The sequence below is a fragment of the Daucus carota genome, chromosome 1, assembly GCF_001625215.2.
Source record: "Daucus carota subsp. sativus chromosome 1, DH1 v3.0, whole genome shotgun sequence".
Lineage (NCBI taxonomy): Eukaryota > Viridiplantae > Streptophyta > Magnoliopsida > Apiales > Apiaceae > Daucus > Daucus carota.
Genome location: NC_030381.2, coordinates 29,437,066 through 29,509,154, shown reverse-complemented (window position 1 = coordinate 29,509,154; position 72,089 = coordinate 29,437,066). Strand labels below are relative to the sequence as shown.

General features: G+C 34.4%; 5 protein-coding genes and 1 pseudogene across 7 annotated transcripts; 3 read left to right on the top strand and 3 right to left on the bottom strand.

The window, feature by feature from the left end:
* Positions 1 to 334: 334 nt before the first annotated feature.
* LOC108194882 (peroxidase N) lies at positions 335 to 2,516 on the top strand. The gene is made up of 4 exons (XM_017361824.2): positions 335 to 636; positions 1,126 to 1,308; positions 1,403 to 1,568; positions 1,906 to 2,516. Exons 1-4 carry the CDS (start codon positions 421 to 423, stop codon positions 2,331 to 2,333), a joined length of 993 nt encoding a protein of 330 aa, XP_017217313.1. The 5' UTR covers positions 335 to 420; the 3' UTR covers positions 2,334 to 2,516.
* Positions 2,517 to 22,607: 20,091 nt separating this feature from the next.
* Positions 22,608 to 37,870, top strand: LOC108204670 (E3 ubiquitin-protein ligase BRE1-like 2). Of its 3 annotated transcripts, none has more exons than XM_017374221.2 (22): positions 22,608 to 22,762; positions 23,126 to 23,218; positions 24,284 to 24,354; positions 24,516 to 24,731; positions 27,210 to 27,371; positions 27,456 to 27,543; positions 27,636 to 27,851; positions 28,238 to 28,405; positions 28,730 to 28,923; positions 29,021 to 29,104; positions 29,210 to 29,329; positions 29,397 to 29,583; positions 29,657 to 29,817; positions 30,070 to 30,141; positions 30,255 to 30,331; positions 34,058 to 34,252; positions 35,611 to 35,683; positions 35,775 to 35,861; positions 35,955 to 36,092; positions 36,163 to 36,365; positions 36,441 to 36,603; positions 37,455 to 37,870. In XM_017374221.2, exons 4-22 carry the CDS (start codon positions 24,624 to 24,626, stop codon positions 37,584 to 37,586), a joined length of 2,628 nt encoding a protein of 875 aa, XP_017229710.1. In that variant the 5' UTR covers positions 22,608 to 22,762; positions 23,126 to 23,218; positions 24,284 to 24,354; positions 24,516 to 24,623; the 3' UTR covers positions 37,587 to 37,870. The 3 variants fall into 3 exon arrangements, with proteins under 3 accessions (XP_017229710.1, XP_017229711.1, XP_017229712.1); XM_017374222.2 differs by having other exon boundaries at positions 36,444 to 36,603; positions 37,455 to 37,783; XM_017374223.2 differs by lacking the exons at positions 22,608 to 22,762; positions 23,126 to 23,218; positions 24,284 to 24,354 and having other exon boundaries at positions 24,593 to 24,731; positions 27,166 to 27,371.
* A 2,681-nt stretch (positions 37,871 to 40,551) lies between these two features.
* Positions 40,552 to 43,277, bottom strand: LOC108220408 (flavone synthase-like; annotated as a pseudogene).
* A 2,502-nt stretch (positions 43,278 to 45,779) lies between these two features.
* Positions 45,780 to 49,138, top strand: LOC108216231 (uncharacterized). The gene is made up of 4 exons (XM_017388970.2): positions 45,780 to 46,137; positions 46,446 to 46,517; positions 48,380 to 48,552; positions 48,693 to 49,138. Exons 1-4 carry the CDS (start codon positions 45,879 to 45,881, stop codon positions 48,885 to 48,887), a joined length of 699 nt encoding a protein of 232 aa, XP_017244459.1. The 5' UTR covers positions 45,780 to 45,878; the 3' UTR covers positions 48,888 to 49,138.
* Positions 49,139 to 50,470: 1,332 nt separating this feature from the next.
* Positions 50,471 to 59,208, bottom strand: LOC108204742 (uncharacterized). Its single transcript, XM_017374323.2, has 9 exons — positions 58,996 to 59,208; positions 56,143 to 56,483; positions 55,626 to 55,736; positions 55,506 to 55,545; positions 55,297 to 55,379; positions 53,447 to 53,524; positions 53,289 to 53,342; positions 52,424 to 52,552; positions 50,471 to 52,344 (listed from the first exon to the last, which is right to left on the bottom strand). The coding sequence occupies exons 2-9, from the start codon at positions 56,446 to 56,448 to the stop codon at positions 50,740 to 50,742; spliced, it is 2,406 nt and encodes an 801-aa protein (XP_017229812.1). The 5' UTR covers positions 56,449 to 56,483; positions 58,996 to 59,208; the 3' UTR covers positions 50,471 to 50,739.
* A 6,074-nt stretch (positions 59,209 to 65,282) lies between these two features.
* On the bottom strand, positions 65,283 to 71,854 carry LOC108215431 (uncharacterized). Its single transcript, XM_017387971.2, has 8 exons — positions 71,424 to 71,854; positions 70,833 to 70,938; positions 69,436 to 69,528; positions 69,160 to 69,355; positions 68,765 to 68,943; positions 68,198 to 68,457; positions 66,701 to 66,873; positions 65,283 to 65,743 (listed from the first exon to the last, which is right to left on the bottom strand). Exons 1-8 carry the CDS (start codon positions 71,749 to 71,751, stop codon positions 65,576 to 65,578), a joined length of 1,503 nt encoding a protein of 500 aa, XP_017243460.1. The 5' UTR covers positions 71,752 to 71,854; the 3' UTR covers positions 65,283 to 65,575.
* Between the last annotated feature and the right edge of the window lie 235 nt (positions 71,855 to 72,089).

The window sequence follows — 72,089 nt, the reverse complement described above, 5'->3', positions numbered from 1 at the left end:
ACTAAATTTATTAAATTTTCACCAACCAAACACACCATCAACGGTGCCTAAGCAAAATTTATATATTTTACATCTCTAAATTCCGAAAGTGATAACTACTAAGCCACCATTATCTCAGTCATCTAATCGGCCGGTAATAGAAAATTAGCTAATCTTATGTGTGATCAAAGCTTAGTGCTAGCTTCATTAACTTTTTTGCGATTGCATGTAAGCATATCCTTGGTAGTCTGCAGCCGCCGTGCAGCACTTGCTCTTATTTTAAACATGCAAGTCACTATAAAATATGCATGGTTAGTATGATCCACCAGTCATGAGCCTCTGCTATAAATCTTGAATCCAGGTTACTTATTCTGCACAACTCAAAAACTCTTTATAAGAACAAGAAGGCCAACATTTCCTTCAATATTTCGTAAAATAACCATGAAGAGGTTATGCAGTTTAAAAGTGTACTCATTGCTTTTAACGTTGTTGATTTTGTGTTCTGTTGCAAGGTCGCAGCTAAGAACAGATTTCTATGCCTCGTCGTGTCCGAAAGTTTTCAGGATCGTACGAAAGGAGGTCCAAAACGCCATTACGAATGAGATGAGGATAGCTGCTTCTTTGCTTCGGCTTCAGTTTCATGATTGCTTCGTCAATGTTAGTAGTACTGTTGTTGCATTTGTATTGCTTGTTTCATGTTTGCAGGGCGGATCGAGGACTGATTTCCTCAGGGGCACCAAACAAATTTTTGAAAAATGCCTATATATTTTCAAATTTTTTGGGGCACTTCTAAAATTTTGTGAAATTTAGAATGGTAAAAAATGTCAAAAAGTTTTTCAGGGGTACATCTTTGTCGTGCCAGTTACTAGATCCGCCTCTTCATGTTTGCATGGTTATCTTGTCCCCTGACTCCGAAAACTCAGTATTGCGCCCCTCCTTATAACCATGGGCATTGCTTAGAATTTTCGCTTTTCATTGTTAGCCTGTGTATAGGCTTTAAGCTTGCAGTATATATCATATGTGAAATGAATATGCTGATATGCATATCCTATTTATTTATTAGCACCATTTTTTATTTCAGTTCTCATACATTTACACTTGATATTATATTGTTTTTTGAAGTAATTTGTTATTTGAACTGCAAAGGGTTGTGATGGATCAATTTTTCTGGACGGAGATGATAGTGAGAAACTTGCATTCCCAAACCGTAATTCTGCCAGAGGATTCGAAGTTGTGGACACCATTAAAACCGCGGTGGAGAGTGCATGTAGCGGAATTGTATCATGTGCTGATATACTGACAATAGCTACTCGGGATTCAGTTCTCTTAGTAAGTCTAAATATACGTGTTGCATCAGTACATGCAGTATGAGTAACTCAATCACAAACACGTACATGAATATAGTTTTGATCCTTAATTGCAGAGCGGCGGACCAAATTGGAAAGTGTTCTTGGGAAGGAGAGATGGATTGGTGGCCAACCAAACAGGGGCTAACTCAAATTTGGCAGGACCAACTGAGACTATTCAGTCCATCCTCACCAAGTTCACAAATGTTGGCCTCAACCTCACCGACGTAGTTGCCTTATCAGGTTTCTTAATTTTTCTAGTCTGTAACTTGTTCTCAAAGGCAATTTTGTTGGACTTTGCAAAAGACTTCAAAGGGCGTTTGGAAACATGCATTTCATTTCAAATGACAGGATTGAGTTGTCAATTCAAATTCTTAGATTTATACTAATATTTGAATGTCCTGGATTTCAAATGAAATCCAAATCCATATTTCTAAACAGGTTATTTGTTCAAATTCAGAATTTTAAATGAAATCCTAGTTCCCAAACCGAGCATATTAGAGTAAATCCAGTGTGTTATGTTGTGTACTTTTGTTTGCACTAGACTTGGTGCTTAATAATTTGCATTATTGATATGTAGGTGGTCACACAATAGGATCATCAAGATGTGGCGTATTCAACACAAGATTCTTCAACTTCTCTGGCACTGGTGCTCCAGACAGCAGAATCGAAACCTCCATGCTATCCGATATTCAAAATACATGTCCTGCAGAGAATGGCGACGGAAACAAAACTGTACCACTTGACAGAAACTCTGTCGATTTATTTGATAACCAGTACTACAAAAACTTGCTTGATGGCCAGGGTCTTTTCGCTTCTGATCAGTCCTTGGCTACTGGCAATGAAACTCTTACTGAAACAACTAGGCCAATTGTTGAACTTTACAGCCAACAGAATCAACGTTTCTTAGATGACTTTGTCACATCCATGATCAAGATGGCTAATATAAGTCCCTTAACTGGTACTGACGGAGAGATTCGTAAGAATTGCAGGAAAGTTAATTCATAGAGATATATTCAGTCATAAGTTTTAAGTACTATGTGTATGATATGTTGATGTTATTATGTTGTACTCCCCTTGTGTATGTGCAATGTGAGGTGCAGTTTGTATTATTGTGTACCAAGAACTACTGTTTTACCGGTGTTATTAAAAATGCGAATCAGACTTGATCTATAAAAATACGAAACAAAACTACTTGGATTAATGATATTTAATAGAATAATCTGAAATTAGATCACAAACTACCAAACAACAATTAGTCGGTGATTAATCGATATTGTGTCAAATACATGTGTTGACCTTGGATTAACATAAATATTAATTAAATATTAATTTTGAAAATTTAGCCAACGATTTTTTCTAATAACGTTGGAGTACAACTGTTAGATATAATTGATGATTACTAATATTCTTAAAGTCTGTTTTAGAACAGGAATCATCAGAGTTTAATCTGGAAGCTGATCAGAGTTTAGTAAAGTCTGACAGAGTTTGATAAAGTCTGACCAGAGTTTACATAGTCAAGACTCGTCAGAGTTTACACGTGGAAAGAGCTCAGAATCGGATATACTTCAAGGAAGGATAGAAGCGGAGGAGTGATTTACTGACTATGGAAACTAAACAGAAAACTGGAGCAATCTTTGATTGATAGAATTCATAGCAGATTTATAGGATATCAAATCAGAGATTGATTTTGTAACTGTGTCTATATAAACACAGATTAGGGTTACTCTAGAAGAGTTGAGTTATCGAGTACATTGTTAAGAACCCTAGCAGCTCTTAGTGATACAATATAAATCACTGAGAGAGTTTTTGTAACCATTAAAAGCTTTGTGAATATAAGAGTTTATTACTTTCAATCTCTTATATTGTCTTACTGTGTTACAGATTGTGATCACTATATCAGATTATATAGTGAATTTATAGGACCTAACAAGTGGTATCAGAGCCAGCTCTGTTAAGATTACTACAGTGAGATCTTAATCACAATCATGTCTGAAAAATCACAAGCTTCATCCTTTAGAGTTCCAATCCTTAAGGCATCTGAATATCCAGTCTGGAAAGAGAGAATGATAATATTCTTAGACTCTGTTGATCCAGAATATCTTGACAGGATCTTTGATGGACCACATATGCCCACCAAGCTCTCTGTTGGGCTTGCTGATGAACCTCAGAAGATGGTTCCAAAAGAAAAGAAAGATTATACTCCTGAGGACATCCTGTCAATTAGTAAAGACTCAAAGGTGAAACATCTTTTGCACAGTGCTCTTGACAATGCAATGTCTAATAGGGTAATTGGGTGCAAAACTGCTAAACAAATCTGGGATGCTCTGGAAACCAGATGTCAAGGAACTCAGGCCATTAAGAAAAACAGAAAAACAATCCTTACACAGGAGTATGAGCACTTTGACTCAAAAACTGGTGAGTCTCTAACAGATCTGTATGACAGATTTGTCAAACTGTTGAATGACTTATCTCTTGTGGACAAGGAATATGATCTTGAAGACTCAAATCTCAAATTCCTTCTGGCTCTTCCTGAAAAATGGGATTTGAAAGTGACCACAATAAGAGACAATCTTGATCTTGGAGAAATGTCTCTTGATGATGTTTTTGGAAGACTGAAGACCCATGAACTTGAGATGGAGCAAAGAAGCAAACGTCATGGGGGCAAATCAAAGTCTGTTGCTCTGAAAGTACAAGAGGAAGCTGCTAAGAATAAAGGAAAACCTCATGTCACAAAGTCTGACATTGAGTCATCAAACTCTGATGACTTAAACTCTGATATCTCAGACTCTGATGACAGTGATGATGAAATGATGCAGTTAGCAGCATTGATGGTGAAAAGCTTCAAGAAATTGGCCTACAAAAAGTTCAACAAAGGCAAAAGTTTTTCAAGGAAAGACAGAAACTCTGACAGAGTTTATGATAAGAAGAATTTCAAGAAGAATGAGGGCAAGGAAGGGAAAGCTGGAAAAGCTGACAAGTATACCTGTTTCAACTGTGGTGAAAAGGGTCACTTTGCATCTGAATGCAAGAAAGCCAAGAAAGAAAAAGAAAAAGCCTTTATCACCAAGAAAGGAAACTGGACAGATACATCTGATTCAGAAGAAGAAGTCAATTATGCTCTGATGGCAAACACTGACAACAACTCTGAATCTACTGCAAAGGTACCTCATTCTACTCTTGCCTTTGATACTGAAGATATAACTGAGTTAAGATTGTTTCTTAAAACTTTGCATACCAGCTTTAGGGATCAGACTTTAGAAAATGAAAGATTAAAATCTGAAACTCTAAGTGTAAAGAAAAGGAATGATTATCTAGAAAAAGAATTAGTTCAGATGTTGGAAGTTCAGAAAGAAAGAGATGATGCTGTCATTGTCAAAGATGAATTACTAAAGAGGTATGCATCTCTTCAATCAGAACTTGCTAAGGAAAGGGAAATCATTAAAACTTGGACTAATTCAGGCAAAACTACTCAGGATATCTTAGGTAGTGGAAACTGGAAGAAGGGACTAGGTTACACTGATAACTCTGAAGCTGAGTCATCAAAAACAGAGTTTGTTAAAACTCAAAAACCTAAGGTTAAACCTGTCAAATTTGTTGTTGAATCCTCTAAGTCTAAACAGAGTAGACCAAAATCAGAGATTAACAAAAATTTAAAATCTGATAAGCCCAAACAGGTTAACATAGGACTGATGACTCAGAAACAGCTTAAACACAAGCTTAAAGAAGTAAAGTCTGATGACAAAAACAAGGAGCCTAGGAAAAACAGAAATGGCAAGATTGGAATAGACAAGAGTAATAACTACATGCCTGTTCCAAATGCACCTAGGAAGACATGCCATAACTGTGGTAATACTAATCATCTTGCTAATTTTTGCAGGAAGAACAAAGACATTAACTCTTTACCTACAAAGTCTGGAGTTAGAAAAAGTAGTATTAGATATAAACCACAAGATCCATGTTTTCATTGTGGTAGTTTATGGCATTCTATTTATACTTGCAAAGAATATCATAGTTTGTATTATGATTATTATCAATTGAAACCTTCTTTGAAGAAGTTTAATAAAAGCTCTGCAAGTACAAAATCTGTTTCTAGTACAAACTCGGTTGCAAAGTCTGTTAGCTCAAACTCTGATAATAATACCGCTGCAAAAGCTAACAAACTTAATAAGGCCAAGGGATCCAAGCAAGTCTGGGTCCTTAAAACTAACAATTAGTGGTCTTTGTGATTGCAGGGCAACAGGAAGAATATTCTAGTCTTAGACAGTGGATGTTCAGGACACATGACTGGAAATAAGGCCCTGCTGTCAGAGTTTGTGGAGAAGGCTGGCCCAAGTGTTTCTTATGGAGATGGCAACATAGGAAGGACTCTGGGATATGGCAACATCAATCTTGGAAATGTCATCATATCAAATGTAGCTCTTGTTCAAGGGCTAAAACTAGGGGTGGCAATCGTTTCGTTTCGTATACTTTCGTTTCGTGTATTTTCGTGTTTCGTGTACTCGAAGGTGAAACCCGTATCCGCCCGTTATTAATTTCGTGTACCTAATATGAAACCCGTATCCGATCCGAATCGTTTCGTGTATATTTCGTGTACTTTTCGTGTATATTATATATAAAAAATATTAATATATTTTTTAATCAAAAATTGGATTTAATATATATTTTCCTTTATAATTTATTAAATGTGAATGATATATTTATACTTGTATACAATTTTCTATAAATTTGTTAATGTATCTACAATATATATCCACACATACATATAAATATATACTTTTTACTCAATTATATATTTAATATATCATAACATATATATAATAAATATTATCTACAAATATTTCGTGTACTTTCGTGTATTTCGTGTACCCCAAATGAAAACCCATATCCGACACGAAATCTATCGTGTAATTTCGTGTTCGTGTACTTTCGTGTTTCGTGTATCGAAAATCAAAACCCATATCCATTTTTTTCGTGTCATTTCGTTTCGTGTTAGCGTGTCACGTGTCAAATTGCCAGGCCTAGCTAAAACACAATTTACTCTCTGTCAGCCAAATCTGTGACAGAGGATATCATGTTGATTTCTATGAAGAACACAGTGAGATAGTAAGCAAGTCAACAGGCAAAGTGGCAGTGATTGCTCACAGACATGGGAATATTTATGAAATCCACTTGCCTACAAACTCTGAAGGAAAAGCAATCTGCTTGTCTACAAGGATCTCTGCAGAAGAAAGTAGGAAGTGGCACAAGAAGCTCTCACACCTAAATTTCAACTCTATAAATGAGCTAATAAAGAAAAAGCTTGTGAGAGGACTCCCTGAATCACTACTCACATCTGATGGATTATGTGATTCATGTCAAAAGGCCAAGCAGAGAAAGACATCCTTCAAAAGTAAGACTGAATTCTCAATAAAGAAACCATATCATCTTCTACATGTTGATCTATTTGGACCAGTTAATGTACCATCCATTGCAAGGAAGAAATATGCTCTTGTCATTGTTGATGAGTATACCAGATACACTTGGGTATATTTTCTTCACTCTAAAGATGAAACAGCCTTGCATCTGATGGATCATGTAACACAACTGGACCATGGATCTGAAGACAAAGTGAAGATCATTAGAAGTGATAATGGAACTGAGTTCAGAAATTCAACAATGGAAGAGTTCTGCAAAGAAAGAGGTGTAGTGCAACAATTCTCTGCACCTGGTACACCACAGCAAAATGGTGTAGTTGAAAGGAAAAACAGGACTCTTATAGAAGCTGCCAGAACTATGCTTGATGAGGCTAAATTGCCTACTTATTTCTGGGCAGAAGCTGTTCAAACAGCTTGTTTCACTCAAAATGCAACCTTGATTAATAAGCATGGCAAGACCCCATATGAGATGGTGAAGAAAAAGAAGCCAAATCTGAAGTATTTTCATATATTTGGGTGCAAATGCTTTGTCTTGAAGACTCATCCAGAACAGCTTACCAAGTTTGATTTAAAAGCTGATGAAGGCATCTTTGTAGGTTATCCTCTGATAACAAAGGCCTTCAGAGTCTACAATCTAAGAACCAAGGTGATCATGGAATCCATACATGTGTCATTTGATGACAAGAAAATCATGGGCTTAACAGATATGGATGATCATGAAAAATTGCATTTTGAAAATGAAGAAATATTCTCTGATTCGATAAACTCTGATGAACAGTCAAACTCTGACTGTGAACAAGATACAGCAAACTCTGATGAAAATTTACAAGATCATGATGATGAAGCACTTGCTGAGGGGGAGCATCAGAATGTTTCAGACTCTACCCAAGACTCATCAGAGAATGCTGACTCAAACTCATCAGAGAATACTGATTCAAACTCTGATAGCACAAACTTAGGGGGAGCTACAGAGAATAATCAACAGAATCATGAGAGCATGGATCAAGGGGGAGGATCCAATGATGAAAATGGTCAACTTCCACATGCTAGGAAGTGGACAAAATCTCACACACCTGACTTAATAATTGGCAATCCAGAAGCAGGTGTGCAGACAAGGACAGCTACAGCAAATGAGTGTTTACATCATTGCTTTCTGTCACAAACAGAACCTAAAAAGGTGGAGGAAGCTCTTCAAGATGCTGACTAGATACAAGCAATGCAAGAAGAGCTGAATGAGTTTGAGAGAAACAAAGTATGGACCCTAGTACCAAGACCTAAAGACAGATCTATAGTTGGTACAAAATGGGTATTCAGAAACAAAACTGACAGTGAGGGTATCATTACAAGAAATAAAGCAAGGCTTGTGGCAAAAGGGTATTCACAACAGGAAGGTATTGATTATGATGAGACATTTGCTCCAGTTGCAAGATTGGAGGCAATCAGAATCTTTCTGGCCTATGCTGCTCACAAGAAATTCAAGGTATTTCAGATGGATGTCAAAAGTGCTTTTCTAAATGGGAAACTGGATGAAGAGGTATATGTTGAACAACCTCCAGGCTTTGTGGATCCAAAGCATCCAGACTATGTCTATAGATTGGACAAGGCACTTTATGGACTAAAGCAGGCTCCAAGAGCATGGTATGAAACTCTGGCTCAATTTCTTCTTGAGAATGGATTTACTAGAGGTACCATAGATAAAACTCTATTTTATTTGAATCATGGTAATGATCTGCTTTTAGTTCAAATCTATGTTGATGATATTATTTTTGGCTCCACTAATGCTAAACTCTGTCAAAGATTTGCCAAGCTCATGCAGTCTAGGTACCAAATGAGCATGATGGGGGAACTCAGTTATTTTCTGGGTTTACAAGTTAAACAGACTGAAGATGGGATTTTTATAAATCAAGCCAAGTATACCAGAAATCTTTTGAAAAAATTTGGTATGCAAGACAGTTCAGCTGCAACTACTCCTATGGCAACAGCAACCAAACTAGACAAAGACACTGGTGCATCAGTAGATATCACAAACTATAGAGGCATGATTGGATCTTTACTTTATCTGACTGCAAGTAGACCAGACATCATGTATGCCACATGTCTATGTGCAAGATTTCAGGCAGATCCAAGAGAGCCTCATCTGATTGCAGTAAAGAGGATATTCAGATATCTCAAGGGAACCACATCATTAGGATTATGGTATCCTAGAGAATCAGACTTTAGTCTAATTGGATACTCTGATGCAGATTTTGCAGGTTGCAAAATTGACAGAAAAAGCACAAGTGGGAGTTGTCAATTTCTAGGTGGAAGACTAGTTTCTTGGTACAGCAAGAAGCAGAAGTCTATTTCAACATCAACAGCAGAGTCAGAGTATATAGCTGCAGGCAGCTGCTGTGCTCAGATTCTTTGGATGAAGAATCAACTGTTGGACTATGGGTTATCCTTTTCTAAAATTCCTATTTATTGTGATAACCAAAGTGCTATTGCTATGACAGGAAATCCAGTTCAACATTCTCTGACAAAGCACATCAGTATAAGATATCATTTTATAAGGGAGCATGTGGAGGAAGGAACTATTGAACTTCACTTTGTTCCCACTGAACAGCAGCTAGCAGACATATTCACCAAACCACTAAGTGAAGCAACCTTCACTAGATTGGTGAATGAGCTAGGAATGATATCAGGAACTGAGTAAACATACTGGTCAGATCTTTTAAATTTCAATTGTCAAATTACCATATGTATTGCTCACAAATTTGCCATGACATACTCTGATTGTTAAAATCTGACGACATTCTCTGATGATATACTCTGTGTGCTATACTCTGATGACATTCTCTGATCGTCATTCTCTGACGATATTCTCTGATGTTTGTAAACTCTGAATCTTGTTTAATGATTTCATTTTTATTTCTCTGAGAAAACAAACCTGTGAAGATACTATGAAGCATGATATGAATTAGTAATCATGAATCTCAGTTCAGTTCCTTAATCTTGATCCCAATTTTGTGCTACTACTTAACACTATATGCATATTGATATCATTGAGACTCTATTACTTCACATATCTTAATTATAAGTGAGACTGACTAATTTGCATTTTCTCTCAGTAAATTAGACAGTGATTATAAACTCTGATGATATATACACCCCTGCAAATAAGCATGGTACTCCTTTGAGATCTTAGATGTCTATATGACAGTGACTGGGAAGACCCAAACACTTACTGGTATTAAGTAAGTGCCAAGATTTTATAATCTATGGTGACCAGTCACAATCTCTGATTACTGGAGAAATACTGTTGCACAATAATGTTTAAAGGTCGTGATTCATTTACACTGAAAAGCGTCCTTGAAAAAAAAAAAAAAAAAAAAAGGGGTTAATTTATTTTACATTTCTCCATCAGAGTATGCCTATTGTCTATGTCTTGAGAGTTTAAATAAATTATTCCTGCCTACCTTATAATTACGAAATTGTGAAATTCCCTAGTCTCTGATCTCATATGTTCAATCACACACATAATTTCACAAGCACATTATTGAGCTATAGATTTTATGACAAACTCTGATTTTCTGATGAATTTTCTAAAAATCATTTCTTTATTCTGAGGTACTTAGAAATTTTATTTTCTTTGATGTAAATCTCAGAGTTTAAAATTCGAGAGATTTAATCTTGATTTTTTAAATCTTGTACATTTCAGGAGTACAAATATTCAGAGAATATGAAGGGAGTATTTCAAACGGATGTATTGTTAGTGGGTTTACATGAAAAACATTTTAATAGGAGAACGTGTAATCAGCATTTATAACTGCACTGTTTTACTGCGCTCATAATGATTACTTTCTTTTCTCCATGCCACTAACTCTCGTCCACCAGTTAAAAACTGACAGGTGTCCATGTGAACAAAGAGACATGCGTGTACAGCTACACAAAATCTGAAGGGTTTATCACATCAGATTTTATTGCTCATTATTCTCTTATACACTCAATCTCTACACACACTCTCTTCACAAACTCTTACTCTCTTCTCTCTGAAATTCAAATTTTCTCACAAACATTTTCTCAAACACCTTTCTCTACTCACAAACTCTGTTATAATGGCCACTACAACATTCATCTTTGCAGGTGTGGAATTTGTCACCAATAACCATGCTGCTATCCTAAACACTGCTGATGCTCCACGGGATTATCATCCTATGCAGCAATTTCTGGCACAAAGTACCATTGCTACCGCTCTCACAGCTCCTGCCAGACTCTCAGGAAGCCAGATCATAAACTTCTGGAGGACAGGTAAGTATGACAATGGTGGTGAAGATGGATCACCATCGATTCTGTTTTCATATGAAGGAGAGGAGTATTTTGTTACTCCAGCCACAGTCAGAACTGCTTTCAATTTGCCAGAGCTGGACACTGCTTATATCACAAATGGGGATGCAAATCTGAGAACAATGATGACTGATTTGGGCTACAGTGAATCGCTTGACAAATTGGGGCAACTAAAGCGCCCAGGGCTCAGAAGAGAATGGAGTTTCTTTTTCGACTGCATCACCAGGGCATTTCAAAAGAAGTCTACAAACTGGGATGCCATTCCAATGGACATGCTGCAGATTGGGTATTCTCTGATCTACTCTACTAATTTTGATTTTGGTAGATTAGTTCTTAGAAATATTGGTGAAAGAATGCATGAGAATAGAAATGTCATATATTTCTCAAGATTCTGTCAACTATTGTTTAATGCTACTGTTGGAGAGGTAGATTTTGATGTTGATGATGAGATCAAGCCATTCAGGCTTCATAAAAGAGTGTTTAAGGACCTCATCTCCAAGGATGAGAAGTATCCAACGCAAAGACCTCTTTTAATTCCAGCTCAAGTTAGAGCTAGGATGGATATGCCCCCAGTACACCAACAACCACAACCACAACAACCTCAACCTCCAGTCTCTCCTACAAACCCCAAACAACCCAGAACTTCTGCATCCAAGTCCAAAAGGGGTGCAAAGTCTGATGCAGCCCCTTCTACTGCAAAAAGAACAAGAACCTCTGTTGCCACACATGTTCTGAAACCAAACACTGATGAGCCAGTAAACTCTGAGGCTCAAGTAAACACTGAGGCTCAAGTAAACTCTGAGGCTCACTTAAACTCTGAAGCTCTAAACTCTGAGATCCCAGAAAACACTGAAGCTGCTACTCCTCAAAAGCAGAAGAAAAGAAGAAGACTGGTTGCAGCATATGAATATGATGATCTTGAACCTGTACATGCTGTAAACTCTGAATCTACTCCTACAACAGCCTCTGAACCTGTTCAAGCAAGTCCTCAAAAGCCAGCTCGATTCAAAAGAAGGGCTCACAAGCCTGCAAGAGCAAAAGTTCCAATTACTGAAATCACAGATTTCACAGTTGAGGAAGAACAAACATCATCAACTCCAGTAGCTGAAAATTCTCAAGCTCTGATGGTGCTTCCTATCACAGCTGTTCCTTTGCAATCTCCTACAGCATCTTCTACTTCATCTGAGGTAGATGAAGAAATTGTTTGCAAGGAACCTACCACAACTGAAGCTGGAGCAAATATGGCTGCTCTTCATACTCCAGTATCTGATCATGGACCTTCTACTCAAATTCCTACTTCTCCAATGAAAATTCCAGACGGTGCCATAGTTCATGATACAGCTCCAGACTACTACAGGTCTGATGTAGTTGATGAATCTGACAGGGTAGCTATGGAAGCTCTACAATCTCTTGCTCAGACTGGTGAAGAGACTATCAAATCACAGTCTGAAGCTAAAGGAAAATCTGCTCAAGACAGTGTGGAGAAAGTTGCTGATCCTGTTCCTGATGCTGACAAAGCAAACTCTGAGGCTGCTACTGAGGATGATGATAGCTCCTCTGAAAATGATGGAAATGATGGAGTTCCTTTGACTCAACAAAAGTGGGAGTCTACTAGCCAGTATACTGCCAGGCTACAAACTCTGACCACAGACTCTGAGCCACTTCCCAGGGATCTTCAAGTTGATCCTCCAAATGAAGTATGGGATAAACTCTGGCTTAGCCATCAGCATTCTCTGGAGCCAACTAAAGCTGAAGAATTTTTATCTATGGCAGAGAATAAAATCACAAACTCTGATGTTATGTCAAGCCTCAAAGGCACAATTCTTTATCTGAAGACATTTCATCCTGCTCATGCTCAAACATCTAAATCCATAGACAGTCTCAGAACAGAGGTGGCAAGTATCAAGGAGACAAATGATCTGGAAAAGAAAAGGACCATGCTACCTCTGAAAGAGAATGTACAGAAGCTGGTAACTGCCAATGAATCTCTGGACAAACGGATGACCATGATTGAATCAAATCAAGAGAAGATGTCCAAACAGCTTGACGCCATCCAATCTTCACTTTCTCTGATCACATCCATACTGATTGCTGATGAGGATGATGTCAAAAAGGGGGAGAGAGTAGCTCAAGTCAAATGCAAGTCTACTACTCAAACTCTGAAGAGAAAGAAGAAGGATGATGATGATGATGATATTGATGATTTCACCAAGCACAAGAGATTTCAAGCAAGGACTGGTGGAAGAGTTTCAAACTCTGACAGTCAGAAACAATCTAAGCAAAGTACTAAGTCTGGTCCAACACATAACTTCACATCTGGATCTAAGCAGAGACCAGTGACTGGATCAGACAAACCCATGACTGATGAAGAGCTTGCTAGATTGGTTTTTGAACAAGAAAATCCAGAAGCCAATTTGGATTTGGAGTTGATTGCTGCAGAAGAAGAAGATCTAAAGAAAGAACATGCTGAAGCAATAAAGTCAGGAAAAATCCAGAAACCTGCAAAGTCAACTATCAAGCCAAAAGAGAAAGGGATATTAATTAAGGAACCTACTGTTGCTGATCAGAGTTTACCAGTCAAAAAGGTATACTATGAAGATGAATACACCTCCAAGGGTAAAAGCAAAGTAGATGAACATCTGGAGAAAGGCTGGGATAAGAAGAAAGATACAACCTCTGACAAGGATCAAGTTGTAAAGGAAAAGAAGACAGAAGCTGCAATCTCTGACAAAGCTCATGTTGCAGAACCCCAAAAAGAAATATTAACCTCTGACAAAGCTCAAGTTAATAAGGATGCAAAGACAGACACAACCTCTGACAATGCTCAAGCTGTGTTTAAACCAACAACTACTCCACTGGCTGGATTTGCAAAGCCTACTCTGATGACTGAGATAAGCTTTGAAAAGGGCTCGATTCAACCAATCTCTCATCGTAAGGCAGGAAGAGATAAAGGAGGGCTGGGATCCAAATATGAAAAATTTGATCAGAGTATAGGATCAAGACCAGATGACCCCTCATCTCTCTGTGCTCCCAAGACTGGAGTATTGCAAGACAAAATGGACAAGCTTGATTCAGTCCAGTTGGTGAAGAATGACAGAGGAGATAACATTCTTATCTACTTCATGTCTGATGGAACAGTGTTTAGAGTACTTGAAGCAGATCTCTATGCTAAACACTGGGAAGAATTGAGATATGTCTCACACATATTTCTTGTGAAGAACAAGTCATGTCAACACATCTCCAACCTGCTCAAGGATCAAATCAGAAGAAAGATGGGGATTACAGGAAATAAAAATGCTGGACCTTTCATTCCTAAATACCTCAATCACAAAGGACAGCTGGTGGAGATGAAGAAAAATTCAGCAAAGATTGAAACAATAGGTGGAATCAGAACTCTTGCATTTAATGAAGAGTCTGATAAAGCTTACAATATCAGGCTGGATAGGGACTTGAAGAAGAACAAGATCTATGATCTCAGAGCTGCAATTTATCAAACTGGAGTTTCAGATCCAGAGCTGAGAGAGATCAAGAGACAAATGACTACAGTGCTTGAAGAAGCTGAAAGAGAACTCCTCAGAGGGTATCTACAGACAGCAAATGGTGTCTATGCAGCTAAGGAGTAAAGTATCTGTAAGTTTTAAAAGTTTTCTGTTATATAGTTAAACTCTGTTGCATTTGACTTAAATGTTTTGATATCATCAATTATCTGTTAACTTGCACATAACTTATTTATGCACAAGTTGGGGGAGATTGTTAGATATAATTGATGATTACTAATATTCTTAAAGTCTGTTTTAGAACAGGAATCATCAGAGTTTAATCTGGAAGCTGATCAGAGTTTAGTAAAGTCTGACAGAGTTTGATAAAGTCTGACCAGAGTTTACATAGTCAAGACTCGTCAGAGTTTACACGTGGAAAGAGCTCAGAAGCGGATATACTTCAAGGAAGGATAGAAGCGGAGGAGTGATTTACTGACTATGGAAACTAAACAGAAAACTGGAGCAATCTTTGATTGATAGAATTCATAGCAGATTTATAGGATATCAAATCAGAGATTGATTTTGTAACTGTGTCTATATAAACACAGATTAGGGTTACTCTAGAAGAGTTGAGTTATCGAGTACATTGTTAAGAACCCTAGCAGCTCTTAGTGATACAATATAAATCACTGAGAGAGTTTTTGTAACCATTAAAAGCTTTGTGAATATAAGAGTTTATTACTTTCAATCTCTTATATTGTCTTACTGTGTTACAGATTGTGATCACTATATCAGATTATATAGTGAATTTATAGGACCTAACAACAACATTGTACATGTTCAACAAATTTTACATAATTATTACTTTAAATTATTTTAATCAATCATTTTAGTTACCGTCCTCGGAGATGCTCATACGTGAGGAAGAAGTTGAGCCATACAGAAAATGTTTTCAATAAATTTGGCAATCGAAATAAAACCAAGCTTGTTATTCTAGAATTAATTTATTACCAATTAAATATTTATTCAATATATTTTAGAATTGATTATCATTCAAAATTTGAGTATGCATATATCGGTAACATATTTGAGCTGTGACTTTGATTTGTGTAGCATACATGTTTCGTATTAAATTCGTCCATTAAATCAATTAAGCGATGCATCTAAGCCCCTCAAATTAGAAGTCCCAAAATTTAATAATTTTTTATTAAAATATCTTGAAATAATTGTTTTAAAAATTATTGATAACAATGACTTCAGTATAAAAAGACCCTAGTATAAATTTTATTTGATATCCCTAAAATGTTCTAAACATTTTGTAACAACAATAAGAAAATTCAGTTATAAAACAAAAAATTTTAAGAACACAGGAGAGGTTATAAATGGTCATAAAAAGTTATTAAGAGTTCATCAATTATAATTGATAAAAAGTTATTAAGAGTTCATCAATTATAATTGATTGGTCTTAATTTTCACATCAATCTAACTTTTGGATATAAGCCAATATATAAAAATTAACAGGTTATGATGTCGACATACAAATAACAAAGGATAACTGATTAAAAGAAAGAAGCGATAAATCACAATTAACAAGTTAAACACAAATTAAAGTGTCAGTTTTGTCGAGATCGATGATTTGGTGACTTGAATAAGGTTGTTTATAAGAAGAAAAAAGTTCAAATAACTTGAATTTGGTTGCATACGACGAAGAAAATAGTTGAAAACAACTTCAACTAAATCATTTTTTTGAAACAAAATGATATAACTAGTTTGTAATAGATGCAATAAATTAGTTATTAAACACAATAGTGAGATAAAAAAATCTATTCTTTTTAATAAAAAAAATGGTACTAATACTCAATCAATATAGAAATAATCATACCAAAACCAACAAAACATAAATGAGTTGGACTAAAATGTAATTTTAAGAAAGTAATGGTGCAAAAGAAGGATGTCCAGTTAAGGATTAATTAATTTCATAATTAGTTAATTAGGTTCTAGATTGATTTACTAGGCTTGGAGCAACTAGTCACTTCAATTGTCGTCGCAAACAGCCCATTCAAGGACATACAAAACTTCAATAAAACTCAAAGAATGATCCAACATCAATCACTTAAAAATTCGGATGACCACTGATATAAAGGACGACGCTCCTCATTTGAGAGTACGCTTTTTTGGCTTATGTTTTATAATCATAGAGATATGCAGACATCTCGTAATTAAGAACCGTCTGAATTATCAATACACGAAAGATTAATTGTATCCATAAAAACTTGACATCCACCATCAACGACCATAAAAGATAATTTAAATTTTATTCTATAACAATATGTGAAATTTAAAATACAAACTTAATAGTCCAAAGTCCAAAATATGAAATGACGCCATTTCGAAAAGTAAAAATAAAAAAGAGTATTGTTGAGAATATTCCAAACTACATTCATTATTATTTATTTAGTCATGAATCATGATTATTTTTTGAAAAATGATTGAATGAGTATATTTTATTCTTATACCAAAATCAATACATTAAATGTTTAACTTGGTATTGTATCGTGACTTTTAATGACAAATTTTGGGAGGATGATTTTAATGGATTTTATAGACTTTTAATGACTCTTGTTGACTTTTTAAGATTTCAAAAAAAAAAATTAAGACTCCTAGACAATGACTTTTAAAAATTTTAACAGATTTTTTATTACAAATTCATAACTTTCAAATACTTTAATAGACTTGTATTAAAATCATAAATAAACTCTCTGAAACCCTCCGGACCTTTTGCTATACTCTCTCGATCTTCTTGTATAACCCAAGTTGGGTGTATGTTCTCAGACCCGGCGACTACAAAATCGAGTACAAGGTATTATTGCTGTATGGTAAGCAAGCACGACTCAAGCAAAATGAGGGCCCTGTGCTAAAGAAATTAAAATAATAATTTATTTATGTGTTAAAATTAATCTTTCTCTTTATTTTCTCAAGAAAAAGTTGAAAAGAAATAAAAAATTATAGAAATAAAAGTAATAATAATCAAATAAGTCGACATAGTAAACGACGACACTAATCAAAAATTTCCTTTAACTATTAATAAAATGAACCCAAAATTTAAAAAAAAAAATAACATTCTTGATTGCAATAAAAGTAAAAAATTTATTTGAGAATTAAATAATTAAGTGTATTAACCTAATAAAAATATTAAATAATTATTACCAGTAACAGAGAAATATAAGAGACTTCAGAGTAATGTAATTGGAGCTGGAGTTGAATATCAACAAAATGGATTTCCTTTATGTCTTTATGTCATGAAGAAATTTTATATGCTGGAATTTTTAAACTGGTGGTCCTCAAAATTTTAAGACCCTGTGCTATTGGGCTGCTTGCATACCCAATAGCAGATATATATTGTCGAATTGATTCGGATATTTTCTGATTTTTGTATCTAGTAAGCAACATGACTTTAGAGCAAGTCCAACACTATGCTAAGAGGTTCCCTAAAAATATTATAAAATAATATGTCTTAGTGATTTAGCACAAGATTTAGCACATGAGCTCCAATAGTACTCCATATATCCATTCCCTATTATTATAATAATATTAAAAAAGAGGGAAAGAGGAAAAAAGAGAGAGGGAAATGATGTGGAGGAAAGAGGGAAATGAATATTTTAATGATAAAAATAGTTTAGAAGTGGCTAGCATATTCTAAAAATAGGGAAGGGGATGCTTGTGCTAGTGATTTAGCACATCATTAGCATAGTGTTGAAGTGCAATTTTATCCCATATTCCCTATTTTTGGATTTAAGACTTGATTTAGCACACCTATTGGACTTGCTCTTAGGGATTTAAACTGCTTTTGGAACCCCGCTCGGTTTTTCATTTACATTTTTTCCTATAGCTACGTTGTACTGAAGGCACAAGTAGTTATGTGGCATGGGGAGAGATAAAGTCATGTCAAATCTTATCAATAATGGCGTGACAATTTTCTGAAAAAACTTATGCAATTTTCTATGAAAAGTCATTAAAAGTCATCAATTATATATTTCCATCAAAGTCATTAATACATTGAATAACCACTGACTTTTGATAACTCTTTAAAAGTTGTAATTCAATACCTCAAACTTTGAAAGACTTTTTAAAAATCCTGATACAATACCTCCTTACTTTTAAAGAGTATTTAAAAATCTTAATTGAATACACCTAGATTTCAAAAGTCAATAAAAGTCATTAAAAATCATGATACAATACCACCCCCTTAGTTCATGAAATATTTAAAAAATTTCACCAACTGAGCTAAAAAAGAATGATAAGATTTTTACCCATTTTCTTCACTTGATATTGTATTACTATTTATATATTTGTTACAACTTTGATATTAATTTTACAAAACTTCAAGCCTTGTTAAATTAAATTTAAAAAATAAAAACTGTATAGCAATCAAAATCGACATTGATTAAAAATCCTTAAAAGAATACTAGATAATATTTTGTCTGATTTAAATATTTAATAAATTGGTTACAACTAACATGTAATATAACAATAACAATCTGTGGGTCCATTAGGACCCACACACCACGCATATTTGTAAATTTTTGAAAATTGGTAATTGCACCAGTAGCGACAATTCCAATCCTCGCAATAGCCTGTAATTGGCAAACTACGATTACAAATTTTATTTCCTTCTATATGCTTCATGTCAATTAAGTCCATCTTGTTCACGCCACTACCTGTAAAAAAAAATATTAAAATTACTTAAAATAATGTATCCAATGACTGAAGCTACCATAAAATTTGAATGTGTGTGTGTGAGCGCGTATGTATACATAATGTTATCAATATTTATCATTATATGTATTTTTCCAAATATAACATATTGGATACTTTATAGATTTATGATAACGATGATAAAAATATATCAAGTAACGATATATATAATTAGAACACATATTTCTTTGTGCATATACGTACCGGTTTTGACATGTAAATCCATGCTAACAACAGTGTATACTAAGTACATGCAAAAAAGGCATGATATTAGTTTTCCCATCATATACATGAATACTGATTTTATGAGAAGACAGAATTAATTTAGAATGCAATGGGCAAGATGTATGAAACTGAGAAGAACTATAGTCATATTTATATTCATATCAAGAGATACCTATATTTGTCAAAAAATAATATCATAATTAGGATGGTCCCACACAAAAAAGTATGTACATAATATATGAATTTTATTCCAATTTAGATATCAAAACAATGAATGTATACGAATTTTATTCCAATTAAAACGTGCGCGCGCGCACATATAACTCTTCCTGCAGTATTTTTGTATGTATGTATGTATGTATAGGGTCCTACTCAATTACAGAACATTAAAATACAAAGTAAATACAAACCAATGCGATTAAGTAGAATGAGAAGGTTTTTGGGACCGGGGATGGACCCCGAGATGGGCCTAAATAGGGCCTAAGTGGGCCTAGTAGGGTCAAAGTGGGGCCTAGTGGGACCGTGATGGAGCCAAATTTTGGCTCTTAAGGCTGTATAGAGCCTGTCCAGGGCCTGTGCAGAGTCTTGACGAGGCTCTAGCGGGCCCATGGTGGATTGAGTGGACCATACGTGGGTGGTGACACATAAGGGGAGGGTGTGTGATGTTGTTTAGAGGTAGTTTTCTTTAGTTTGTATTTTAGTGGTTTGTATTTGGAAAATTATTTCTCTCTCCACTCTCTCTCTCTCTCTCTCTCTATATATATATATATATATATATATATATATATATAGAGAGAGAGAGAGAGAGAGAGTCTTACTCTCATAGAAACCTCCTTATCCTAGAAACTAAAAACCCACATCAAATATCACTAAATTCTAAAGCACATATCACTAATACCTACAACACATATCACTAATACCTACACCTTCTCCATCTTCCCTGCCATCTCCATCTTCACCTCCACCTCCATCTCCGCCGCCGCCTCCTCTCCTCCGCCTCTTTCACCTCCACTGCCGCCTTTTAATTGTAATTCCAGTTATCTTCCACATCTCCGGCGAAGCTACGCCGCCTGAAACCACAGCTTCAATCCGTTGTCTATCTCCTCCGCCATCTCAGTTGCCTCATCTGCCGCCCGCCTCCTCTGCCGCACAGTTTTTGCCTCGCCCCATCCCCTCCATGCTCCCACCCTTCCATGTCCACCTTTTTCGCTATCTATATCGTCGTTATTACTCCCAGAATCGATAACAAGCACAGATTTGGAGGTTTCGCCGACTCCTGGAGATTTTCACCAATTTTTGCAACACATATCACTAAATTGTAAAGAGAATATCACTAAATTATATTGAGAATATCACTAACTTGTATTGGTTTCTAGTTTTTATTTTAAGAGTGATTTCTATTATAATATCCTCAATAAGTGTGTTAATGACTTCTTACTACATATAACGTAATAACGATCACAAACGTAAGTATTTATTTTCACACACACACACACACACACACACATAAGCTTGCATGTCCGACGGTTAGATAATAAGCTTTCTTTAATGAAAGAATTATCATGGTGAATTGCCGATTCTCGTTGAGATTTATTCTCATTTTCAAAAAAAATAAAAAAAATAAAAAAAATTAGAGCATATCCAAAAGCCTCTTGATTGGCTCCTAAATCTAATATAAACAAAGTGGCTCTTAGTAATTTAGTACAAATCTAAGAGCGTAAACTCCAACAATACTCTCTAAATCTCTTCTCTATTTCATATTCTAATCATATTGAGCTCCACTATAAAACAAAAAAAGAGGGAAAGGTGGAAGTGAGGAGTGAAGGAATTTTTTATTGTGTAAAATTAACGGGGGTGTATTCGATTGAGATTTTAATGGATCGTTTTTAGTCTATGGATTTTAATGGATTGTATGTGATTTTGATTTTGTGCAGATTCTTGATCAAATGTCGCATAGTTGATAGTATTTAAGCACAATGCTTCAAAATCCCATTGATTTTGATGGAATTTCAAAAAACTTGAAATACGCAGAAGAATGCCACAAAATCCATCATTTTATGAAATCCAAAAAAATCCATCAGCATTTGAATACCATCAGATTTTAATGGATTTTAAACAAACCCAATCGAATACTATCGGATTTTAAAGCATAATTTAAAATTCCACCAGAATTTGTAGCATAATTAAAAATCCCAATTGAATAACTCAAGATTTTAATGGATTTCGAACAATCCCAATCGAATACCCTCGGATTTCATAAATGCAAAAAAATGCTTTAAAATCGCAATCCAATACACCCCTCTAAGTTAAGAGCTATGTGGTGAGAGCATCTCCAATGCACTCATTCCTTACCTATATTTGATCTACATGGACAAGATTTGAGGGTTGAGGAGAAAAAGAGCTCCTGCAACGCAACTCCCTATCCCCTATTAATTTTAGGTGAGAGAAAATTCAACCCCTTATTTGAGGGCTGAAAAAGCAACCCCTATATGCTCCATGTCATCACGAGCTCAAATTTCTTCTTATTTTTCCGTTATTTATTAGTGCAATCTTTCTCTCTCCTTGAGTTGTATATATAGATTTAAAATATAGAGAATCAGATAGGGAACACCGTTGGAGCAAAATAGCTTTTTGATCCCCAATATTTTAGGTAACCATTAATATATAATATTTTAAGGGTTGAAAATAGGGAATTGCATTGGGCTTGCTCTGACTCTTAACTTTGAGGAGAGAGGAGAGAGAAATGAGAGGCTCTTATTGATTTATAAATTAAATTATGATTAAATCTAGTATACAAATATAATAAAAATTAATTTTTCAGATTAAATTTTTAAACACAAATATAATAGCAATAACAAAAGTTTTAATGACCCGCATGTTATGGAAAAAGTTTCTAGTTTATAATTAAGATTTTCGTGCGAGGTTCTGTCAAAAAAAAGATTTTCGTGATCGATGATATTCACCTCCAAAAATATACTAACATTTTTCCTTTTTATATGCTAATATCTTTGGGGAGGTTGAAGAAAATATTTTTTGTATCCTAGATTCCATGACAAATATGTAATTTACCAAATCACAAAGCAGGGCCCACACGTTCGGGTCAGTTTTAGGATACAAAGGACTGACCCGACAAAAACAAGAACTCTTCAAAACTCACACCACTCGCACGGTAAAACTAACTCACCAAGCACAACACAACACAGAAGCTTTCTGGATCGTTGTAATTCGTAACTGACTTGTAAGTTTCATCATTCTTAATTGTACTTTGTGTCTCTATACATAATTAACTCCCTGTATATATATGTTTTTATATACAATTGTTGCTGAATTTTACAATCTAGGGTTTCGTTTGATAGAATTGATCTCTCCTCAGTATTAGATACACCGGGAGTGTGTGTATGATGCTGACACACACCTACACACATACAGAAGCTTTTAGTAAAAGTTGAATGAGATTAGCCTTGGATAATTTGTCGAATGTCGATTTTTGTACTCGAATACCTTCTGGCACTATGCATTTTGAGCTTGGACCTGATAATTTAACCATACAGTTGATTCATGATTTGTTGATTTAATTTGTTGTTATTGATTGTGTATGTAGGGTGTTTTATGATAACATTATTATTTCCGACTTCGTATTGGTGAGGTGGAACTTGGGGGATACTTGGCCATTTTTTGAGAAGTTCCTCAAACGGTATCATTCTTGGCTTATTTTTGGTAGTTCTATAAACTTTCTATTGGTTTAAGTGTTATTGTTGCTGTTAGGATCGTATGACCTATATGCATACTCATGCAGGTTTAATTGCTTACTTCTTTTATTATTCTATCTTATACGTTTTGTTAGTAGATTTAGATATAAATCTTGCGTTATCTGTTTAAATATATATTCGATGGACGATATACACGTGCACACTAATACACGAGTAAAAGGTGTACGAGATCGGAGATTCACAATTGATCATCAATCTCACGAGTCGTGTCATTCCAGATTAGAGAATGTTTAAATAGGATCACAGGATGAAGGTGAATATATATGTTTGATTGTTATGTCTTATGATTGTTATTAATACTATCTTGCAAGCAAGTCTTCCAACTATGTCGTTAGTTACTAGGGATTACATGTGTTTAATAAAAGCAGTCTCATGCACATTACTAAATTTGAGATAAAAAATATGTTTGGGTAGGAATCAGCGATTCTTGGGTTACCTGACATATCCTCGTGTGTCGGATTCCCAGGTAATATTATCTTCATGCACAAATTGTACTTGAAGTTCTTGTTAAATAACTACATACCTAAAAGCAAAGCAGTAATGTTGTCTAAGAAAGTGTTGAACTTAATTTTTTGTGTATTAGATGATTAACTCATGCATTAAATTTTTAGTTCTGTTTAGATATTGCCATACATAAAATCAAACTTATATTTATATTATTATTCACACAATGTATCCCCCTACCCAAATAATTACGTTATTATGTTTGTCGAATAACGTGTATTCCGTGTATTAATTAAAGTACTAAAGCATGTGACACTTGAAGTAACTAAAGATAAATATTTGATTTGTTTTGGAAATATTTTTTTTTCTTGGTCGACACCGTATATGTATTTATGTTTTTATTAAATTGTTGTATCAAGATGGTTTGCATGTCTAACCAACTTAAATGAATTTACGAGATACTTACGTTACTGATGGTCAATATAACTAGGCTCACTATTTTTAACTTTATGCTAAATAGTTTCATGCTATTATGTGTTTTGCAGGTTCGGCATTGCAATTTGCCTAGTGGTATAGTTTTAAAGGCCAACAGGAGCAAATATTTATTCTAGAAAAGGTAATATCGATGAACAAACATGTGCACAGAATTGCTTACTGCTCTATTAATTGAAATAATTAATCTCCATATCACTAGTTATCTTATATTTAGTGGACGAGGAACACTGTATGTCACACTGCAACTAATCAGGTATATATATCTTATAATAAAACAAACAGACGAAAGCTACATCAGCTAGCTTTTAAGACATAATCTACGGGAACTCGGGTGGAATTTAGAATTTGGATTGGTTTGTATGTGATGGTGGGCTTTGCTGAAGGGCTTTAATGGAGAACACAGATTCAGATGAGCCAAAGAAAAAGCTAGCCCGTCTGGACTCTCTTCCATTGCCCATGGCTCGCCACTCAACTAATTCCCCAGATAACAACAAATCTGTAAGCCCCCTCCTCTCTTGTTGCCTTGATATTATATAATTATAAATTTGTATCAAGAATTACTATTGTGATATATGAAAATGAAACTTTACATGATCATTACACAGCTAATACAGTTTGTTAATGTAAAATTATGAGATTAAGTTATATCTCCTTGATGGTCAAAGTATAGTTTTTTCCTGATCAGTAGCTTGGTTTATCATATTTATTCCCTAGATGATGAAGCTATTCTATATTCTGCTTGTATTTGAGCTCTTTTTGTTTATTTTGGTTTATTAATTCATACGCATGAACTCTGTAGATGCGTGTTTTTGAAAAAAATTCCTTTTGCTTGTTCAACTCAAGTTAGAAAGAAGGTCGAGTTAAAGATTTTTTAGGAGATCACGTTTTTTTATGCAATCGGGCTTGAGATGAAGAGTAGGATTATGAAAGATCCTCTTAGTTAATTGGCTTCATTCAATGTGGATGGGATTATGATTTAAGTTGCTCCATGTGTGCATATTGAAGGGCTTCCAGGGGTTATTTTTCTAGATCATAGCCTGTAGCGAGATAGGGTATTGTACTTTGACTTTTGCTCTTTTGATATTCTTTTTCCTCATATTCTCATTCTTTCCCATTCTGATATCAAGGTTAAAGGTTCATTTGGTTTTTGTTAATTAAGGGTCTATGAAGTAGTTATGTGATTGGAGTTTGGACGATTGGTTAGTTTAACTTTAATTGAAGACGTTTTTATTCAGGCTCGACTTGAGATTTCTGACATTGATACATGTCCGATTGTCATTCTCAGGACTTTTTGAAAATTGTACATGCTCATGACCTAAAGTCCCAAACTAAGTGTCCGAGTGGACATGTCCATTTAGGAGTGTCCAATTTTTTGCCACTTTTACATTATACCAAATGAAGATGTTGTAGCAGCAGAGGCGGGGGAAAATTATTGGGGGTTCTGTGCGGAATTACAAACTAGGGGCCTTAGTTTTTACTTTAATATAAATTTAAATAATCTTTTTCAAAATAAAATGAACATTATAAACACATTATAAACAAGATCCATACTTAAAAAATTAAAATTCACTTGAAAAGATATGCTCTTCTTGCATATTTTGTAAAATAATCATCAACAGCACTTCTGAAATGTATAACTAACTATTTTGTAAATTTCAATATGTGTATATAATATACATGGAATTAATAAATTTGGGGGCCTTATATTTTTGGTGGCCCTGCGCGGTCGCTCATCCTGCGGTCCCTTGGTGCCGCCCCTGTGTAGCAGAGTTATAAGATAAGATGGTGATTAATAATGTAATTGTGGTCTGGCGGAAGGTTGTGGCTGAACTAGGGCCAATGATTGGTTGTTTTCATGCTTGAGTTAATGGAGAAGTGACGTTAGTACTTAGCCAAAAAAAAACGTGAGTTGGCAGAAGGTTTGACTTGGTTGTTAATTCTGGAATTAACAACTGAGGAATTAGGATAGTTGTAGAGAACTGATAGCTGAATGATGGACTGTAATGTGAGTTCCGAGAAATTAGGCTTTGTTGCCAAAATGATTTTTGAAGAATACTAAAAATTGGAAAATAGAAAAGGGTTGTTGGTTGGAAAGAATAAAATGGAGTGGTGTGAATGAAGTAGTGCGAGGATTCGAATGGTTCTAACAAAGACCAAACATGTCGGGTGTAATTTTTTTTTAACTTAAGAGGGGAAAATGTATACTTAGGAAGCTTTACCCAGACTAAGGGGTAAAATAATTGTTGGTAAATATTTGTACTTTTTCATACATTCTTCCTCCCGTTTCGTACCAATATAAACTAGAGACTGATCACAGTAATCAAGCATGAATGTCCATTCCTACTTTCTACCAAGTCTTATAAAACATGGTTTAGTGTTAACAACAAGTATGAAAAAGACAGTATACATATAACAAATTAGGTGAAAGGCATATTTATTATGGGTCATACTACCAGCGCTTTTTTTCCGCTGGATGGCCTTAACCCTCAATTTTTTATGTGAATGCAGAGGGCTACAGTGTCTTCTTGCGGAAAAATGACTCATTCTTAGGTTTTTATCATCCAGCGCTTTTTCTATGCGCGAGCAGACATTCGACTGTTCTGTGGACCAGCTTCCATTTGTTATTAGACACTTAGGAATAACAAACCACTGGTCAAAAAATGTGATACGACCTCATTTTTGTTCGCAAATTTTATCACATGTTCTGTGTAATGTATGTTTTCAGTGCAAACTTGTGAAATTTAATTAGAAGGGAACTAGTATTAGTGTTACCATGCTACAATATTTCAAGTATGCACTATTCTTTTTGACTATCTGTACATACTAATATATTTGATGAAAATGTGATAACAATGTCAAGTATTGATACACACACTTCACTATGATTTCTTCTACTGTTCACCTACAAAAGTAACGCCTTTTGCTCTTATAGTTATGCGTAATCTTCTGGTGAATGAACTAGTCCCGACTTGGCAGGTTAGTGCAGCAGTTCTTCAGTATCGGAATCAGAAACTTGTTCAGAAATTAGATGTACAGAAGCATGAGTTGCACAATCTTGAAGCCAGAATAAAAGAACTCAAGGACAAACAGGCCTCATATGACGAGATATTAATCACAGTGAACCAACTATGGAATCAGGTTGCTTCATCTTTTGCAGGTCTCATTATCCGGGGGTCACTATATAATTTATTTCTTTAATTTTGCCTTGCTCTTCTGATGCAGTTGGTTGATGATTTAATTTTTCTTGGCGCACGTGCCGGGGCAGGGAAAAGTACGATGCAGATGTTGGATCATGCAGACCGTGTCAGAGGTTTTTAATAATTTTAATCTGTTTTGCATGATATCGGTGATCCCTGATTCCCAGTAAAGTCGTAGAATAATTGTATTGTATGTGTAATCTAGGTTCAGTTCCATCATGCCCCCCAGAGGAGATGTTTCTTTGTAGATTGTTAGAATTAAGCTGTGGCAGTGATGGATCTCTAAATATTAAAGAAGCCCTTACTTCTCGCCATTCTGCAACTCTAGAAATGATGAAATTCTTGCATGATACTATTGAGGCACAAAGAGACAAAGCTGAAAGCATAAGTCAGGTTTTGCTTGGGAAGCCATCTAGGGAAGGTCAGGGAACTTGCCTTTTGAATTTTTTTTATTATTTATAACCATCTCTCTCAATATCACACACTAAATTATGGAGCTGCTTTTGTTGCTTCCGGAATATTTTTGTTTCAAAAGTTAGCCTGGTACCTATGATAACTACATAAGGGTTTACTTTTTATTCTGAATATCACAAGAAAACAATACAAAGAGAAAAAGGCAAAACTTTAACTAGTTATATAAATGGGCCATGCTTCTAAAAATAGCTGCTTGAACTTCTGGAAAAGTACCATATACTATCAGGACTAAATCTAATCAGGGGACATTTTGTATATCTTAGATCAATGTTAGATATTGTTCTCCAAGACTTTCGAATTGACAATTTGCTCTGTTACAATCTGGATATGCAGATGTTGTTATGCAGTTGTCTAAGATTGACAATATGATGAAAGAGGAGGCTAATAATCTGCGTGAGGTGATTGATATTTTACACTTGAAGCATAAGGAATATGCTGATGAGGTTCAGGCTTGTATTGGTGGTCACTCAGTGGATCAATTAGATATTAAACGTCTCTCAGGTTTCTCATATTCCTTGAGATATTTGTTGTCAAAACATTAAATGATGCACCCTTTCATTTGTTCAGTCTTGATAAAAAATCAAGTTCCACCGGACGCTAAATATTTGCTTTACATGTGTTTTGTTCAGTACTAAACTTTAAATAACATTCATAAATCATGTGCTTACCTGCCATGTACAGACTAAAAGATACAAAAATTCAAAGGTCAAATATTAGGACACTCATATCTAGAGGTTGTTCATAGTCTCTAGCTTATATATATCTTAGAGCCATGTATTTTAGTTATTTTTTCTGTTTTTAACAAATGCCCGGCCTTGCCAAAAGGTGAGCTGGAAGAGAGCATGGCTGAACTCGAAGAAAGTAGAAGAAGACTGGTTAACCTTAAAATGCAGAAGGATGCGGCATCTAGTGTGCATAGTCTTGTTTCGGGGGCCGTTAATGGAAGTTTGTCACCAGAGAAGCATAGAGATAAGTCTATGGGTTTACGAGAGTTGAAAGATTCAATTGAGGAAACAAAGGTGTGTATATCTGAAGTTAACTCTCTCGTTTTTTTACTCTGACAAAAGCACACGTATGCTTGGTATGTTGCTAATACCATTCATCTCTTCCATGTAGATATTGGCAGCTGATCGTTTTACTGAGCTACAAGATGCACACGAGGATAATTTAATTCTGTCCAAACAGCTGCAAGTTCTTCAGGTTGTCTGTCTGTTTTTTCCCTTCCTTTTTTGCTTATGTAATACCTTTGTTTTGGCAAAAAATTGTTGAACATCTCTAACTTTACTATTGATGGTGTTCTTGTAGAATGAACTAAATGATGATAAGTATGTCCATTCATCCCGGCAATATACTTCACTGAATGACCAGCTCCAACATTGGTCTGCCGAAGCAGAACGGTACAAAATGTTGACAGATACACTGCAGGTGAAGATTCAATGCTATATGCAAACTTTTTCTGTTTGAATGATATATTTATAAAAGTTGATTCCAGGCTGACAGGTCTTTGGTCATGAGAAGGGAGAAAGAATTAAATGGAAAAGCAGAAGCTGTAGATGTTGCGAAAACTGGAATTAGTAATGCTGAATCTAAGATTGCGGAACTTGAGCAGAAATTGCAAAATTGTGTCACTGAGAATAATGAGTTGGAGATTAAAATGGAAGAAACTTTGGAAGATTCAGGTTTAATCATTTATCTTGTTATCAATCTTCAGTTATGTTAAAGTATGCTTCTAACAAACATTATCTCCTCCAGGAAGAAAAGATATTAAGACCGAATTTCATGTGATGGCATCGGCTCTTTCTAAAGAATTGGGACTGATGGAATCTCAGTTGACTCGGTGGAAGGAGACAGCTGATGAAGCCCTTAATTTACGTGAAAATGCCCAGTCACTAAAAACCTTATTGAATGAAAAGGTTACGTCTTTTTATGATTTTATGCTGCTCTTGTTGGTGTTCAGTACCAAGTCATTATTTGTGGACCACTAAAGAATTTAGGTCACTTGTCAGCATAAAATATGTATATTACCTTGCAAAATCATCCATGTTTAATTACAATCCAAAATTTAGAGAAGTGCATCCAAACTGACGTGCCAGCAAATAGTAACATGCTGAATTTTTTGCTGAGCCTTTTCTTTGAAACTGACCCTTCTTTTTTGTTTTTAGTAGACTAGTGAAAAGAAGAATTTGGAAGCTAAATGTACTGAGCAAATGGCTAAAATCAAATCTCTGAAGGAAGTTGTAAGTTATATGAACTTGTTCATCATGATTTGTTCCTGCAAATATTTTTGTATATGTATCATTTGTGTCAGTCATGCTGATTTAACAGATGCTGTTTTTGTTACTTGTTGCAGAGTGAGAAATTGCAGAAGGAGAAACAGGAATTGCTAATTTTTCTGGACATGCTAGGACAACAAATACATGACAATAGGTACATATGTGAGCTGTTGTTTAATCTCGCTTAAGGACATCTGTTCCTCGTTTTTGCATAGTAAATTTTATAAAGAAAATGCCCGTTAAATTACGTCAAGGCAAAAATAGTGATGGGGATTTATGATGTGGGTAGTGATCTGTTTACTGTTTCATAGATAGTCTGTACTCCTGATAATAATTAGAAAAGGACCAGTCTAGCTTACGAGTATAAATCTCTAATGTATGTCATTTTTAGAAAGAACAAAGAAGAAATGTATTGAGTGGCTCGTCACCTGTTACAATGTTCAAGGTGGCTACTACAGTTGTGTATATCTGAATGTGCAGTATTTTGTTCACAGATGTTTTTGCACAAATTACCGAGTTTTTAGCTTTAAGTTTTAATATGAATCAGTTAACAATAGACATTGATGCACGTAGTAATATGAATCTTGATTCACTTACTATTATGAATCTTGATTGCTACAAGGTCATACCAAGTGCACAAGGCTCCCATATCAGCAGCATTGTTTAGGGAAGGTCCCTATGTGCATATTCTTACCCTTCTTTTGGTTGATGACTGTCCATTATTCATCTAGGTCTTCAAGTTCGCTTAGTCCATGCCTGAAACTTAATTGAAGATAATTTATGATAGTATAAATAGTAATCATGTAATGTTGGTGAGATTTATGACATGGGGGAGAATGTATGTTAAGGGTATGTTGGTGAGATTTATGACATGGGGGAGAATGTATGTTAAGGGTCTTAGTGGAGTACTGTGGGTATATTGTTGGATTTGCAGGCCACATTGATTAATGTCTAGCATTCTTTTCCAAAAGCCTCTAGTCAATATATATTAAAATCTATTATAGTTTATGTTGAAATTTTTTAGGCCTTCCAAGTTCACATCATCTATGGCAAATTTGTGCAATGTGCATAAAGTATATGTAATACGATGTGGGTTGTGTGGTTCATTTCCTTGGCTCTATAGCTATTCGAGTAATTTGTTTACCATCTAAAACCTTATGTTTTATAATCCTAGCTCCCTTTTGCCAACATGTATGATAAACTAGATTCTTCAATAGTTGTGTGATGAGATGATCTTGACCAATATACCTTAAACTATTTTTGCTCATCAACTTTTTTTTCTTGAAAGTATTTGCCAGCATCTCTTCTATGGCATTTCATTCTGGAATATCAGTAGTATTCCAATCTGCGTCTATCTGCGCGTTCTCTTAACTAAATTTGTATTATTAGCTGAAGTCTCAAAATGTCAATCTTGGTTATGTTCCCAATTTTTTTTTTGTGTTATAATAACATATGTTTTCCTCCAAAATGCATTATTTTCATGTTCAGGTAGTTTTGGATTCCAACTAAGTCGCGTACTTAGGCTAGTCGCCTAGATGATCAACCCACTTGACCAATCTTTTGTCATCGTTTATAATGCGAAATCTGAAAATCTCTTCTCTTTCAGAAAACCCCATTTGTTTTAATAATCTAGCAGTGCAATAGTTAGTATGAGCCTCATAGAATTCAAGAAGATGTGCATGCCTTTGGACTCTGATCAGAGTTCATAGGAAAAAGCTATAAAACTACTCTGCTGTAACATTATGTCATCGCTCATTGGTTGGCATGATAATAAGGAATCAGACAGAAGACTAGAACATGCTCTGATGAGATGCCAAGCAGGAGTGTTAATATTATATTCAAGTTGAAGGGTAAGTGGATTTGGAAAACGGTGATAACAATGGCATGAGATATCAAAAACGGGTTATGAATGAGGTGAGTGTTTATGACATAGAATGCTAGGTAGATTCACGATGCATGCTTAGGTATACGAGTGAACACATGAATTACTTGAAAGCCTGAAGTGACATTAACAGACGTGATTATGTTTTTCTCAAGATTGTTCTGTCTCCTCTCTTACCCGAAATTACTACTTACTAATTGCCCTACGAAAGTAAGTGTCATATTAGAAGTTTATGAGTGATAAATAAGGCTAGAATAGCTAATAGGAAATATCTGTAAATTCAACCAGACTTTTACGTTGTAATAAACTCAAACAAATCCTTCTAACTGTGTTGTAATTATGTAGCAGGGCAAGTGAGAGTCAATCCTAGTGGACAGTCATTTCAGTTGCTAGTTATTATTGACTCAATTCTTCTAAGCAGCTAACACAATATTCTATTGAGATTTCATATGTACTTTCTACGGCGGCAAACACTAAAAATATAATTTCCTATCTCAGCTAAGTATTAGATACCCAAAACCAGAGATGTGTCCTATTTTACCTATAAATTAGAAGAACATTAATGCCTAGTTGCCTACTTCAAAAATAATGATAAGCATGCTTCAATGGTATTACCCAATTAAGAGGCATTAAGCACAATATTCAAACTTACTTACAGTCCGTTCTACCTATTTTAATGGAGAGGTTGATATCCCTTGTTTTATTGATTACAAGAGTGTAAATACCGTTTATAAAATAGATATTAGGTTGAAACAATGCACATAATCACACCTGATATATCTATTATCTTTTCATTTAATGAATTAATTTTCGCTCAGACGCATCTTTTGCACCGCGTGTGAATATATTTTATTCCCCCTTGTGTTTTTTAAGCTTATACATCAATCATATGTATTGGTATCCTGACAGCACAGTCATGACATGCTCTTTCGACCCACCCTGATTAGTTAAAATATAGGATGAAACATGTTTTAAAGTTCACCCAGATCTATCTCATCTGGCACTTTTTTTAGGGATGGGTAAATGAACTCAGTTACAATTGACTTAAAGTACAGAAGTTTAGAGTCAGACATTTGCTAGTCCAGGATAGAATCAGGATCACTAGGGTTCCTTGTTACAGATGCTTCTCTCACTGCATAATAACTTATTTATTTAATGATACTTAGATTCTTGATATTACACAGAATGGAAACATCTAACATATTTTTAGGATTTTGTTGAGTCTTTAATCTAGATTCTTTTAAGAGTCATCGACATGTAACAGCAAAGTCGTTAGAACTTCAGACTGTTTATTGCCATGTTGACTTCCGAGAAAAAAACTTGGCATACATGATATAGGAGTTTAAAAGTGAAAAGATAAATTCGTTTTATACTTCTGCACCTGGGTAGATTGTGGCAACTGAAATGTAAAATATGTATGTATGACTAGTTGGACATCATTGCTTCATTTCTCTGACGTGAACATAGTAACCGACTGTAATAATAATTTTTTTAGAAAATGCACATGTTGCTGATGATTCTATATGATTGTTAAGATGTGTTATTTTGTTGTAGCCTAGTGGTTACTTTTCTTTTCTTGGTAACAAGAGCTCAAAGGTTCATGCCTCAGAGTCAGTGGAGGATGTGTTTGAATATTTATGTTTTTGTGATTGAACTTCACTACATAATATGGATCCACGAGGTGGTACAAATGCATTTCTGGTACAATATTACTAAATAATAGAGGTAGAAGTGGCAGCAAATGTAATTGTAATGTTATCACATTTGGTTAAATTTCAGGATGTTAGAAGCATTCCAGCTCATATTAGCATTAATTTATATATATTTCTTCTCAGAGGAAGGAAAAGAGAGCTGACCATATGGCCTGATGTACTTCTGTTGTCATAGTTAATGAGCTATAAGATTGTATATTGCTGAACAAGTGTTAAAATTTAATTTAATTCGTATCACTATTCCTCCATGGATGCACTTATTATATATTTATTCTCCCTGGTTCAGAGATGTGAGGGAAATTAAAGAATCAGAGAAAAGAGCTCTTTCTCAAGCAGCTGTTTTGAGAAATGCTTTAGAAGAACACGGTTTAGAGTTGAGGGTGAAAGCTGCAAATGAAGCACAGGCAGCTTGCCTACAAAGATTATCTGCTGCAGAATCTGAAATAGCTGATTTGAGGGCCAAACTTGATGCTGTTGAAAGGTCTTGTTTCTGGTTTTTATTTATTTATTTAATCAGACACAAGCATTCATATCTGGTTGTCTCTGATCTGCTACATGAACAATTATATCTTTTAATAATGTGGTTAATTTTTATAAGCAAAGTGACATTTTTATATTCAACCATTTATTATATGTAGATGAGGGAGAGTTGAACTTGTCAATATGAAATGTTCAATGTCACTGTTGATATTACTTGTCAGTATGACATTGAAAAATATAAGCAGAGTTGTTTTTCCTTGTTTTATCTGTTTCGAAGTTTAATGCCTCTTAACTATTCTTTTCACTCGGTAATGCTGAGTCTAGCTTAAAATAAATCTTCTTGTGCTTGGTCTATGAGTAAAACTTTTTTAATCTTTTAGTTTAGGAATATTAGGTCGAGGAGAATCAGGGACTTGCGGATGTTACTGATAAAAAGAGCCACTTAGTAGAAATAGTGCTAATATGGGTTATGGTAGCACATGCTTAGTATTGAATAGGTTCTGGCTGGTGTTACATAAGGAGAGAAGCATAAGCAGTCCTCCAGCTGTCAACAGGGGCGGAGTTATGCGGTACCCAGGAGTTCCTATGGTGTACGCTGATATTTTAACTATTATGTTATATTTATGGACAAAGTTTTGATGCCGGAGTTTGGTTGAGATACGACAGTTTTTAGTTTGAAGTATGGGGCGGGTTCATATCCAATGCACTGCTATTTTGGCTTTTTAATTCATGATGCTATGAACTTTAGTGGTGCCACTTTGAAAGCAGTTATTCTCTTTCTAGAGAACTCTTCAACTCTGAGTCATCTGGTAATCTACATGGTCTGTTATAATCATTATGTTATGTCTATTGAAAAACTCACTTGTCTAATTCTAAACTAGAACACCAGATCTTGGTTCTGGGTTGTCCCTTGCGATGATAGTGTGGGTAATATTCTGGGGGTGAACTAGTGGCGATGAGATCATGAGAAACAGGTTAAATTAATCTATTCATGAGTTTATGGGGCTGGGCCTAGTGCGCTCTAAAAGAATTAAGACATGAAACACTTTTCATCGATATGCATATAGACAATAAGACTCCGCCCTCTGAACTTCCTACTAAATAATACTTGGACATTTTCCCAGATAACCATCAAACTTATATTCACCGATGCTAAGTTATCTGGACTGGATTTTAATACTGTATGGGAAAATTAAATGTTTCTTAGGTGCATATAAAAAGTTTTTTCAATGTTAATATCACTTTTTTAACTCACTGTTCATGTGTTGTTTTATCTGCTTCTGTTGGGAGGCATACACGATGGCCCCTGTAGATATATTTTGTTCTGCAAATTAATCAAATTAATGCTAATAACTGCAGAGATGTTCGGGAGCTCACAGAGGCTATCAAAATCAAAGATGGAGAGACGGAGGCTTATATATCTGAGATCGAGGTAAAAGATTAGCTAGAAAAAGTTTATTTTTTTTAAGCGTGAGCTTGTGTATCCATTCTCTGTTTGTTGACTCCCCATTTCTGTGATTCAGACTATTGGTCAAGCTTATGAAGATATGCAGACACAAAACCAACATTTGGTACAGCAGGTTACTGAGAGAGATGAATACAATATTAAGGTCATCTTCTGTTCATGAGATTACTTTATTTGAAACAGTATTTCTTCTGGCTGCTAAAATATATAACATTAGTAAGGTTTTCTTGTACTTCAGCTGGTTTCCGAGAGTGTGAAGACAAAGCAGGCACAAAATTTCCTACTTTCAGAGAAGCAAGCACTGGCAAAGCAACTTCAACAAGTCAGTGCAGTGTTGGAATCTTTGAAAGTGAGGATAGCTCATGGTGAACAACAGGTAAGGATTCATCTTGCTTGACAAATATTTTAGCTGTTAATTATATTCCTGAAATGATATTAACTTGCAGATGAAAGTTTCAATTGTGGAAGCTTTGACATCTACTCAAGAGGATAGACAACTTGCAGTAAACTTGGAAAAAGCAAGGTGGGAACTTTCAGATGCTGAGAAGGAATTGAAGTGGCTGAAATCTGCAGTTTCCTCGTCTGAGAAGGAATATGAGCAGGTCCAGCGAAAGTGGGACGAAATTCAAAAGGAACTGGACATTGAAAAGTTTGTTTTTCTGCCTGAAATTTTAATTATGTTATGCCTTAATTCTTCATTAACTCACTGAGTTCCTGTAACCAGAAGTGAGAGGAAGAAGCTTGATGATGAGCTCGTTGAACTAAATGGAAAAGTGGATGAGATTAGTTCAGAAACTGGGGAGGCTGCCATTCAGAAGCTCCAGGATGAAATTAAGGATTGCAAGGGTATTCTCAAATGTGGAGTGTGTTTTGATAGACCTAAAGAGGTATGTTATCATCATTTTCATCTCTGTTTATATTCAATCTGTATAGAATCACTTGTGTAGCTCTATTTTGAACAAGTGGATTCTTCAAAATTATATTCTAATGAGAATATGTCGCTTCCAAACTCTTATAATTTATGTGTCTTGAATATAATGCGGCACCATCCATCCGCACTATTCTGCGGACCCTATATGAACCAGAAAAAGAAAGTCGTAAAAATCGTCCATAGTATTATACTTAAGAGTAAATTGCGTTACATATACTTGCATAACCGATATACCACTTGCAATACTACATTTTTAAACCTACCCCGTGCAATACTGAAGTTCACATATGGTTAAGTAAGAGCACATTATATCGGGTTTTCTTCTTAATTTCTTATTTTCATGACAATACTTTAAGGGGCAAGGATAACATATATGATAAAAATGTAGTCTTGGAAATATGAATTGGATGAAAACGTGCTAGCCAAATAGCTGGAATGGACGAAGTATGAACTTCGGTATAGCAAGTGGTAGAATTAAGTTGTCACAAGTGATGTTGGCCGAAAAACATGTACACAAAATGCGCTGCACATGTATTATTAATAGAGTTGATTGTAATAAAATGGGTACAAGCATTGCACTAGATTTTCAAGCCTACATTAGATCCATGTCTTTATCATTTAATGATCAGTTTAATCTAGGAGGTTCAGTACCTTCTGTTATCAGTCTGTCTGGCGGTGATTTAGATACTGGACAAGCATCATGTAATATCCGACTGATTCAGGATGTGGGTGGGTGGGGGGGTTTGGATGGCATTTCCCTTGCGAGCACCTTTGGTGACCAGATTGGATTTGTTTTGTATGTGGCAGGTGGTTATTGTCAAGTGCTATCATCTATTTTGCAATCCCTGCATTCAAAGAAATCTAGAGATCCGACATCGGAAGTGTCCAGGTTGTGGAACTGCATTTGGACAAAGTGATGTTCGTTTTGTGAAGATCTAAAAGAGCTTCCAACTGTGGGTCTCTGTGGAGTCGGTTTTGTATCAAATCAAAGAAACAGACACAATTAGTTCTCTTTGATATAGAAAAGGGATAGTCTTGTATCCCTTGTGCAGTTGCTAATGCTGATGTTAGTTCTCCATTGTTAACATATCTTTATGATGTATGTATATGAAATTGTTCATCTGAATTGTTAGCTAGCTGAATGGAAAGGTAGAAATTACTAGTGAACCTCACTTCTGTAGCAGTTGGTAGCTCAAAGTTTTTTCAAGATATCTTTTTTTTTTTTTTGGCCAACAAGTTTTTCCAAGATATCTTTGTTTCTTATTCGCTCAAGGGGTGTTTGCAAATACATGGGGCTATATGCCTGGAAGTTCCTGGGGTGGAACCACTATAACATATCAATGCGCACACAGGTATTATTGTGAACACTTCTAGGTGCCAATCTTCTCAAATCATTGAATAACTGGACATTAATGTCAAACACAAATTTTATGGCAATAATTTCACCAATCAGATCTTTCGGTCTATTTTAGACTGTACCATCAGTATCCTTTTCCTCAGAAAGAGATATATGCCTATTAAGAGAAATAAAACTTTTTAAATAACAATATGGTTGTGTATATAGAATAGTTTAGCAATCTTACGCTGTATATTTGTATTTCTGCAAGGGTAAATATTAATTCCAATATACGGGCCATGCTTGTTTATGACTTTATGGACAGGGCTCTAATAAGTAGTGATTTTAGTGGGAATGGATTGGCTTGGAAAAATATGATTTCAGTGGGAATTGATTGGCTTGAAAAATATCAAATTTGAATGAGATACAAGTAACAAGCAACTTTTGTTAGTGCATACTATTTCCTAATATTTGACAACTTTTGCTAGTGCTTACTATTCCCTAATATGTGACATACAACAAGTAACAAGCAATTTTTGCTAGTTCATACGTCAATACGTCAATGTATTCACAGATCGAAAAACAAACATAACTAGCACAATAAGCGGCTTTTGCTAGTTCATGTATCAATGTATTCGCAGATTGAAAAGCAAACTTAACTAGAACAAGATTCATGTGCTTTAACAAATTAACACAATCTAACATAAGTTTTTAAAAAAAAGCCTCACTTGAAGATCCATTACACGCAATCACAAGGCACTTCGAATCAGTCTCGAACACACAATGTTTATAATTTCTTTTTATGACCCAAGACAAAGCTTCTACTTCTCTTGGACTTCAAGCTCCTTCCACCTTACAACACCTAGCCCCTATGAAGCATCCATGAGAATCCCTTATAACAGCACTTACTATAATACCCTCATCACGGAAAGGAGCAGCATCTGTATTAATTTTTATCCACCCTTTCCACCTTGAATCCAACCACTCTAGTAACGCCGTGTTTTCCTGTGAATGTAATGATTGGCTTCAAATACAATCAAAGCATTGTCAGTCATAAGTCTCCCTCGATGAAAGCATTCAGGTTTGCAGATATAATTGAATTAAGGGTTGCCTTTAATTGTATGTGTTTGCATTTGTATTGTACTCCTTCCCTCCTATCCATTTACTTATATACAGTTGGGTCAGTTTTCACAATTTTATTTTGACACTTAAAATATAACATCGCCTAGTGTTTTCACAATCATCAATATACTTACTAGGATTTTTTGCCCGCTACGCATGGTTTAAGAAATTAATTCTATATTATTAAATTAATTTATTTTAAAATGAATTTAAATTTTAAGAAAGATTTGAAAAATAATAAAGAAGATAACATAAAGAATAGTTTGTTAATGCTGGTTAATTACTTATAAAATAAGTAATTAAAAATTTATAATTATATTTAAAAAGATTTCCCACTACGCATGGCAAATATGATTAGGCTATTACGTGAGCTCGTGGGTTTAGCCAGTGCGCATATAAAAAAGAGCGGCCGCGGGTTTCTACGTTAAAAAAAATGATTTTTCTACAATGATTTTTTTATTCTATTTTTTCAATATTTGTTTTGTAATTTTTTTTGATAAGTGTTTTGTAATTGAATATATAAATATTTTACTAAAAATATTGATATTATATTGATAAGCTCATTTAACACCACTTGTAATATAAAGTTATGGTGGCATCTTCTGGTTAAAAACATAATCCTCTAATATTTAATTTTTGTCTTTCTTACATCTTTATGAAGATATGTTTATAACTTTTCAGCATTTTTACTTTGTTGGATTTGCTAGATGGGTATTGGTAATAATACACAATTTTATTGAAGTATAAAACTAAAAATATAGATAATTATATTTGTTAGAAAAATATAGTTCTAAAGAAGTTGTTCAAATTATTAATTTCTTACTACTGAGAAAAAATGTGCGTTATAGAAATCATTACATAATTTACATATAAAAATTGGAAAGCATAACTCAGTAAAGACAACTTTCTTTAAATAAAGGTTTCTTTACTTATCTTACTTTTTCAAAATCGATGCAAAATAATAATCCTAAATTTTCTATTTAATAAATTATTCTCTCCACCCCCCACTTGACACATCATGAAATATGAGACCGATTAATATTTAATATATAAAATAAGTAACTAAATAGAATTAGTAGAAGTAGTTAGCTTTTTAATATAAAATTTTATAATATCCAATAGATTTTGAAATGTAAATAAAAATCTTTTTTTAAAAAGAAGTAGTTAAAAAATATGCACAAACCCTGAGATGATGATAAAGAAGAGTAGACAATGAACATGTTATGCCAATGTCTCGGCTTTTATATTGAAGTTGCTAACTAATATTTCGATCTAACATCGACAAATAAAACCACAAATAAAATACTTGTAATCAAGTTAGTAGCTGCATTCCAAAGAAAGAGTATGTTCTGGCCTTTTGTCAAGCTCATTCCATAATTCATTATAAATACAGTATCAATGTTCAGAAGGTTTACGCATGCTATTATAATTAGGGCATGATTATCTTTAAAGTTCTCCATCCCAGAGCTCCTGGACTGTCCTAAAGGGGCTAGTTTCAGAGATAAAGAGCTGCTCAAGGTTTGCCCTCCTTTGCCGTATTGCGGCAATCTTCTTGGACCCTTCGTTGCTCAACTCCCACTCAAAAATATCAAGATTCTGCTTTAGTCTCTCTTTGTTGAAGCTATTCACCACAATAATCACCCCTTGCTCATAAGCCCTTCTCAATGCAATCCGTGCTACAGGCGTACCTTTTGACTTTGCAATTTTCATCAGAAACTCAGATTCCAACACTCCTTTCGTCCCCCAAAAAGCTCCTAGAAGAGAAATAAGCAGCAGCCTTGATTCCCATTTATCTTGATTTTGTAAGGCCGAGACTTTGGCACTCTTCCATAGCTGTCCAAACAAATTTGATGTCCATTGCAACAGTATCCTCAGGGTTCAGTTGAAAAAGATTTGATCCAGCCTTCATGCTTAGCGGAAAATGTATAAGATACTGATAAATATAGCTCAACTTCATATTTTTGTCCAAGTTATAAAAAAAAATTCCAGATATCTTATACATCAGTACAAAGATTATATTAATCAACATTGATATGAAGAAAATATGACAGAAAAAGAAAAAGGCAAGTTCATATAGCTTAAAATTTAATATTCCCCATAATAGAAATGAAAATTAACAGTGCAAAGTTTTATTATAATATTCTTCTGTAGTATATAAAGTTTTCAATTACAACAATCCAATTCTATCATTGTTATTTGCTCTTCTAGTCACCTATGACAATATCTCAGTCCCCATTCATACAAACAAATTATGATAGAAATGAACTAAATCGATATATTTAAAAATTTAATATCCATCAGAATAGAAATTGAAATTAACACTACACAGTTTTAGTACTTTCAGTGATAATTTTCAGGATTATTTATGTCATTATGTGTTACTACTTGCAACAGATGCTTTAAAATCTAGTGGACAAATAGTCTAATAGTATTATATAATTATCATAAAATCTGATTGATGCTTAGGAAAATAAATCAAACTTGAATTGTTTAAAAGGGTTGTTCGCTAACCTTATAAATAGATGCCAAATATGTATTTGGGATTTCCATCTCAGCAAGAATGCTACTGTTAATTGCCATCGCTGCTTTAAGGATCTGATTAGTGCAATTGCTTTGGTGTCGTAAATGCTTCTTTCACTTACCAGAATGGCCGTTGGAAGGTACACAAAGAAATGGCAGCCACAACTTTTGTTCTGTATGCTGAGGCGGAGGAATGATCCTCCTGAATGAGCCTGAACATGTCAAATTTCCTAACATGCTACCTTGTTCTGCATCCAAAACTCTGTATCATGAAAACTTTCAAGGACTTGTTCCTGCCACGAAGACACAAATACATGGAAATAAACAATAAGCTAGAAAATCTCCTGGAAGCACCAAAATTTATTTCAAAGAGTGGAAAAAGATCTTCCCATATTAGGATATTTATAAAATGAACTTGCACACAGAATAATCTTGTTTAGTAACACACACTATTTGTTTGCTAACAAAATAATTAACACGAAAATATTTGTCAATTAGGAGAGGAATGACTTACGTGACCATAATCTCCCAGATTGACAACTAAAGCTCCTTCCATAGGCTTAACCGTAATTGAAGTTTGCCACCATCCCGAGTGGCATGTAATCCACTAACCTGCTCCTGAAGCAAAAGGGTAATTGCACCTGAGTCTGTATGCCTTCTGCATCCAAGTGTCAAGTCGGGTTTGGGACACGGGGATAGTAATTAAGTAACACTTTTTGTTCCATATTCACGCAAGCTTTTGTAATAATCTCTTTTTCAAGGACCATGGCCTCTGATAACTCTTCCAGTAACTTGGTACCAAGATCCTGTAACTTTTCACAGTATTCTTCTGTGATGGACCTCCATCCCTCAGGCTTATGAGGCCGTCGGGAGTAATCCCGACCACTAATTGGTTACAAACTCATGCCAGTCCATTGCGCTGTCACCCTGTATTGTATTAGTTACTATAATATATTATACTGCATTACTATTATCTAATAATAATTCCTGAGAATGATCAGTTGATTGAAAGATCACGATTTTGTAGTTCGATTTAATGGTTGCTAGTGTTAATTATCCAACACATTATGTGCAATTTTATTAGCCTAGACTAAAACAATTTTGTGTTCATTTGTGGAGTTGGGAAGCTCAGCTGACGGTGCAGACTAAGCTGGTGTCATTATCATTAGTTAAATCTCAGTTCAGGTTGCAGTCTAAGTTTATCGTCATTTGGTTCAGGTTCTGCCATTAATGAGGAACACTAAAATGAGAACTTAGAAGCATTTACGAACCTAAGAACTTGATTTAAATTAAAAACCTTAACGTGTAATATCTAAATGGTTCTAACAATTAACTAAATCATGTGTGTACAAATCAAAGCCTATCATACATTATATTAATTGTGTGATAAATCTTAAATATACCTTAAGATGAGTGGAGACAGTAAAGTTGCCTCTCTTGCCACCGGTTGTATCATACGTGAGCTTCTCCTCAGCTGGCAAAGCAAAGAATTCATGAGAAAGATGATATATTTTCAGAAACCAAAGTGTTGTCAATACCGTGATCAACTGCCTGAAAAATACTCCAGTCTTCAAAGGCCTCCACTATTTTACGACCTCAGACCTCCTATCAACAGAATCATCGTAGATATAAGTTACAGTACCTGCCACCATTGAAAATAAGAATACAAATAAGGCAAGAATCTCAAGAGTTTGATAATAGAATAGTGATATAAGTTACAGCAACTGTCTACATGATTCAAATCAATTTGCAAAGTTTAAACACTTAAATTCAATTAAAAGTTCTTTCAAAACTATCAACAAACATATATACACATTTATACAGTATACATATAGATCGAATTTCGAAAATTATAATAAAATTGAATAGAACTTAAAGCAAACACCTTGTGTGCAATTCATTCAAAGACACTTAAATAGTTAGTTCTTTATCTTTGATGTGTTAAAGTTTTAAACACTTGAAATCAATTAAAAGCTATTTCAAAACTACAACTTACGACTACCATATCCATTTAAAATTATGTTAGCAAACATCTGTACGCATTTATTCGGTATACATATATAGATTAGTTTCGAAAAATTACAATAAAACTGAATAGAACTAATAGCAAACACTTTGTGTGCAATTCATTCAAAGACACTTATAAATAGTTAGTTCTTTACCTTTAATGTTTGTGAGAATCGTAACATCTTCTTCAATAAAATCTCATAAACTTGATTGCTACCTGCACATATCACAACTTCATTATTTTAGTTGATATCTTTAAAATCAAATATAATATAAGATTAAAGTTATGTCAAAAATTTAAAATAAATTCAAAGACCACGAATGAAACAAAGAACAGATACATGAGAGGGGAGATGAGAGAATAGAATTCAAAATATGAGATTTGATTACGTTTATGAAGAGAAGAGAAGAGTATATAATTCAAATTTGAAATCTCAAGTTTTGAATCAAAAAGTTGAACAAAAGATACCGAAATCTGTGCAAGTACCTGTGTGTGTGTATGCACAATTTGCACAGCATCATACACGTGCAAAACCGTAGAAGTCAATATGGTCAAATGGCAAATGATGAAAATACGGTTAATAAGAGGAGGACAGAAAGGTAAAAACGCAGTGAAAGAGCCTTCAGGCAATATATACTAAAGAGATATAAAGGAGAAGAGAGGGGCGTGTAGGTGGCGGCTCTCAAATCACTTCGTTCTATTTTTCCAATTTTTCGGAATTTTTGGATGAAAAATATCAAAAATTAGAACTACCTTTTTTAGTTTCGGGTATATTAGAAGCAAGTTTCAGAATCTGATTTTCTTTCACATTATTTATGGAATATAGTAGTTTGAAAGTTTTAATCTGATTTTGTTTCAAATTATTTAATTATGGGAAAGAGTAGCACACAAGTCTCTCTGCAGCTATAAATACCCCTGTGGATTGTAGAATTTTGGATCATCTAAACACAACCTCCTCTATCTCACATGATATTGATGGATGATATCAATAAATTAACTATTAGTGATGTATGTTTGTTGGTTATTCTTTTATAATATTTGTTTTGTTCATCGGGCATGTTTGTTGTTGTTAGTTTTTATATGATTTACTTTGTATATAGGACAATATGGTGGAGAAACGAGGGCGTGTAGGTGGCGCCTCTCACGTCGCTCCGTTTTATTTTTCTAATTTTCTGGAATTTTTGGATGAAAACTATCAAAAATTAAAATTACCTTTTTTAGTTTCGGGTATATTAGAAGCAAGTTTCAGAATCTGATTTTGTTTCAGATTATTTACGGAATATAGTAGCTTGAAAGTTCTAATCTGATTTTTTTTTCATATTATTTTATTATGGGAAAGAGTAGCACACAAGTTTCTCTCCACCTGTAAATAGATCATAAGGTTTTGGATCATCTAAACACAACCTCCTCTCTCTTAATGCTACAACCTCACGGATTTAAGTTAGATGTTTTTGTGCACAATCAATCCAAAAAAATTGGCGGAAGGTGACAATGTAAGAACGTGATTACTTTAAAAAAAACACAAATAAAATTAAGATTCGTTGTACTTTAAATTGTTAATTACCTGTATAAATTTATTTTTATATTTTCACCATGAATTATAATCCAATTTTGCAATTTTATATATTAGTATTGGTATTACATCAAGATTTTTATAAAATAAAATTTATTTTATCCTACAAATATTAATTTTGAAACGTTAATATAATTTTTATAGATAGCCACAAAATTATTTTATTCAACAAATATTAATATTGAATCATTAATATAATTTTTATAGGCCGCCGCAACGCGCGGCTTCTCAACTAGTTTTACTTTAAAAAACTGCTAATTTAAGTGGATTTTTGGCTCAAAAAACTATTTAAAATTGGATTTTCCACCAAACATTATTTAAATTAGATTTTTCAATTCAAATCGCAACTTTAAATTGATTTTCAGAAAAAATGAAAAACACTAGATGATCTAATATTTAATATTAAAAAATAATATCTAGAATATTTTTTCCGCACCTCATATCAGTATATCACATCTAGGATACAGGTGGCATTTCTCTCTTGTGACCCCGGCATTAAAAAAAAAGTTGGCAATAATTGTGTGAGCTGAATAATGTACAAAACCGTCCAAAATTACAAATAATCATTATCGACTATATCCATACCTTAATACCTATCCATCTATAACAAAACAATCACAGTGTTGTTCACTAGTACTAGTTCCCACTTCTTCCTTGATTACATACACTGAAATGCTTCTTCTACAGGGCAATCCTCCCAGCAACAAGTGCTTGCTAACTTGGTCATCAACTTTTGTGCCTAGAAATGTGTGCCCAAGTGTTCATTTTGAGGTGAATGAGAAGAAGAAGAAGAAAAGGGGTTCAAGAATCATAGAAAGTTCCTTGCTTGAGACCACCCCAGTGGTCTTATGGGCTGGAAGGGTTTGTATTCATTATGCCCTTTTGAAAGCTGGCCTTGCTGGATCTCCTGCTAGCCCCCTTGTCTCTCAAGGTCTCTCCCTTCTTTCCCATTTCTTGCCTTTTACTTCCTGATACAATTGATTCGATTCGTTTGACTTATCTTATTTTTTTGAAATAAGGCGTTTATTTCTGGAAGAAAGTAAGCATTTTTTCGTAATAAGTACTTATTTGTGCAAATAAGAAATGTTAAACAACCCTTGGATACTTAATTTGTACTTAATTTCGAAAGTACATATTATCAAAATGTGTAACTTTTCTGTCAAATAAGTCCTTAATTTTTGATAAATAAGACTACCCAAACGTGTGTGAATTATGTGTTTCTTTCTTTTTCGATTTTAGATACAGGAATAGGAGGTGGTGCTGCTGATTTGGGTTTCGCGAAGTGGTTCGAGGAGTTACAAGGCAAACCAGGTAATTTATTTTTGATGGATTCAAGATTTCAAGTGTTGGTAGTAGTAAGTTTAGTGTTAATTATTGAGCTGAATTTGTTTGCACTTGAGTACTCATTTGAAGTTTAGATACTTAAATGGTTGAGCATATGTAAAACAAAATTACTATGATATTTTACAATTAATGGAAGTGAAATGATATTGTTTGGGTGTCTTATGATATTGATGCAAGCTCTAACCCGCAATTAAGATTTATCCGAATAATTATACGAGGTTTATGAAAATTTTTAAATGTCAATAGATAAATAATTGGTAATGGTCTTTTTTCACTAGTTATGTTGATCCTTCAAGGTTTTTCCTTTGTTGAAAACTCCAGTAGTGTGCACTTCCTAATGCTTGATAAAAGTGTTTTTTGTTTCTGTAATCACAAATATGTCATTTAAGTAACGACTGAACACTATTAATATAGTCACCAGATGAAGTGAGCTACTTAGAAACTAGCACTGATCGCACTCATGCTCGATACTCCATAGAAACAAACTGTTTCTGATAGATTCCATCTTTGAGAACCCCTTTGCTCGTCAGCAGAGTGTATACAAGTCCATAGCTTCCCGCATGACACAATCAACAATATAGTTGAAGAATATAAGGTACACGTGTCCTTAAAGACTTTCTATTGATTGAGGAAAAATAGAGGCATAATAATAATGTTCTCGGCTTCTCGCAAGTATTCTGGTAGCTGATAGTAATGTGATAACCCAGATTATACAAAATAATCAACAATACAAGTAAAGTTGCTGTTGGGATCAGAATTGATAAAGGAAGAAGGCAGAAAGCTTTTCTTTATATATTATTACTTGCTGGCTTACTTTACAACTGATCCATCTAGTCTTTATATTGATAGACTAGGAAGACTATGAGATTAGATCATTAATAAGGTTCATGAATAAGTTCAGAGACCTTCCATTGCTTACATTGAATATTTGACTCATTACTTATAACTAGAATCATCTAGACTCTTAGAGATAATTCATGAGAATTACAAATTAGCTTATTTTTAACAGTTGCATCTCGATTTAGAAACTTTATTTAATATAACAGTTCTAGTCCTCAAAGCTCTTTTAACCACCTTTTATTCCTGACTAGATATTTCTCTTGCTAGCTCTGCTAGTTCATGCGCTATATATCATGATACTGGTGTCACGGTGTGCCTTGTGCTAAATTCTTGTTGATGCCCTCTAGTTATAGTAGTGATTTGGATGTCAGTGCTAGTTGCTTAGCTTTGCAGTCTGTTTCTCTTTTAGGCAGGCATAGTCAGCCTAAAAGTTTGTGGAACATAATTCGACCGACAAAATTATGAAAGCAAAATTTGTGGAACATAATTCGACTGACAAAATGCATTGCTTGTCAGCCTGGTCATGCCGATTGCTTTGATCCTGACATTTTACAATGGAGGGCAAAAGGATATGCTTAATGCATGTCAACCTTGTTAGCATTGATGGAAAAGTCTCCTTCCCCCTCCGCCTTAAGGAAACAATAGATATTAGTCTGCCTGCTAATATTGCCATCTTCGATGTGGAGAAGGCTCGTGTGCACTGTGCCTTAGGAGACACAGTGCACCGGTGACTAATAATAATCTGCGCCTTAAGAGACAAACAGAACTAGTTTGCAGGCTTATGATAATAAGTTGTGTTTTGGTTCACTGTTCATCTGTGATTAACGATAATATGCACACGAGGAAGAAAATGAAATCAGTACGTCGACCAACATCTTTATGTTGCACATAAGTCCTTTGATAAAGTGAGTATCCATGAGTAACAGCCAATATCTTGTCCTTTCTGGATTTTTTTCGTCTGACAAGTGATTTTTTTCCCCTTCATTCAGATAAGGAAGCAGCTAGTAGAAGAAAATTAGTGAGCAAATGGCATCCCACAACTAAGGGTACACTAAAACGGAGTTACAGGATACCTTCCAAATCTGAAGGGCGACGCCTTCTTAGAGCCATTGCTTCTGTACTATCTGATGATGATCAATTCAGAGATGCCACTTCACACAAGGTACTAAAATTTAAAAAATGCTACGTTCCTGGGTATCTCCTTTAATGATTAGCTGGGTTGATCATTTTCTTTATAATAAGTTTTCTAAAAAGAAGTACAACCTGAAGTATTTGCATCGATATTTTTTTAAATGCTTGTAGGGTTGCCAGATCAGGAGGGAGACTGCTCACGGGGAGACAGTTTGCTGTAATAATGTCAGGGCATTGTTTGACGAACTCCCTACTCCGCACTTGACTGTTGAAATCACACCATTTCCAGCTGGTCCTCTTACAGAGAAGGATTACAGCAAGGCTGAGAAGTTAGAAAAGGTTCTCAGGTCTGGCCCTTCAGTTTGATCTGTTGTCTCCGTATTTTGATATAAACCAAATCGATCAGCTGTACATATTAGTGTCATGAATAATAATTTGTAGTTGGCATACTCATAACCATCCCAGACAATCTGATCTGTTCACTTTTGACACGTGTGCACTAATTTCTCTATTGTGAAAGCCGTACTTCATTGTTTATTGGAGTATGGAGAAGTCGTGTAAGCATGTAATCTTAAACTCAAGTGTTGTATTAATGCATAAATTTTAAAAATTTGTAACCTTGTCTTGCTCGCTGCTGTTGTTGGATTTCTTATTTACATCATAAACCCATGAAATCAGATGTGCTTCATCGATAACAGACGCATTTGACTTCATACTTGATAGGATTTTCTTGCTCACAGAAAAAGAAAACACAAACTCCTCGGAAAAAATAGTTGCAATTCTAATTTTTATAATGATTCTCATAGTTGCAGGTAGCTTACTTTCTTACTGGCTAAGCTTTATATTGTATTGAATTCATTGAGCCTGGGTAAAATAAACTGTCTGAGCAAGTGCTTGAGTAATATCTGGTAATTGCTGCAAAGATAGAATGAGTCTGGCTGCTCAAGAATGTTACTCCCTCTGCCCTCTTTTCCTACTTCCACCTTTTTCTTGTTCCAAAGAAAAGCATAAGCATCAAGTTGTCAAATGATATATAAATTTGAGATAATATGTAAGTAACTTACCTGTTATAATGGAATAAAACATCAGTGTTATGTGAAAAAAGACATGTTAAATGTATTAACGTTTTCAAATGATATACAAATATGAGATAATATGTAAATTCTATTATAATTGCATAAAATATTAACGTTTATGTGAAAAAAAACATGTTAAATTTATCAACTTTTTAAATGCTATACAAATTTGAGAAAATATGTAACTTTACATGTTTTGATTAAATAAAACAAAATTGTTTACGTGGAGAAAGACATGTTAAATTTATCAACTTTTTAAATGTTATACAAATTTGAGAAAATATGTAACTTACTTGTTTTGATTAAATAAAACAAAAATGTTTACATGGTAAAAGAAAAACGAAAGTGTTTACATGATAAAGTTTGAGAGTTCTATTTTTTGACTTTGAATTGGAGTTTGAAGAGGAAGAGGAAGGAAAGAATGTTTAAATATTAGCACTTCTCGCTAAATACTCTCGTTATCCCAAAATAAGCATCTTTTTTATTCATATATTAATTTTCGAACTCTTTTCTAAATAGAATTTAATATCTATGTTTTTATTAGAAAAAGGAAAAAGTGAAAGATAATGTATGGAGATGGTCTTGTTCACCTCAAATTTTGTAAAAAGAAGTTAAAGCGACGTTTATTTAAGGATAGCAAGAGCATATGAAAGGATTTTCGCACGAAAATGTCAAAAACTATTTCAATTCAAGAGATGCTCATATCCAATAAGCCCACAAACAGGAAGGTGGATATAAACTATAAAGTATGAATTTGAGGATCTCTATTTATACTATTATATATAAATGGTTGATATAAAATGAGATAATTGACTAAAAATAATAATTAAAAAATATTTTACCATCTACTCAAACACATCAGGTCAGAAGTGATACCAACCCAAACACTCATGCCCTTTATTGAACCAAAGACCCTCGCAAAGTAATATTTGAGGAATTAATACATGAAAAACAAGACTTCAGTTGTCACTAATGATATCATACACTATTTGGTATTCAGTTTTTCATGTATAAAAAAAGTTAAACCTGGTGTAATGATTTTCTTTGGTTCTTACAAATTAAAGAAACGCATCCTTACAAGACCTAACACAGCCAAAGTGATACGAGATTGGAGACACGAATCAGTTAACCATTTCTTTGAATCATTTCACTCCAACTGAGGCCATCAAGTCTTCATACTCTGGATCATTCTCTTCGCTTCTCGGCTGCAACGGATTAACACTTAATGGAGGTCTGGGAGGAACAGAAGTCGGCGAGAATGGATCATAATTCTGCTGTCTTCCAAAAGAGTTTGTAGATGGCCTGTTGGGAGGAAACGCTAAATTTCCGTTGAACTGCTGGTTCGGGATAAAAACACCTTGGGGTCTAGTTGGATAATTTTGCGGCGGCTGAATGTTCCCTGGCCTAAATTGGAAAGCTCCTCCTGCATTCATCATTTGCGAACTTGGACTGAAATTCCTCATTCCCATTTGGGGGGTTGAACTTGGAGGTGATACTGGCCATGCACTAGGGAAAGCTGGATTTCTAGGAGACGACATATGAACTCGAGGTTGGTGTATATCGTTGCTGACTTGTGGCCTTGGGAAGCCTTGCATAATAGGCGGAGGTGCAGAATTTTGCACGGGTGGATGGAAAGATGACATTTGATGTGCTTGAGGTGGGTGTATATTAAGATTTCTGGGTGGCATACCGTTATGTGCATACTGGATATTTGGCCTGAGTGGCATTTGGGAAGCAGGGTTCTGTGGTCGGTTTGGCTGGAAAGTGAAATCATTTGAACTAGGATGTAGTGGTTTGGGAGTTGTTGCCGGAGAAGTTGCAGAGCCAGATATTTGAACTCCTGATTGTGGATGAGGCGGCGGGATCAAAGTTGATGGCATTGACAAAGAAATTGGAGCAGCAGCCATGACAGGATTTGCGAGCACTCCAGGTAACATTGCTCGTGTCATTGCAGGTGCAGGTGAAGGTCCTGATGTGGGTAGTAATGAAGGTTGTGAAGGAGTTGGCTGAAACGTTGTATTCATTGTTGAAACCATGTTGCTATTTGTAACATTAAATGGTGAAGTGGATTGTAATGATATAGGAGGCCTCTGAGGACCAACTGTATTTGGACCTGCAGGTGCTTGCAACCATGCATTAGCTCTCCCAGCAGGGTTTGCCGAGTGGACAGAGAAAGTTGGTGGGCCAGCAGATGGTGGAACCAAAGGCCCTACCACTTGTGAAGGCCTTAATGGAGGTGTATTACCAGTAAAGGGTGGGGCAGATATATTAGATTGACCAGGTGTAGGATGCAAGGTTGGCATAGGGGGGTTTCTTGGATGACTATTATAACCTAGATTAGGTGCCTGAGGCATATACGGCTGCTGCAGTAGTGGTTGTGGCCTGGAGGGAACAAAAGAAGGTCCCTGGACTGAACTAAACTCTGCTGGTCTAGGTCCAAAGAATGATGACATATTAGAGTTTAATGATGCTGATGACATTTGGACATGACTACTTGGTATTTGTGCAGACAAATTTTGCTGAGTGGCAAAACCTAGAGGAGAACTTGTTGGAAACCATGGACCTGGGTAAGCCTGAAACTGACCAAACGGTTGAACTAGCGCAGGACCAGTAACCGACTGAACCACTCCTTGGCTAACTTGAGGAGTTATAACATACGGGACAGGGGATCCTTGACTGGTTTGAACAGCATTAACATTAACACTGGAAACTGCTGTAGCTGATGTGGGATTTACTGTAGGGTTTACCTAAACAAGAGAGAAGAATAAGAAAAGCAACCTCAAAGAAGCTAAGTGGCTACTAATATACAGGAAAAATGCTACTCACTGAAACTGGAGTAACCAGCAATTCGATTAGAGCAACTGCTGCATCGACCTTCTCATACGTGTCAGCAGAAACGTGAACATAGAGCTCTTCATACAAATTCTGATTATCGCTTTCATCAGCAGTGACCTCCTGCAAATGCAATTTATTTCAGAACATCGAGAAACACTCCATCTGTACTTTAAAGCTCGTAATGCACATACTACAATATTAAATGGTAGTTTAAGCAGAGTAACAGACTGAAGTATGTATAAAATTGAAATTGTACTTGCAGAGAAGTTGGTGCATGCCATTGTGGTAGTAGCATTAGACCTTTCAATCGTGTCGTGCTCTGTACTCTCGGGTCGTGTATTTTCGTGTTATATGTACTTGAAGGTGAAACCCATACCCGACCTGTTAGGATTCGTGAACCTAATCTCAAACCCATATCCATTTCGAAACGTGTCGGTGTACTTCACGTGTAGTTTTCGTGTACATTTAATATGAATATTATAATAACATTCAATTAAAATATATTTTAAAAAAATATTTTTTATGTATTATTTAATTTAATATATATTAATCTTTATATTTGCGTACAATTATGTACAAATTTGCACATGTATATATATTACAAATATAATTATATATTTTTTACATGAAAATATATTTATTTATTTAAAAATGTATTTATATTGTGTACATTCGTGTACTTTCGTGTATATAAAACGAAAACCCGTATCCGCACTAAATTCACAGTGTACTTTCGTGTTCGTGTACCAAAAATTGAAACCCAAACACTAACTTTTCGTGTCGTGTACCAAATTGCCAAGGTCTAAGTAGCATGTATGCAAAAACAAAAAGGTGGTGATTTACAACATTATATTACCTTCTTTCCCTTGTCAGATTTGGTACCAAAAACACGTATTTTTGCTCCAGTTTCCTGATAATTGCATTTTCAACAAGCAATATGAGGACCAAAACCGGAGGACTACTTTTAATGATAAAGGGGTGCAAATAGCTTCTTAAATAAAGAATGTTCCTCACCTTCTCCAGTCGTTTTTGAGTGTCACTTCCAGGCCCATATATCAGACTAATAAAATTGAATCCAGGATAGTCCTTGACCTGCAACAACATTGCAAACATCATATTGATGAGATCTAGTATAATTTTCATTGCCTTCACCAGAAATATGAGTTCATAACAAGTCATGTTTAATGTTATACAACGAGACGTATTAACCTACCAAAAATCATATTGTAATTTACAATGGGATCAAAGACTAAAAACTGACCATGAAGCAAACAGAAAGAAAGATTTAACAACTTCAGTCAGATCACGGAATGGTCCTTGATTATACCCTTACCATATACATAAGTGTAGGAAATTGAAATTTCTACAATCTTCATTGGTACATAATCGATACTGATTTTAGAACTTACCAAATCAGCATTTTAAATTTACACTCAACTAGACTGACCTAGTCCCCGAAACTACAGTCAGTCTGTTGGGATTTAATTAGTTCCTATAACAAAGAATCATCATAGTAAATTTACATGTTTTAACTACCCTCCAACACACACACAAGACAGAATGGTATATAAAAGGACAAACACAACACTGATAGTGCCACTATCAGTTGGAGGAGGCATGTGAGAGTAATTAGTAACACAACTTTCTTTGTCCTAATTTTTTCAAACGGCAGAACTTATATAATTTGCTTAGTTCAAACTTTTATATTTTTGAAAAAATGTGATGCCATTATATAGATGCTGTAAAGTGCATAATCTAGCTAGGAATATATTGCTAACTTGTTATCAAAGGATGCGGCCACCATCTTTGCCCAACTAAATACATTCTCCCTCAACTTTAGGTGTAAATGTAACAAGCTATCAGAAAAGGAATTTGTATCAGGTTTTCAACCATTGAGTCTGTAAAATGGATTTGGCCCCACTCATGTTAATAAAGTGGATACCACCTGGATTCCAGTTCTGTTTAGTGGAGTAATCTGCTGTAAAATATTTATGCTGCGTGCAAGTCCAGACTCACGCTGAGTAGCAAGAGTTACTGTAAAACCTAGGTGTGAGGTGCAACGCCAAGAGGGACACAAGACTTAAATTCACTTATTGTATATAAATTTGTTCATGTAATTGAAAATGAAAATTCAATAAGTATCAAACGAAGCATATGAACATGTATAGATCAATACAACTATATGAGCAGGAAATACTACAAAGCATGACTAAACGTGTAAATTTAAGAAACAAAATATGTTTAAATATAACAATAATTTTAAAAACAAAAATAAATAATATCAAAAAAATACAAAATAGATTAATGTATTATCTCTAACCTACTGACAATAGAGATTAATATTGTCTACGTACAAATATAAGATATATAAATACCATAAAAAGAGAGATGCAAGACAGCAAGAGCAATGTTTGCAGTGTTCGACCATGTGCCACATAAAACTATAGAGGCGCCGATTCAATGAGTGGAGATCCTGAATCTAGGCATCTTAATGAACAAAGTACTCCAACAAGTGCAAATCGGAGTCCAGAAAAAAGATTAAGTCTAGAAATTAGTAACAGAAAGAAGCCAATGTAAATGGATGATTATTTATGTGACTCGCCTGTGTGATCCATGTATGTGGTTAATTTTGTTAGCCCACTACAATTTTATTTTTCTAGGGGTTGGGTTGGGGGGAGGGGGAGGGTAAAGGCTTAGTTGTTACTTGTCCGCATTAATTCTTATATATGCGTGTATGGGCAAAGTTCACTAAAGGGTATCACTTATGGATGCTGCATTACATTAATAACATTTCAATAGGTCAATATGATACCAAAAAGCAATGAAAAAACATGACATAATTTCATGGGCTATGATTGACTCACAGGAACCGGAACTCTGGCCTCTCGCAGTAGGGGTTTATAGTAAGCTGGAGCCTTGTAGCTTGGGTTTAATTTCAAAATTTCACCTGTTAAACAATAGAGACCTAATTAAGAAAAAGATTCTAATGAAATAACACAGCATTATAGGACAAATATATATATACTTGATCAATAATATAATGAAATAAATACAGCATCATCAATGATCATACCAATAGCTTCACGCCTTTCAAGTTCTAACAGTTCTGACTTCTGCATTTGCATACTACAAGTCAGTTTCAAAAAAGATAAGCAAACATGGTAATTTATGTAACCCCTAAAAGATATAGTACCTCATTATGACGAGAAGACTCCTGCCCAGATGTCTGAGATGCAGCTGATAGATCTTCCTCGATGTCCACGATTCCTGAATTCAACTGCTTGGTAATTTGATCCACTCGAGTCTGCTCAAAATTTGTACCACCACACAGGCTGTAATATCACTAAGTGGCACCTGGAACCAGAAATCCAGGCAAGCGATTCACAAGGAAGACACTGACATCCTAGAATCCAGTGGGAAAAAAGAAATATCTCATTGCCATCAATTTAGCAATAAGATATTCCTTCCACAATTGGATCTATGAATGCCTTTAAATGAACTATCAAGAACTTGACTACAATTATGGCAAACATTTACTTCTAAACATTCATTTTAAAAAGTAACTACACCATTTTAACTGCAAAGAACGACATGGTAAATAGTATGCTTACATTTAAACAAAACAGCAAAATAATTCTTGAAGTGGAGATACTAGACAAGGATATAAAGAAAAGGAACAGGGTAATAACTAGTCGTAATACAGTATATACCTGATAAGCTGCAGCTAATCCTTTTCTAACAGCAGCATCTTGTGTCAGATCAGGCCCCCATTTTGTTTTCCTCTGAGTCTGTTTACTGCTTTCTTCACTAATCGGACCAGTTCCTTCCAGCTTTTTACTACCCCGGTATGCAGGTACCAGCGAGCCTGACAACTTATTTTTTGGTATCACAAATCCAGACTTTGCTGCAAACTTTGAAATTTTAGGACTAATTGTTGGGGCTGCAGAGGAGGTGGACGTAATGTTGGTCTGAATTCCATGATCAACTCTAGGTGCCTGCTCAACCTCGGTGCTCATCTTGATCTTCAAGTACACACCTCTAATTGGTCACACTACAATGTTCAAGCACGCAAAAAATAAGGGACAGATAAAGATAAAATAAACACTTAATAAAAATGACCTAAAAATTTCTTCATCATCGTGTATTCAATTATTATTTTCCAATTTCATGCTTGCGGGAGAAATTGATTTTAGCAATTATTAATAACACCGTCACCGGGTATTTAATTTTGTGGACATACCCATCACCAGTATAGGCACATATGCAAAAGGATGCACACGTCTGATCATAACCGGATCCTAAATAGTGAAACTGCGCCCTTCACTGCCCAACCCCGGCTGAATTGTTTTTCGTGCAACGCCTCTGTGCGACCTTTTTTTGTGATCCTATAAATTTTATGTTACAAGTTCTGGTGATGTTATAATAGATGGACCGACTAAATTTGGGCTACATGTAAAATTGCTCGTGGTACTCAGTACTCTTAAAATTGTTTGCTGCACATGTTTCTGATATATGTGCAATTATGCATCACTAAATTTATAAAAAAAATTAAATAAAGAAATTCCGTCTAAAATATTTCCCGTCTTAACTGAAAAGCTACTTGGCAAGCTGATGGCCTCAGGAAAAAGCACAAGTAGCATGTTTGTCGTGCGATATTTACATGGTAATTGATAAACCTTTACTTTTTCCAATTAATTTCCAACTCAAATCCATTTTTCTAATTTATTTAGCAAAAGAGAAACTAAGTTTCTCTCTTAAATTTTTTTTATATCAGTATAGCCGCACAAACTTTCGGTCTACAACAGTTTGAAAGAATATTGTTTGTGCATAGGAAAAATAACCAGTGGGTATTTGGGTTTACTCCACACAGATATTAGATTTAGGTCTTTCATTCACAAATTATGATAAATTTTCAGAATTCTGTATCTAATAGATTTTAAGAATGTTATGCTGACATAATACTTTCATTGTCAAGTAATGAATTTATGATGCAGTAAAAACTCGATTATTATTAAAAATAATTTTGAACTTCAGTGCAAAATTATTTTGCAACTTGGATCGTTTTTTCTTTGAATTTAACTCTACAGCTATCCAATTCTAACAGTTCATTAATTTTCTAAAGCCCTAATCAATCTCAGAATACATAGATTGTCTTTTACTCTTCACTTTGCATCTCAGGATACCCCTACTCTACATGAAGTCTTCGATTCATTCACCCTCAAAAGATCTAATGGGTATATCATACTCTCCCTAACCCTTCTCTCTGCATTTACATTGGTCCCCCTTCCTCAGATTTGGTCCGCACTTTAGAGACTTTTTTTTTTGATAGTTACAACACAAGCACACCCCGTGGTTCAAACTCATGAATTTTCTTGGAGAAGCCAAGAGCTCAAATCACTACACCAACGCACGCACACCGCACTTTAGATACTTCCAGGTGTCAAGTGAGGTTTTACAATAAATCAAAATGAATTATATAATTCCTATAACCGCCGAATATGATGGCTAAACAATCTAGTACCGACAGAAATAGAATCAGATCTAAAAACCTTTAACTAAATTAAGATTCTTTTATTCAACATTTTTTTATACAATGACACCAAATTTAATAATATCTATTTTATGAGCAAATGGCGAGCTGAACATTTTTGGTGCTGCATATGATCACGATTTAGTGCTTAGGGATGCTGCTTTTTAATAAGCAGAGACTTCAAAAGGAGACCGGAGAGTCACCAGAACAAACTGATTTACTCAAAATGGAACGAAAGAGACTTCTTTGCATATATGCGCATCATATTATAATTACAATTTACCAAAGATATACACTTGCTGCTACACGGGGAGTTGTAACGGTTTTCCACGGAACGGAAGCACACTGGCTGTGCTCAATGTACTTTATTTTCTTTATAAATCAATAATGTTCTACATTAGCTGTATTGAATTATCTCTCTAATTTTAATTTCATAACATACTAACTAAGATTAAAACCACTTTCAGTCAAATACAACGGACTGTTAATTAATTCTGGTCCAAATTGAAAGAATAACGAGCGAGTTCTTTATTTATGATGTAAACTAGGCTCTGGCACAATGTGTACATCACCTAATTAAAATTCAAGAACTTCAAAATAATGCTCAAGTAGTAGAATAAGTGTTTACCGGGGAAACTGATAGGCCGGGAAGCATTAGTAAAGTTAATTAGTTAGTATCACAACTAAAACTAACATTTCAGAACTTGGGGGGCATTTTCCAGTTCCAAATCAATTTCGTGTAAACCATTACACAAAACATATTAATTCCGTATACATATACATATACATATACATATACATATACACATAGAAAAGACAAACAAACTAAAAAATGAGAAATGGGGATAATTAAACGTATGCTAGATACATACTGTTAACCAGCTAACAGATACAAAAGAAACCCACCATTACATCAGCACAACATAACAATAATTAAGCCTCATACAGGTACACATGTAGAATGTAAAAAAAGAAGAGGTGCATACAACAAAAACACACGCAGAAAAAAACAAAGTAGAAAAATAAGACTGACCCGGTTCAAGATTTGTAGTCTGAAGAGCCAAAACAACAGCTTTTCTTCCTCAGCATTCGTATAAGACGGTCGATTAATTACAGATTTTTAGGGTTCTAAGTTTTAATATTTGAGAATTTTAGGGCTTTGCATTTTTTTGTGTTTTTTCAGTTCAGAGGACGTTCAGATGAGGACTAGCGCACGCGTTATCATGCACCTTCATCATTTTCCGATGAAACCTTTACAAGTTTGGAAAATATATTGTATATTTATATTTTATTTAAATATATTATATGACAGGTTCATTATATATTACTATGATAATTATATTATAAAAAATTAAAACTAATTAAGAGAATTCTTACAATATCATGAATGCATAGCTAAATTATATTATTCTATTATAATACTTGAAGTTCTAATCTTATAAAAATAAAAAATATCTTTAAATCAGTTCATAACGAAAATATAGTTAATATAAGTACGAATCTTTAATATATCCATTTTTCAACAAATATAATATGTAACAAGTAGTCTTAATATCTCAATTTTTTAGATATATCTTGATAGTATATGATAATTTTACCCCATAAAAAAAATATTTATCAAAGAATAATATAATTAATATAAATTTTTTGATATTATTTATTTAAATAGTATTTAACACTCCTTACTTGCAGAAATAAGTCATTTATTTTCATATATATATATATAGGGTAACACTCCATAGCATACCCTCTTATATGGAGTTACGTAGCACACCATTATAAATATACACATAATATATATTTTATTATATTTTTTATGAAATATAATTGCAAAATTTGATTATTAAACCGAAAACGAAGTTATACAATTTTTTTTATTCCAAAGATCATCTAAAATTATGCAATATCTCAACATGATTCTATAACAGAATAATAACCATACAGAATTATTCTGTTGTAGAATCAGTTTCGAAAATATACTTTTTCCATCAAATTTTAAGTGTTAAATTACTTAAAATAGATGTATTTTATAGTATTCTATATTAGAATCACGTTTTATATGTATTTTATAACAGAATTTATAATAAAATTGATGATTTATAGTGGCGCGCTATGTAACTCCATATAAGGAGTCCCTCTCTGGAATGTTGACCTATATATATATATATATATATATATATATATATATATATATATATATATGTGTGTGTGTGTGTGTGTGTGTGTGTGTGTTTTTAGAAAATAAGTAACTTATGAAAAAAATCTCTAATTAATCATTATTTTTCTATCCAAGGAATACGAAATTTGTCATCAAAAAACCGAATGGACGTAAGAATTAATTTATTAGAGCCAAATAACAAATAAATCTATCATAATAAACAAATCAATCCATAAAAAACCGAGTTTCTTTTATTCATGTACCATCCTTGTGATCATGATATATTTTGTTTTGCGTTCATGAGTTCAATCACGGTGTGTGCGTGCGTTGTAACTAGTAAAATAACAATAAAAAATAGACATGTAGAATATTACTTAAAAATAAGTTGTTGAACTTGTAGTATTACTTATATTGGTTGGTTATATTTTAAAAATAATATGTTATTGATATTTTAGATTATTATAAATAAAATATATCATTTTAATATAATAATAAATGATATGGAGAATGTAACCTTGGAGTTGAGTTTTTTTACGTAATCTTTATATCTGTTATTTATAGTATATATTAACGATGTCTGACTAAGTGATCTACATGGTTGTAAATGCTCTAAATATATCAGTACTAAAAAGTGTGGACGCCTAATGCTATGTACTTATTTTATCGGAGATAGTTTGGCTCATTCCATTGTAATTTAACAAAAGATTAAATAACTCATTGTTATTAAAGTGTGACACAAATACACAACCACTTAGAATTTAAAATTATGGTTCGGTCATCAGGATTTATGCTTGTGTATATCTCGACTGTTGAATGAAGAATTTAAATCAAACTAATACATAGTGCATTACACAGCGGATAAGAGAGTAAGTGATAGTAGGATTGATTGTAACCACAACTTTTATGTTCATTGTGGTTATGTGTTTGTATAATCTAAACCAAGTATTCTTTAAATTATTATTGCTTAATGTTATATGACAATGAAGTATGCTACCGAATATATTAGTATGCAAAGTTGTAATGTCAATATTTTGTAATATATTAAGGGATTTTCTATGGTGTGCCCAAGGGCACACAATAGTCCCTAACTCCAATAAAAATAGCTCTTTTTTGATTGGTGGATGAATAATAAATGAGAATGCCCCCCTGCATTCACATCAACTCCACCAATCAAAATAGGCCATTTTTATAGGATTTAGTGATTATTGTGTGCCCTTGGGCACACATTAGAAAGACTGATATATTATTTAGTAAATGACATTTTGTGTTGTAATGATGAATGTTCTGATATTTGTAAATCAATTCGATTGTATGTTTATGATGATTGAAGTAGTTCAATACATACAATATTTTTTTTAGACAGACAACATTCATTCAAATATCAAGTTCATAAGATGTTACACTTTTCATCCTAACAACAACATAGATTCAATACTTAACCAAGAAACTGAAACAGAAAAGGACACGATTAGAGCAATCTAGGCACGATAAGCCACAAGAATGGACTGCATGAAAGCCGGAACAGGAGCAAACTCCATGATTTTACTTTTTCATCAAGATGAGATTGTGCAAGTGCAGTAGCAACCTGATTTCCAGTTGTGGAGACATAATGAATGATAGACATTTTCGATGCCCCCAAGATCTTTGATCAAAGCCATCATGTCTACGAAATAGAAATTGGCACCTGAATTGATAACTTCATTGACAGCCTCCTCACAATCGAACTCGCTGATAACATGCTTCACAACCTTCCCAGACCGACTTTATTCCATAGCAAATGAACCATAGTTACGCTCCAATCAACACCACCAACTCTATCATCCATGTTTCCTCCTTAATCTGCCCTCGGTTGTTTCTCATAATACCTCCGACGAAGTCTTTCATCCAGGAACTATTTCCCATAACACATCTGACGAAGTCTCTCATCCAGGACCTATTAAAAATTTCCTTGTAGTTCACCTTCTTCACATGAGCATAGGGTTTTCTCCGCATAAAAATACGTGATTTGTTGTGTGCATACTAGTGTTACTAGAGGTTTTATAGTGGAACTGCGTTATATATAAGCTCAACCTCCTCATCATTGGTGAATTCAGTCAAAAAGTGAAACTTACAATATATTCAGATTTGTTGTTATCACTCTGGTGGCATCTCTTCTTTATCTTACTTTCTCCTCAAGCCGTGGGTTCAGATCTTGCCGGTAAGGATATGTGGATTCACCTATAAAAAGAATAACATAAAGAAAATGGGTACATATACTTCTCTTTTCCATGATTTGTATTCGAGCATACTGTTAGTGTACTTATCCAATGGTACTATGTTGTCTTTTTACTTCAATTTGTACTATATCGTTGCATAAATTAAAGCATCGAAGAGATGGAATGTACCAAGTTATTCATATTTTCGGTCTCAACTATTATAGCAATTTGGGTGATTATCATCAACTCATGACTTAGGCCCACTGCAAATCATATCAACTGTATAGATAATTCAAGTTGCAACATTGTTGAATATATTGTGATGATGAGTTCCACCTTATGTTTGATATACGATATGTTTACTGTATATATAACATAATATGATATTAGCAACAAGAAACCATGAGAATCCTAATATGTAGACTAGATATATGACTTAATATGATACAAGCAACAATAACCATAGAAATCCTAATCACCGTATAGTATCAAGAGTAATAGTAGTATCAAGATACCGGAATAGCATCAAGAATCCCTATATCACGGGATAGTATCAAGCATCATTGTAGCTAAACAGTATCACAAAAGCTGAAATGTAAGACCGGGATAATAGGTGACCACCTCAGGTAACATCGCTCGCATGACCTCTATGGAACTGTAACGAGGGAATGACAGTGAACGCAAACAAATCCTTGCCACGGGATGACGCTTGTCTACGTTCTCCGCTGCGGTATGATACGCCGTGCTTATGAGGAGTCTAGGCTTTAACGCTCTAAATATTTTCTCTCTATTGATTATGTCTTTCCTATTCCCCCAACTCTTTACTCTCTTACGACAAAACTGTTAGTCATCTAACAAGATTGCAAATTCCTCTTCCGTCCACGATTACACTCCAATGCGTGATTAAGCAAACATGCCCTTACAACCAGGCATCTGAATCACCGTGTTACTGACGATTGGAGCGTGCGGATAGAAAATATGCTCGGTGGATGAATAATCAATATCCCTGCAACGTACTAACAGGTGTGATCTTTCCAAAATATAAAATTACATGATTATGATTATGTGATTATTTTTTGATTTACAGTATATATTATTGTGGTGTGGTACATATTTCATTTTTCATGATTAGGTATAATTATGTGCTTGAATCTATTATGTTATGGGTTGTTTTGTATTTATTTTGTCATTTTTTATATACTTTTTATTCGATTTGAGGAGATTGGATATGTGGAATCAATCTTATATTTTATGATTCGTTACATCTTATTTGTTATGTATTTTCATTTTCGATTTTTAGTTTTTCGCTAGTGTTCACGATGAATGTCTGTGGTTCTTGGACCGTGGCGGTGGAGGTGATGTAGCGGTAACCGGTGACTTAATTAGTGCGCGTAGATTATTCTGATCTACTAATTTTATTGCATAATTTTTGTTTTAGTTTTGTAATTTTGGATATTGTTTGTTTTTAATAGTAGTAATTGTAGGCCTTGATGTTAGTTACTTTTTGAATGACAAGTTAGACTATCATATTTATAAATATGTTTATTTTTGGAATATGACTTTTCTCTACATGCTTTAATTTGAATCTATGTGTTTTAATTAGATTATTAATTGATGGAATCTTTATTGCTGATTATTCTACCTGAATTCCATAATTCATGGGGGCCAAATATGATGGTTTTATTGTGCCTTAATGAGGTATTATTGCGCCATTAATGGTTAATTTGTTGATCGGTGTATACCAAATTTATACAGTGCTGATAATGATAATTAGTTAAAATTGTGATACATTTGTTTGCCAAGATTTTGTCTTATATTTGAGTTGATATATTTTGGCTATGGTTTCAATTTTCAATTATATTTGTATTTATATTTTAAATATTTATCGATATTAACAGTCAGTTATTTTCTATTGTGATTTAAATTTTATTATGTATTATTTTATTAGGTATCTAACCAAAGAGATTTCACTATCTCTTTGGTGTAGATTTTTTAATGATTTATTTATTTTACTTTCTTTATCTTATTATATTCTTATCCTTTTTATTGAGTTTTATAATTCTTTTTCTCTTTCGTTTTAGATAGCTTTATTATTATTTTTTAGACTGTATGAACTTATTGTGTTTTTTATTTGCATTGTACTTTTCAGGATTCGCGAGTGGAAGAAAGGATGATAGCATGATCTCTTATGGGTGTTTTCTTATCGAACATTAAAGATTTATTGTTTAAATGTCCCTGATCATCTTTGCATGTCCGAGGGTTAGATGGTAAACTTTCTTAAACGAAATGAACTTCTGCCTACGAGAAAGTATTTTGTGACCAAAAAAAAAAAAAAATTGCTGTTATCAATACACTTATATAAACTCATCCAATACCAATATAGCAAAATAAAAACCGTTTTCCATTCAATCCGAATGAAGCACTACAAACTGATTGCCGATGCTTGTTTAAAATTTGTATATAAAATTTGATCAATCTCAAATCTCACTATATAACAAGCAAAAGAACATTAAACATTTGTATATAAAATTTGATCAATCTCAAATCTCACTATATAACAAGCAAAAGAACATCACAAATTGTTGCATTAAGATCAGATTCATTTAATAAAAAATTTAATAGATTTGATCAAAATTAACTACTATTACAACAAGTACAGATTATATATATTCAGCAATGTTAATAATCCGGTCCCAGGCTAAGTACGGATTATATATATTACTGGGAAGATACAAAAACCGAATCCATGAAAATCAAAAAAATTGTCAAATCTTCTTCCATAATTTCAGAAATTAACAGACCTCAATCTTTAACAAAAGGCGTCTGCTGCTGTCCTGGCCAATGATTGTTGAATGTCATTGCCAAAAAAATAAGCCTAGAACTCAATAAAGTTAACGCAATAAAATTGACTGGAGTACAAAATGCTGTAAACTAATCACAATGTTGAACAGCAAAGAATAAAAGAACTTGAAACTCGAACAACGATGCTTGGAAACAATATTATAGGCAAAAATTAACAGATGTTCAAGTTCACGAACTACGATAACGAAGAGTTGGCAATCAGATTCCAACAGAAAGTAAGCCTCAAAAATGCCAAAATTGTACGAGTTCACCATTCTTTTTCTGCCATTAATTTCAAAAAAATTCTGATAACTTTGTGGCACTGTCGTGCTTCTAAGCCCTCTCAATAAAACTTGCAATACTCATTTAGCCAGATAAAAGTTATCATTAGAAGAAATACAATAACACTTCTGAGCTCCTCAAGTAAAAGGATAGAAGTTTGAGAAGAGCAAACTGCCAAGAAGGATGTAAGCTACGCAGTAAGCCCAAATCAGATATCCCCATCTTTTGCCATATTCAGATAACGCAGGCAAGGAGGAAGCAAACCAGTAAAGAGGAGGGTTAGCAGACAAGAAACGAGTTGCAACCTGTAGATTGTCATGCACGGGTATCAGACTATAAAGGAGTAATTGACTTGAATTCCAACAGGGTTGCCATGCCAATCATAAAATTAAATAGTATAAGCTGAACAATAATACGAGACAAGCCACAAAGCTGATCGCCTCTTCAAAGTCACCTTGCCTCGTTCAGGCAAGACAACAAGCCTCGCCTCTCCTTTTGATAGTGGCGCCTTGATACTACTAATTATTATGTAAACCTTATAGATTACAAATATAGGGTCAGGATCTATGGAGACCACTTTTGTATTACAGACCTCAGAGACCATATATGTTCTGCAAAACATTGCAAAATATATTATCATGTAAACATGTTCTGATCGCAAAACACATATGGTCTCCGAGGTCTCCAATAAAATAGTTGTATGCATATAACTTTTTCTAATATACATACAGGGTCGCGCTCAAGAGAGAACCAATGCTTAAACCAGACTCAATACCCATTTTCAAATCCATATTACTTGCATATTGTATTGATCCACGTATCCACCCAACTGCATATTTGACTTGGAAGGAGACCAAGACTAGAAAAAAGTGGGTATAACAAGCAAATAATTAAGAAAAACATAACACTGAGCATGTTGCATATCTAGTGTATAGTTCTCAGGTCTAGCTTATCGTTCAACTTAAGTTGAACGAAACACACGTAAATGTAAACTAATTTTCTCATGCAGAGATGCTAATTGAATGATAACTCACCTTAGGTGAGTCAGCACTCAGCACTCGGTACACTAAATGGGATATTATGAAATGTAATATATTTCCCCCCAAGGGTAGGGTTTCATCGTTCCTGAATATGGCATAAGAATATCTTTCTTTCAGGTATTAAATCACCTTGGAATACCACTAACCACTCACCGACAGAAAGCTTTTTATTCACGTAAAAGAACATAATAAACTATAAGGGAGGCAAAGATTATAACTGACCTGCACATGCATCACCAGGAATGCAACGCCTGCCAGAAATCCCAAATGCAAAACAAAGGGAAGAAGAGTCAGTGTCAAATATTCTTCCCTGTCTAATGAACAAGCTTCAGATGGAAGCTTGACAAGATCCTCATCCCTGATGGTTTGTCTTCTCCGACGAAGGGTTTGATCTTCTGTTAGAAACCACAGAATCAAATGAAACAATTATCTGTATGTGGCAGCAAGTGAACATGTTAAAAAAAAATTGATTTCTAAACCGGTGCAGCCATTAAACAGACCGATCCTTGCAACATCTTGACAATACTTAAACTGTCAAAAATTCTGTATTGAACATTACACATTGCCACCTTTTGATGCTTTCTATTATTACCTGTATGTGAATAATTTTTTATTAATCTACGAAAATGAGATTCACGTGATCAGCATTCTAGTTTTATTGTTTTCTTTAATAAGGGCAGTTTAGTCTCTCTGCATTGCAACTTAGCGCTTTTATAACAAAGGATCAAGGAAAGAAAGGCCACATAGCCTAAATTTATGGCTAAACACAGCAAATAAGTCATAACATATTTTAGTAAAAACTCTCCCTATGTAATTTGTCTAGCTTCCTCCATACTGTTCCTAAATCCACCTTATTGTCACTCTGTCGGGAAGGGTTGCTGTGACTTGAGTATAAATATGACTAATGCAACTTTCATGTGAGGATACCAAGTGTATATTGTAAAATGTACTTTTCTTATTCTTTGAGTAATAAACGGAAGGGGACTCAGGCCTCAGGGTGAGAGCAGAATTGTGCACTTCCTACCCCCCCCCCCCCCCCCCACACACACACACACACACATTTCTTGTTAAACCTATTTAATATTTCTTCTATTCTGACCTATTCACTATTGCATTTTTAAATTCCTTTGTACCAACACTCAAAGCCATAAGTATCCTCTTCCAGGTTACCAAAACTTTTCCATGACTTGTGTACTATCATAAGTTCTACATTTCTCAGTAGAATTTATTGTTCAGTCTCTATATCTTAACAAACTTCTTTTTTTTGCTAAGCTATCTTAACAAGCTTTTGTTCTCAAGATTTCACACCTGTTATCCCCTAGTCCTGTCACCTTAATTTTCTGCCAGTTTACTGACTCTACCCTAACATTTCCCTAAATATATAATTCTCTGACTGTTTTTCACTCCTATAAAAAATATTTAGCTAAAATTTTCCATCATTACACATTCATTGAAGAAGCTTAAGGAGCAAAAATGAAATTTATACGATTATATAAAAATAGAATTTGTATATCCCTGCATATAGAATGAATTGCAGTTAAGAATCCATGTCAGCTGGGAAAGGAATGATTAATCATGTCGCACAATTTTTGGAACGAATTGGATTAACTGGTCAGGTCTCGACCTATAGATACAAGTATTGGAGCCGTTGTGCCTTGGGTAAAGAAGAATGATGAACATGTGACCATAGCTTTATTTGTGTATGAAACTACCTAGTACCTTGGGCAATTTTAGACGTATTTCCACCTGTAAGATTAGTTTCTTTTGGTATTGTGTCCGCCTCCATGTAGAGGAGCAATGGAGAAGAAGTTTTATCCAGAGGAGTTGATTTGTGACCTCGGAAACCAAGTGTGATGAAAACAACATATCTTAGTTTCGCATAATAAATTATTGAACTTGCTGCTAGTGACAATATCGGGAAGGCAAGTAGGAAGTTTGGTAATTGGTTTGGTTTAAAATATTTTAGAAACCCTACTCCCCTGCAATGAATGAAAAAATATATGTAAGTTCATATTAGCAACACAAAGGTTAATACAAAAGTATATGTACTTCTAAGATTACAAAGGAAAAAGAAGCACACTTTTAAATGTATATTCTTTCACAATCATATAGTGAACTTTAGATGTTAGCAGGAAACTTCTCATGGAAATAGAAATGAGTTGAAGAAGGATTTTATAGAATGATAATTCTATAGTTACACAATTTACCCAGTTTTACCTTTTTAGCTGTCATAATACATCTGAGAATTGCTGATAAAGGGAATACAGAAGCAAAAAAGAGACATACCAATAATAACTTTGAATAAAATTGTACACCATAGGAACTCTAGCCTTGCACCAAGGCCTTAATTCATCTGTGGAACGACCATGGCATATATTAACATATCCATATGCTTGGAAAATGAACAATGGTAGACATATGCATAAACAACGCAATGCTCCTGCAAGAAGAATTTGTACTGCCATCTAGTAGAGAGGTAGATAAATTTATAAGAATGTCAATGATCAATTAGAAAACTTATTATAACAAAAAGCTAACTTTACACAGTTAACATAGTGTAATTAAGATAAAAGGCATGGCCTACTTGAACTAAAATGAGAATTTGAGAACTGAGAAGTTCCAGTGACAATGTAGAAATTTTCAATTTCAATTATGACAAGCAGCTTCAGTCAATGGCTTACATAAACCCGCCTTTTGTAGTAGGCAGCATCGTAAGCTTGATGCATTGTCTGGAAACCAATATAGCCTGCATTAAGCACCCCATTTGACCTTGCTAATACAGAGAGAGCAAACCAAAGTGTAGACTTATTCTTTGCACCAGACATAAGGTGACATATTCCTCCAATTGATAATAGGGCATATAAACTCTCAGAATATCTGCACATAACAGAGCTAAGCAGCGATCAACATTCATTTTCAACTTCCACATTAAATATTGAATAAAGGGAGGAGTATACATTGATGAGAAAAATATGGAAGCTGGATTGAAGCAAAACAATATTGAGGCCCTCAGTGCTGTCCTTTTATCCTTCAACACAATAACTGACAACCTGTTAAAAAGAGAGTAGCACACTACTCAACTTAATGGAAAATTTGCAATCTAAGTATACAAAATCATACACAAAACAATATTATCCAATACATGAGGCCATAAAGAGAAAGCACACAATTATAAAAAAAACTATATTTCTCTAGAAACTGAATGCTAAATTTATAGTGTCTGTTTGGCAAAGCAGAAGTACTTATTTTCCAAAGGAGAAGTTGTCTTCTGCTTTTCTTGGCCCGATTGTGTAAAAAAGCAGAAGCACTTTTTAGAAGTTACAAATGCTAGCTTTTCTCTGAAAGCTTATGCTTCTTTCCCAAACACTCTAATCACTTATAAGTCTTAATTTGCTTCTAACTTCTACTTCACTTTTTTTACTTTAATCAAGAAGCACTTATTTTAAGCTCACCCAAACGGCTCAAACCTCAACTCTCTGATTAGATTTCTCCAAACTTCTAAATCTAATTTTGTGCTCCCTCTGTTTGGATTTAATGGACGTTTTAGAAAACTCAACTTGTAATTTAATGATAGTCGTTCTCATTCTTCAATACCAAACACTACTTACACTTCCTGTATTGCCCCTATTTAATGTTTTAATTTCGCATTAATTCAAGTAACTATATAAAGACTATATTCAATGACAGCGGCATAAAAGAGAATTTATTTAGCATTAATTATAGCCACCTGAAAAGTTGTTTTTCCTTAAGAATCGTGTAAAAACCTTAAACGACCGTTACTCCCTCTGTTTTTTTTATATGACGCTTTCACTTTTGGCGCACACATTTAAGTGCTTTGACCGGGTAGTTAAAAATATTATTTTTTAAAATTTTTTTTCTGAATAATAGTATATAATCAAAATTTTTATTCAGAAAAAGAAAATTCAAAAAATAATATTTTTAACTACCCGGTCAAAGCACTTAAAAGTGTGTGCCAAAAGTCAAAGCGTCATATAAAAAAAACAGAGGGAGTAATTCATAACAGAGGGAGTATATCTTATTCTTCAACTTTGATGTAGACATTACATCTGTTCGCCAGTGACGCAAACATCAATTGAAGTATTTACCCACATAGTTTATTATTTCCATTGAAAGACGGCAAAGGTCCAAAGTATTTTACACATAATTGATAGACCCACTAACTGTAAGTCTGTAACTCATATAAGCATATAACTACTGCCTGAGCATGAGCTATAAGCAACTAAATTACTAGGCTTTATATAATTGTCAAACAATTATAGACAATATAGATAGTTGTAGACACGCATACACCTGGAGTCATGTAGGATATAGTAACAACCAACTCATGACTCACCTATGGAAATACACTGCCGCAAAGACAAATGCTATGTTATTAAGCACATAACCAGATAAGCCTAGCACAGCCCTGTATCCAACAAGCGGAACCAAGGGAGCAAAAACTGCAAGTCACACAAGCATGTAACAATATCAATACAACTTCATAACGTCAATATTTAAGATGGCAAGTCTTCAACAGTGACCGATAGCTCATTAGGCAATGAGATATCTGAATTTTTTATTATTTAGTTAATATACATCAAGTATTCAAATATATATTGTTAAGTAGGCTGAAGTTATTTAGTTTATCTATAATATGCTTAACTGTGGGCAGGGTTTTATTTCTCACTTAAGGTTGTACCTCGTAAGACTTGATAACGAAAACATTTTTTGATATTAAATTAGGTCTCTTTGTTTATAGGTTGTAAATTTCTGATCCCCAGTCAATTTTTAATCCTTTTGTTGTCATAAATCATTGCTACCAGAATCATAACAATAACCACAGCCGAAAGTAAGAAGATCACACATTTCGGGACAATAAAAAATCGAGCTAGTCTAAAACCATCGCAAACTCAAATTAAGTAGAATTATAAGTAACGAAACGCACCAGTTTTGGAGAAAACGAAAATGCAGAAAGGAAGCAAGGGCCAGAAAGCATAGGTCTGCTCGTATTCATATCCGCATTGCGCGATACGAACAAAGTACACGCTGTCCCAGACAATGCTGTTTTCAATTAAGGAAGCTACGTAGGGGAATTTGATGGGAATTGATTGAGTTTTTGGTGAAGAAAGGCAATTAGGGTTTATGGAAGCAGATGTATCGTAGGGAGAGACAAGAGATCGCCAGAAGATAATTAGGGTTAATAGTAAGATTCTTGATGCAATTGCGGTGTTAATAACGAGGCGATTGTGGTGTGTGGAGGCGTGGTTGTTCATGATTGATCGCCAGGTTTAAACCTCCCGCGTGGTGACTGGTGTGTATCCGGGGTTCATTCTCATTTCTCATTTCTCATTTACTTCCAAGCCAGGTTTACTATTTGGGTAAAGATTAGTCCGATATACATATTATTTTCGATATAGTATTATTTTATATAAAGATTAATTTTTTATTAAAAAAAAGAAAATTAGACAAATAATATATAAAAAATATTTATTTTTTTTGAAAAGCATATAAAAATATGTTTTTCTATATCTCAAATTACGTGTAAAAAATCAGAAGGACTCTTGTTACGGGACATAAGGAGTATATGATAAGTAAGAAATTTTTTAGATAA

Bases quoted from the DNA above. Each gene is read 5' to 3' on its own strand.
- LOC108194882 (XM_017361824.2), top strand. From the start codon at position 421: ATGAAGAGGTTATGCAGTTTAAAAGTGTACTCATTGCTTTTAACGTTG. The intron at 637-1,125 runs GTTAGTAGTACT...TGAACTGCAAAG, and splicing joins TTCATGATTGCTTCGTCAAT to GGTTGTGATGGATCAATTTT. The intron at 1,569-1,905 runs GTTTCTTAATTT...ATTGATATGTAG, and splicing joins CGACGTAGTTGCCTTATCAG to GTGGTCACACAATAGGATCA.
- LOC108204670 (XM_017374221.2), top strand. From the start codon at position 24,624: ATGGAGAACACAGATTCAGATGAGCCAAAGAAAAAGCTAGCCCGTCTG. The intron at 29,105-29,209 runs GTTGTCTGTCTG...GTGTTCTTGTAG, and splicing joins AACAGCTGCAAGTTCTTCAG to AATGAACTAAATGATGATAA. The intron at 36,366-36,440 runs GTTTGTTTTTCT...TCCTGTAACCAG, and splicing joins AAGGAACTGGACATTGAAAA to AAGTGAGAGGAAGAAGCTTG.
- LOC108216231 (XM_017388970.2), top strand. From the start codon at position 45,879: ATGCTTCTTCTACAGGGCAATCCTCCCAGCAACAAGTGCTTGCTAACT. The intron at 46,138-46,445 runs GTCTCTCCCTTC...TTTCGATTTTAG, and splicing joins TAGCCCCCTTGTCTCTCAAG to ATACAGGAATAGGAGGTGGT. The intron at 46,518-48,379 runs GTAATTTATTTT...CCCTTCATTCAG, and splicing joins GGAGTTACAAGGCAAACCAG to ATAAGGAAGCAGCTAGTAGA.
- LOC108204742 (XM_017374323.2), bottom strand. From the start codon at position 56,448: ATGAGCACCGAGGTTGAGCAGGCACCTAGAGTTGATCATGGAATTCAG. The intron at 55,737-56,142 runs GTATATACTGTA...AATTTTGAGCAG, and splicing joins GATTAGCTGCAGCTTATCAG to ACTCGAGTGGATCAAATTAC. The intron at 55,546-55,625 runs GTACTATATCTT...ATGCAAATGCAG, and splicing joins AGTCTTCTCGTCATAATGAG to AAGTCAGAACTGTTAGAACT.
- LOC108215431 (XM_017387971.2), bottom strand. From the start codon at position 71,751: ATGAACAACCACGCCTCCACACACCACAATCGCCTCGTTATTAACACC. The intron at 69,356-69,435 runs GTATACTCCTCC...TGTTATGTGCAG, and splicing joins TCCATATTTTTCTCATCAAT to ATATTCTGAGAGTTTATATG. The intron at 68,458-68,764 runs GTATGTCTCTTT...CATTCATTGCAG, and splicing joins TTTATTCAAAGTTATTATTG to GGGAGTAGGGTTTCTAAAAT.